Below are 72,089 nucleotides of genomic sequence, written 5' to 3' on the forward strand. Positions count from 1 at the left end.
CTGACAGAGCTGTTGTAACTGAGTCAGGTTTGTAGGCCTCCTTCCTCGCACACGCTTTTTCAGTTCTGCCCACAAATTTTCTATAGGATTGAGGTCAGGGCTTTGTGATGGCCACTCCAATACCTTGACTTTGTTGTCCTTAAGCCATTTTTCCACAACTTTGGAGGTATGCTTGGGGTCATTGTTCATTTCAAAGACTCATTTGAAACCAAGCTTTAACTTTTATCTTGAGATGTTGCTTCAATTTATCCACATACATTTCCTGCCTCATGATGCCATCTATATTGTGAAGTGCACCAGTCCCTCCTGCAGCAAAGCACCCCCACAACATGATGCTGCCACCCTGTGCTTCACGGTTGGGATGGTGTTCTTCAGCTTTCACGCCTCCTCCTTTTTCCTCCAAACATCATAATGGTCAAGCAGTTCTATTTTTGTTTCATCAGACCAGAGGACATTTCTCCAAAAAGTACGATCTCTGTCCCCATGTGCAGTTGCAAACCGTAGTCTGGCTTTTCTTTAATGGCGGTTTTGGAGCAGTGGTTTCTTCCCTGCTGAGCGACCTTTCAGGTTATGTCGATATAGGACTTGTTTAACTGTGGATATATATACTTTTGTACCTGTTTCCTACAGCATCTTCACAAGTTATTTTGCTGCTGTTCTGGGATTGATTTGCACTTTTCGCACCAATGTACGTTCGTCTCTAGGAGACTGGTCCCATGACTGGTCCCATGGTGTTTATACTTGCAAATTATTGTTTGTACAGATGAACGTGGTACCTTCAGGTGTTTGGAAATTGCTCCCAAGAATGAATCAGACTTGTGGAGGTCTACAATTTTTTGAGGTCTTGGCTGATTTCTTTTGATTTTTCCATGATGTCAAGCAAAGAGGCACTGAGTTTGAAGGTGGGCCTTAAAATACAGCCATAGGTACAACTCCAGTTGACTCAAATGATGTCAATTAGCTTTTCAGAAGCTTCGACTTGCCAAAACTATAGTTTGTTAACTTCTTATGGCTGAGATCCCGTTACTGGGAGTGATATAAAGTTAGGGATAGGCGGGACGCAAATGTCTCAACTGGCCAATTGCCAGGGAAAATGCAGAGCGCCAGATTCAAATAAAATACTTTCAACTTTAATTAAATCACACGTGTAAGATACTCAATTAAAGCTACACTCGTTGTGAATCCAGCCAACATGTCAGATTTTGAAATAGCTTTTCGGTGAAAGCATAAGAAGCTATTATCTGATAGCCTGCACCAGCAAAGGAGTTAGCATATTTCAACCCTGCAGGCGCTACAAAATATTTCAAAAGTTGCCTATATACTGTGCCAAAATATTTCAAACTACTTTTGTCATACAACTTTAGGTATTTTTAAACGTTAATAATCGATCAAGTTGTAGACGGGGCAATCTGTGTTCAATACAGGAATGAAAACAAACCAGCGCCACTTTTCACATCTTGCGCAACTCACAAAAGTGTTCCTAGTTGGCCTACTTCTTCATTGCACAAAGGAATAACCTCAATCAAATTCCAAAGACTGGTGACATCTAGTGGAAGCGGTAGGAACTGAAAACAGGTTCCTAAGAAATATCCCTTGGCAATAACAAGTCAGGGAACAGTTAGTCCTCATGGTTTTGCCTGCTACATAAGTTCTGTTATACTCACAGACATGATTCAAACAGTTTTAGAAATTGGGCACGCTATTTATCCAAAAGTGAAAATTCAGCCCCCCAGCCCCAAGAGGGTTAATTAACATCTAGTGGAAGGCGGAGGAAGTGAAAACTCATCCATATCTCGCTGTAATTTCAATGAGAGCTAGGTTGAAAATCTGCCACCCCCAGAAAAAATCCAAACAGGAAGTGGAATTTCTCAGGTTTTTGCCTGCAATAGGAGTTATGTTATACTCAGAGACATAATTCAAACAGATTTAGAAACTTCAGAGTGTTTTCTATCCAATAATACTAATAATATTACAATGGGCACCTTTTCATCCAAGGTACTCAATACTGCCCCTATAGCCATAAAAAGTTAAGAAATTTGTGGAGTGATTGAAAAACTAGTTTTAATTACTCCAACAGTGTATGAAATATTCTGACTTCAACTGTATATTGGTCATAATTGTCATTGTTTCCGAGTGGCGCACACTGGGATTGCCTTGCAGTTCACCAGAAGACGGACCTAGCACATGGGGAAGGGAGAGGAGAAGGAATGGGGAGGGGGGTGGACCGCCACCCAGCCCCACACTGTAAGTGACAATGCACTAATAATGGCGCTGACTAGGCAAATGTTTCCACAGTTCTTAGTGCCAATCTGCATGTTCAAACTAAAACAATGTAACTAATAATAGTGTGAAAAATGACCCTTAATTATGAATTCGGAAGGCAGATATTATTAAAAATTAAACCATTAGACCTCTCACTAAAGGCGTCAGTCAAAAGTTATACTTAAATCCAAACTTATTTCTTGAAAAATGACATGAAAAGCGCACATTTGTAAATCCCAAACTCTTAGAGTAATTGGAAAGGTAGATACAAATATTTTGTGACATTGTGGTTACAATAAAGAATGTAAACAAGATGTGTTTTTATTTACAGTAGTGATGGACAGCTGGAGGCATTTTGTATTATTTCTTCCTCAAATAAATCTCGAGCCAATTACACCTGAAAAAGGAGGCAACAGTGAATTATTGTGGAAACACTATGTCATGTATACTCCCTCTTGGCCTCTAGGTCATCAGGCTGCTGATTATCCCGCACACCTGTCACCATCGTCAAGCGCACCAGCGCCTCATGACACTCACCTGGACTCAATCACCTCCTTGATTACCTTCCCTATATATGTCACTCCCCTTGGTTCTTTCCTCAGGTGTTATTGACTCTGTTTCATGTCGGTGCGGTGTTTGTGGTTCGAGTTTATTGTTTTGTTTATTTATTAAAACACTCACTCCCTGTACTTGTGTCCCTAATCAAATTGCACTCGTTACACTCTAGAGCAGTCTGTGAGGTGTAGGCGAAAATGTTTTATGTATCTTTTGCGTTGTAAATAGCCAAACTAAAAAAATTATATATACACGTACACTATATATACTGTACACTACCAGTCAAAAGTTTGGGGTCACTTAGAAATGTCCTAGTCTGAAAGAAAAGCAAATTTTTGGTCCATTGAAATAACATAAAATTGACCAGAACGCCATCTGTCAAGCATGGTGGAGGCAATGTGATGGTCTGGGGGTGCTTTGGTGATGGTAAAGTGGGAGATTTGTACAGGGTAAAAGGGATCTTGAAGAAGGAAGGCTATCACTCCATTTTGCAATGCCATGCAATACCCTGTGGACGGAGCTTAATTGGATCCAATTTCCTCTTACAACAGGACAATGACGCAAAGCACAGCTCCAAACTATGCAGGGAAGAAGCAGTCAGCTGGTATTCTGTCTATAATGGAGTGGCTAGCAAAGTCACCAGATTTCTACCCTATTGAGCTGTTGTGGGAGCAGCTTGACCGTATGGTACGTAAGAAGTGCCCATCAAGCCAATGCAAATTGGTGGAAGTCCTTCAGGAATAATGTCGTGAAATCTCTTCAGATTACCTCAACAAATTGACAACTGGAAGGCCAAAGGTCTGCAAGGCTGTAATTTCTGCAACTGGATGATTCTTTGATGAAAGCAACGTTTGAAGGACACAATTATTATTTCAATTAAGTCATTATTATAACCTTGTCAATATATAACCTTGACTATATTTCATATTTATTTTACAATTAATTTCATTTCATTTCATGTATGTTTTCATGGAAAACAAGGACATTTCTAAGTGACCCCAAACTTTGGGGTAAACAAATTGTTGATAACCACAAAATACTCTTTCAAACACACACGGTCACATTGTACAGTGCCATTAGGGCTATTAGTAGAACAATAGACTTGCCTAGAAGGAGGGTAGGGGGAGAATTCTATCATCAAATGTATTTCTTAGTTATGTTGTCTGTATCGCAACAAGCCGTGATTGGTTGCAATTTCAGTTTAATCCGCCAGAAAAAAAATTTTTTAACAAAGATTTTGGTTAAACTAAAATATACTAATTGATAAAAAAAAACATTATCAATTGGAACCTTTACCATGTGGAAGGTGGAAAAAGTATTGTTATTATTAACCCTGTTTTTCAAAAGTGTGGCAGGCTGTGAATTCTGCAAACAACATTTCTATGATGGGCTATTAGCAAGACAATATATATTTCAGTGCAACAGGCATCACTACAGTCCCTGGTTCAAATCCAGGCTGTATCACATCCGACCGTGATTGGGAGTCCCATAGGGCGGCGCACAATTGGCCCAGCGTCACCCGGGTTAGGGGAGGTTTTGGCTGGCTGGGGTGTCCTTCTATCCATTTGTAAATATTATTTTGGCCTTCATTCAGATTACAATCGCTCATTTTCATTTTTTTGAAAACAAAATAATCTCCAAAATATCATTATATAGCCTACCCACTGTGGACAACTATTTCAGCACGTTTCGGGCTGCTCTGAGACAAGCATGGAGAAACGAAAATATTTAGTTACATTCCATGATATTCTTAAGATATGTGTTGACTGAATATAAGCAAGTGAAGTCTGCTAAATAATCATGTTGATGGCACAGTCATATAGCCTCAGCACCTACATAAAGCTGTGTGTGGGTGACCGCATGCAACCGCAAAATGGCGGTTAAAGCATACACTGTACAGTACTGGATTTCTTCATCAGCATCTTTATTTATTTATTTATTTTTATTTAACCTTTATTTAACCAGGTAGGCTAGTTGAGAACAAGTTCTCATTTACAACTGCGACCTGGCCAAGATAAAGCATAGCAGTGTGAACAGACAACAACACAGAGTTACACATGGAGTAAACAATAAACAAGTCAATAACACAGTAGAAGAAAAATAAAAAATTGAAAAAAAGAGTCTATATACATCGTGTGCAAAAGGCATGAAGAGGTAGGCGAATAATTACAATTTAGCAGATTAACACTGGAGTGATATATGGTCATGTGCAGGTAGAGATACTGGTGTGCAAAAGAGCAGAAAAGTTAATAAATAAAAACAGTATGGGGATGAGGTAGGTAAATTGGGTGGGCTATTTACCGATGGACTATGTACAGCTGCAGCGATCGGTTAGCTGCTCAGATAGCAGATGTTTAAAGTTGGTGAGGGAGATAAAAGTCTCCAACTTCAACAATTTTTGCAATTCGTTCCAGTCACAGGCAGCAGAGAATGGAAGGAAAGGCGGCCAAATGAGGTGTTGGCTTTAGGGATGATCAGTGAGATACACCTGCTGGAGCACGTGCTACGGGTGGGTGTTGCCATCGTGACCAGTGAACTGAGATAAGATGGAGCTTTACCTAGCATGGACTTGTAGATGACCTGGAGCCAGTGGGTCTGGCGACGAATATGTAGCGAGGGCCAGCCGACTAGACATCCGAGTTGGCAGAGTGTGCTAAAGTAGTGAGTAAAACAAACTTAGGGAGTAGGCTTCTGATGTTAACATGCATGAAACCAAGGCTTTTACGGGTACAAGAGGAGAAGTAGGATAAGGGTACGGCTAAATGCTATACGAACTGGCCGTCTAGCACGTTCGGAACAGAGTAAAAGGAGCAGGTTTCTGGGCACGATAGCATAGATTCAAGGCATAGTTTACAGACAAAGGTAAGGTAGGATGTGAGTACATTGAAGGTAAATCTAGGCAGTGAGTAATGATGAGAGAGATATAGTCTCTAGAGACGTTTAAACCAGGTGATGTCATCGCATATGTAGGAGGTGGAACAACATGGTTGGTCAAGGCATATTGAGCAGGGCTAGTGGCTCTACAGTGAAATAAGACAGTAATCACTGACCAGGACAGTAATGGACGAGGCATATTGATATTAGAGAGAGGCATGCGTAGCCAATTGAACATATGGTTCCAGTGAGTGGTTGGGCTGACTGGGGACAAGGCGGTTCAGACAGTTAGCAGGCTGATGCTAACATGCTAACAGTTATTAGGCCGGGGCTAGCAAGTTAGCCTATGGGGGACGTCGCGATGGGCCTTCAGCAGGCGTCGCTCCTGAGGGGCCTGTTGGAATCCTCGGGCAGATTATGTCGGTATAGAGGATAGGCGGGGTTCCGTGCCCCGTACCGGCAATAGAAGGGGTCCGGATATTATAGCCCAGCAGTGAGCCGGGAGATGGGTCTAGCATGGGCTAGCCCCAGGCTAGTTGGTGCTAGCTCCGAGACGGAAACGTTAGCCAGGAGTAGTCAACCCGGGTTGCGATTAGCTAGCTGTGATGATCCAGATGAAAAAGTTCAGAGTTTGTGGTAGGAATTCGGGGATATGGAGAGAAAAATAGGTCCGGTATCCTCTGGTTTAAAACGCGTTGTACGAACTGGCGAGAGCTTTCCGAGATAAAAGGTTAGCTGATGACTGATAGCTGGTAAGCTAGCTAGCTTCAGTTGAGGAATTCCAGTTCGGAGGTAAATAGAAATACTTTAGGAAAAAAATAACAGATCCACACCACATTGGGTGAGGCGGGTTGCAGGAGAGTATTTTGAAGTTGAAGAATATTAAACAGAACGCGTAGAAAAAGATATATACACATGGGACGAGTCAAGACAAAGACAAAGACGTCTGACTGCTACGCCATCTTGGATATCTATGAATATAATGAAAGTGGTAACTTGAATTGTTAAAGTGAATCAATAAAAGCTAAATTTGAAGCTGGTCAAGCAGACTCATTTCATAAAGCAGGGGTGTATCCCAGGGATTTATTTTATATGAACATAGGAAGAAAATCCACAATGTATATGTATAGTTCATGCATACCCACACATAAATGGTCCAAAATAGAGCAAATAATATGGATGAATGAATGTGGACAGCTTTGAAAACAATGTAAATGCCCAAGGATGAGTTACTGTGTCCCTGACATGTTGCTGATGCATCTGCGATCCTGTATCTCTTTGCCCACGTGCAATTGTCTTGGGACATAATTTAGACAAACAAATCTAGAGGCAGCAGCATCAGAGAAGCACACTAATGGTTCATCCTTGTTAGGCCCACGCAGATCAAATCGATGGGACTCTTTCGCTACCAGCCTTCGTCTAATGTACTGCCAAGGGTCTCAAAATGTCTCCTAATTTACTGCGTTGGAGCACTTAGAGATCGAGATGAAAGAACGCCTCAGGTTTCTGTTGACTTGACCTTGGTTCTTTTCATCCCCAAATATATCATAATAGAAGATTAGATTTTTTTAAAAATAAAAATAAAAGCCATGATCAAAGGATACAAATTTGCTTTTAGGACAAGTACAAGTTAAATCCTCTGTGTTTGCAACATTTGTCTTGTTCTAGTTTTTTTCTGTTTGCCATCCACATTAGTAGCCCACTGAAAGATTTTCCTCACAAATACAATATTGATAACAATATCTGTAATTGAAAGTTTTTAAAATTAATTTAGATCACATTTAAAGTGTGCACTCCCAAGTGTTTGCAAAGGAGCGTGTCTATTTACAACTTTTTGTGTATGGAAGTGCAATAGATCATAGACATACAGGTAAAATTAAGAAAATGTGGTTACCAAAATAGTGTTTTAATAGGGTGTTGTGCCACGATGAGCTGCCAGAACAGCTTTTATGCGCCTTGGCATAGAATCTACTAGTGTCTGGAACTCTATTGTCAGGATGCGTCACCATTCTTTCACGAGAAATTCCATAATTTGGTATTTTATTGAATCTCCCATAAGTTTCAATTGGGTGGAGATTGGGTGACTAAAACACACGCACACATGTACGCACGCACTCAAACACTTTTAACCCCTATGCTCCTTATAGACACCTCTTTCAAAGTTCATGAGATCTCTTCTAGTCATGACAGCAAAAAAAATGGGCATTTTTATACAGTCCCTTCAGATGGTATTCTCACCCCTTGACTTTTTCCACTTTATGTTGTGTAACAAAGTGCCATTCAAATGGATTTAATTGTAATGTTTTGTCAACGCTTAACACAAAGTATTCTGTCATTTCAAAGTGGAAGAACAATTTTAACACTTGTAAAACATTTATGAAATATAAAACACTAATATCGTGATTAGATAAGTGTTAAACCCCAAGGCACTACATGTTAGAATCATCTTTGGCAGCGATTTACAGCTTTGAGTCCTTCTGGGTAAGTATTGGATTTGTCCCAAACACTTTGTATTCAGGACAAAAAGTGAATTGCTTTGCCAATGTTTATATTTGTATTCTGTACAGGCTTCCTTCTTTTCACTATGTCAATTAGGTTAGTATTGTGGAGTAAATACAATGTTGTTGATCCATCCTCAGTTTTCTCAAACATTAAACTCTGTAACTGTTCCTTAAAAGTCTATTGATGCACCCTTGCGTCAATGTAAATAAGATAATAAAAACGTCGAAATCAGTCAGTTTAAGCTAGAAATATTTTACATGGAAGACATCTCAAGCCACAGCATCTGCCTATGTTGGCCTTTGCGGTGGAAGGTGGCCGAGCTACAGTGGTGTTTTTCAGACCATGAGACATCTCACAAAATTGTCTGTAGTGTCTGAACAGTTTGGGTTACAAACTAATATGACCACTCTGGAAAGATGATATTGTCACAAATGAGATGGTGTTCTCTGTGTTGCTCTAAGAGCCCTACAAGTGTCACAGGAATCATCTGAAGGTAACCTTAAAAAATGTAAGGAGGTAGATTTGTGTTTTGACTGTCTGTTTTGCTATTTATGAATATGTTACTATGGGCTATATTAGTAAAGGCCAAATTCAATATTTTATCAAATCATTTTTAGTAGAATCCCACCCAAAGGCTTAGACCTTTAGAGGTTTTAAAGTCACTATTGGTCTCATGTTGATATCCCTGAGCGATTTCCTTCCTCTCTGGCAACTGATTTAGGAAGGCCTCCTGTCTGTGTAGTGACTGGCTGTATTGATACACCATCCAAAGTGTAATTAATAACGCTCCTACATTTTTCTGTGAACAACAGAGGCATATCTGTATTCCCAGTAATGTGAAATAAATTGATTAAGGCCTAATGAATTGATTTCAATTGACTTATTTCCTTATATGAACTGTGACTCAGTAAAACCTTTTAAATTGTTGCATGTTGCGTTTATTTTTGTTGACTGTCATTCGTAAAAAATTTCCCCCAAAATAATTCCACTTTGACATTATGGGGTGTTGTGTGTAGGGCAATAGCAAAAAGAAAATCGCAATTTAATACATTTTAAGTTAAGGCTGTAGGAAAAAGTAAAGGGGTGTGAATACGTTCTGAATGCACTGTAGATACCCTAAGCACGATGGGATGTTAATTGGTTAATTAACTCTGGAATCACCTGCTTTCCATATACTTTGTATCCCTCGATGCCTTCATTTTTGCAGTTACCTAAAGATGCATACAGGTAAGTGAACATACAGTATGTTTCCCTCCACCCCCATAGCACTTCACTGTCACTCTTGGTTACATTTTAAGTTTCCTATTTTTCTTCAAGCACCCAAGGAGGCCCCCCCCCCAAAAACTGTGGTTTATTTACACTTCATATCTTAGCTGAAATCTTCTGAGGGATCTAGGAGGAGTTCTCCCACCGGAGAACAGCACATAATCTTCACCTCCTGTCATGGGCCTCTGTTTGGCTTCATCACAGAGCAAGCACTCAGGATCCATGATATTATTAGTCTCCCAGGGCTTGTTCATTAAATTTACCCTTCAACATTGCACTGTACTGTATATCCTACAGTGGTATAAAAAAATAAGGGAGGTTGGAGGGAGAGCTTTGTTAATCTAGTCAGTAAAGGTGTATCCTGCCTACAAGTCTGTGCAATATGCCTGATATGTTGATGAAGCGGTGTGTGTGCATTTGAGACTGTGTTCGCTCCGTTCGCACATCATGGAGGTTCATATCAATACTGTAGTACAATGTTATTGTTTTTGTGCGTGTTTAGTTTTTTTTACTGAGGCTTATGTATTCAATACAAAGATATGTAGAAGTGACACTGACTCATTTGGCAGAAGTCTACCAGACATGTAATAACATTACCATTTGCACCTCAGGTGATCTGCAAGTTTGTTTGTGATATCTCCGTAACAAAGGTGAGGGTGATTTTGCGAACATGTAGACAGGTCCCATCTAAAGCAACCAGGCACTGGAAAAATGTTCTTTGGCTGTACTTTCAGCAGGGGCTGCGGAGTTCAATCCCGCTTCACTCACAAATGCCAAGGCTTAATCCCCTCACTGTTGAGGTGTTTGTTTGAGGATTGCCCTAACCGCTGGCTCTCATGTCGCCTCACTGTCCTTCGCTCGCACTTCAAAGAAACACAGTCCAATCTTGACTCAGGAGCAATCTGCCTCAAGTTGTTAATCAGGCCGGAGCAATTCCACTGGAGCAGAATTGCACTGAGACTCAGATTTTTCACTTTAAATGTATGCCAAACAAAAGCCATTGATTTCAAAGTTGAACAAAGCATACAACCCTGTGCACAAGGCTTACTTTAAACAGAACACATTTACTAGAAGAACTGTGCAGATGCAAAGTTTAGAAGCAGAATTTCGATGAAATGTTTTCCAAAAACGTTTCACCCATGAGTTCCAAATATCTGTAATGATTGTCCAAGCCTGAGTAATTTTTTAATCATATGATGTCAGAATGCACTCTCTTACAAAATGTAGATTTTTACGCAACAGGATACTTAACCCGTGCTGCCCTCAAACCAAGACATGCTGCCTGCTAATTATCTATAGGCTATGTTTCAACTTACCAATTTCAAATTATTTTGTATTAAGTTTTATTTTCTAACAAAAATGTAAATTGAGGTGTGTTCCCCTCCTCATTAATTCACATAGAAGTAGCCCATTTCAATGTTGTGGACAATTTATGTTTGAGGCTTTACTGAGCCCAAACACTTCCCTAGGGTTTCTGCAGGCATTTGCACGGTCTTGCACAAACATTTTTCCCCTGGCACATTTTCTTTCTGAATCGCATTGCTTTCATTGTTGTTTTCCTATCAAAGTAAGTGCTATATTTTCTGTATATCATGTTGTCTGTAGCATACAGTATGTACAGTACATTCATAAAAGTATTCAGAGCCCTTGTCTTTTTACACATTTGTTACATTCCAGCCTTATTCTAAAACTGATTAAATATGCTTTTTACTCATCAATCTACACATTATACCCCATAATGACAAAGTGAAAACAGGTTTATAGAAATGCATACATAAGCATTTGCACCTTTGCTATGAGACTCAAATTGAGCTCCTGTGCATCCTGTTTTCAATGGTTCTACAACTTTATTGGAGTCCACTTCTGGTAAATTAAATTGATTGGACATGATTTGGAAAGGCACACACCGGTCTATATAAGGTCCCACAGTTGACCGTGTATGTCAAAGCAAAAACCAAACCCTTAGGTCGAAGGAATTTTCCGGATTGTGTCGAGACACAAATTTGGGTGTTCCAAAATATTTCTGCAGCATTGAAGGTCCATAATAACACAGTGGCCTCCATAATTCTTAAAGGAAGACGTTTGGGACCACCTGGACTCTTCCTGGATCTGGCCATCCGGCCAAACTGAGCAATTGGCGGAGAAGAACCTTGGTCAGGGAGGTGACCATGAACCCAATGGTCACTCTGACAGAGCTCCAGAGATCCTCTGTGGAGATGGGAGAACCTTCCAGAAGCACGACCATCTCCACCAATCAGGCATTTTTGGTAGAGTGGCCAGACGGAAGCCCCTTCTCAGTAAAACGTACATGACAGCCTGCTTGGAGTTTACCAAAAGGCACGTCAAGGACCCTAGACCACAAGAAACAAGATTATCTGGTCTGATGAAACCAACATTGAACACTTTGGCCAGAATGCCAAACGTCACATCTGGAAGAAACCTGGCATCATCCCTACGGTGAAGCATGGTGGTGGCAGCATCATGCTGTGGGGTTGTTATTCAGCGGCAGGGTCTGGGAGACTAGTCAGGATCTAGGGAAAGATGAACGGAGCAAAGTACAGAGAGATCCTTGATGACAACCTGCCCCAGAGCACTCAGGAACTCAGACTGGGTCGAAGGTTCAACTTCCAACAGGACAACAACCCTAAGCACACAGCCAAGACAGCGCCAGAGTGGCTTCGGGGCAAGTCTCTGAATGTTCTTGAGTGGCCAAGCCAGAGGCCGGACTTGAACCCGATCTAACATCTCTTGACGCTCCCCATGCAACCTGACAGAGCTTGAGATGATATATAGAGAAGAATGAGAGAAAATCCCCAAATACAGGTGTGCCAAGCTTGTAGCATAATTCCCGATAACACTCGAGGCTGTAATCACTGCCAATGGTAATTTGTAACAAAGTATAGAGTAAAGGGTCTGAATACTTATATAAATGTGATAAAAAATATATAAAAAAATAATACATTTGCAAACATTTCTTAAAACCTATTTTTGATTTGTCATTATGGGCTATTACATATAGATTGATTAGGGGAGGTAAACAATTTAATCCATTTTAGAATTAGGCTGTAACAAACAAAATGTGGAAAAAGTCAAGGGGTGTAAATAGTTTCTGAATGTACTGTATTTATAGAGCATAATGTATTTACAATTTTATTGTTGAACTAATGCTAAGCTTTTTGCGGTGCCATGTTTGTTGGCATTATACAAGCATTCTGGGTGTCACGTAAACGTCTGTCAGACCAAAGATGTTATAACAAAATTAGGTGAAGGAATGGTTCACTCTTTCGAGTAAACCCCCTGAAATGAATGAAGGGAAGTGAATGATAGTAGATAACACACCCCATTCAACATGCACACTGCAAACAGTCCAAACTCATTTTGTCTCCTCTTATCTTTGGTTGACGTGAAAAAACAAACATGGTGGTGTGCATCCGACTTCTCATCGTCGGATTACTTTAGATTTTTAGAAATTGTTTTACTCAATTATTTTGATCAATGAGGAGCTCACCTGTGATGTGATGAATTGTAAAACGTAGGTAATTGCTATTAGCTAAGTAATATTGTGGTTTCTGTCAGCCGAGAATAAGCGAAATTAGACTGCTTGTGTTATGTCAATCTTTCCTCATTTAACACTAGGACCAATGTAACCTACATTTTCCGGTTTCGATGATTGTGTTATGCTGTCTCTACTTCTGTGAATGTCTGAACATTGCATCCAACATTAAACTGGTCACATTCAGGACACTTTGTAAGGACTTTGTTTGCATTACGTAGGAGATGAGATGATGAGTATGGCCTTTACCAATAACCATGAACTGGCATTAAGGGACAGTTTTCAATCAGAACCAATCACCTGCTTCTAAAGAGCAATAGTTTTTCCATTACAAATAAATTTGAAGGAATGCGAGTTGACCTTTTATTCTAAAAACCATTACTGACCAAGAATCAATAGATGCATCTAAAGAGAATATGGCCCTTGAAATAAATTGTCTTAAAAAGTTTGTCATTAAAAATGGTTCTAAATTGCCACACACAGCCATATATTCGAATAACACATTATTTTGGTCCACTGAAACAAAGGCACAGAGGTGCATACTGTCTACCTCAATTTCTTTTTCATGGCTTGTTTTGTTCAAGAATAATCTGAAAGTATTCCTCCACAAATGTTGTATCTCCCTAGCTTTCCTTGGCTTCAAAGTACCCTCTCGGTTTTATGGGCATTATCTGTGACGTTATTACAAGCACTACGAACAAATGTGGGCTGATATAAATCTCACTGATGCTCTCAGCCAATCCCAGGCTGGTGGGCGATGTAAGTTATCCTGTGCGAAATACCCCTGGCACCTAACAAGCCATTTAAGCAGTGACAGTGCCTTTGGAATGGATGGCCGGTTTTGAAAGGGCCATAATGTCTTCATTCACGTTAGACACAAAGGAAACTGCTGACAGTTTTGAAAATCATAAAATTGGAAAGCGAGGGAGGGAGTGTATAGAAAAAGTGGGGGTGGTGGACCTAAGTCCTCTAAAATGAATCGCACTCCTATTCAGCAGTTTTGGACCAAATGGAGTATTAGACTAGGACTTTTCTTTTGGACTTGAGCCTGGCTTCTATCCAGCTTGCAATAGCATTCTCTTTCAATGGGCCATAGAATTGATGTAAATAATCCCAATCATTTTATTTCACATCCTCTCTTCTTTGAGTGACTATCTTCTCACATTCCTTCTGAGCCATTTAGTTTAATCATTCATCCTATTCAATGAAATGCAATTACTGTAAATGTACAGTTGTTGTTTTACCCCTTTTCCTTTACCATTACCTGTCAGAAATCATTAAGTCGATATCAAACATGGTCTATTTGTCAGATAACACATATGACCTTCACAGTGACGTTGTAAGAGCTCTTAGGCCTACAGTATCTACAGTTGGATGGAAAATACATTCATTGCCTGCATTCATTTTCAGGTGTAATATAAATAACAAATTGGGATAATGCTTTCCTCTACACAGCTACAAGACTCTGATCCCAGTAGTGCAGCCTGGACTGACTCACCAGCTGGTGTTGGGAATATATGAGAGAGGGGAAAAAAAGAAAGAGTGAAGAGAAAGGGAAGAGAAGCCAGTGACTGATTAGCCTGAGCCGTAGAGCTGAGCCTGTAGCAAGAGGATTGGGAATGGTCGGATTTAAGAATATGCCAATAACTAATTTCCAAACAAATAAACAGCAGTAACAGATACAGGGAGCCATAGAAGGGGCAGGGAGTGAAACTGGCATTTATTTCCAACAATGCATCAGATTTGAAGATCTGTTTGCTATCTGAGCCTAAGAACCACTCTGTGAAGCGAGCATGATTTGTCTGTCCTCATAAAATCTACCCCCGTGAGGTGGGAGTCTGTACTTTCCCTGCACAGGTGTGTGAGTAAGTATCAGGAAATTAGCAGGTGTTGGAGTAACCGCAAATAACCTGCTTCTACAGTTAATACTTTTAGAATGTTCCTGACAGTTGTTATGAGAAACATAGGTGGTAGTATATGAATTGGAATGTGTGAGTGACAGGGGATGGGTGTATCAGGGTACCTGTTGGGCTGAGGTCAGATTTGACTGCACATATACGAGTAGTAGTTAGCACCCCTGCTGGAGGTATCAATTATCACTTTGGTTGAGGGACTGAGGCAGGGGCGTGAGTGTCTTGATGACCACCCTCTTTGGGAGAGGGAGCTGAAACAATAGGGTGCAGAGTGGGAAGACGTGGAAGAAATACACTCCTACGAACATAGAAAAGATCAAGTTAGAATTTTTGCATTTCTTATTTTAGACCTTGTGGCGTCGCTAAACTTTCACTGTCTGGAACCCTCCTGTCAAACATGTTTTCTTTTAACAAAAACAATTTAAATAGTTGAGTTAGAGCCAAACTAGATGAATTGCAGGCATAAACTTCCTGTTTCTTCTACTTTTTTGTTTTCAGGTATCCCACTGACTTTTGTTTTTTGTCTTACTGCAAATCTCAATGTCAAGCCCAGTACTCACTGAAGCAGTGCGGTGCCTGACCAATGTCAGAGGCAGTAGCTCAGGTTGGAGAACCTTTTCTCACACAACACCGACTTTGTTGATGCTTGGTTAGAATCTTGACACTGCAGCAAAATACAATTATGCAATCAAACAGGTGAAGAATAATGTTTCTCCCACACTAGATGACTAACAGAGGGCGATGTTTTGAAGCAACCGCGCCTCCATCTTTGCACTCCCACACCGTTTTGTTTGGAAGCTATAGAAATGCATTTATTAATTTCTACATTTGTTTTTGTCATGTTTATTCTATTACATAACCTTAATGCATACTTTTTAAATTATATTATGTGAGCTAAACATAAAAATAAATAAAATACATTTTCCTCAATGTTCTAATGTTACTGTCGACACTACAACAACAGAAAATATATAAATACATGTCATTTTGTCATTAACATTTAATTGAAATACTGTAGAATTATATTAATTTCAATGAAGGACTGCTTCGTCTGGAGAGTGCCAATATGGTCGACCGGTTGCTTCCTCTCATCGGCCAATACATAGCAGCAGCATTCCAGGGTTTATATACATCTTTATTTTCTCCCCTCGAACTTCTTGGTTTCTCCATCATCATCATCAGAATAATGCATTACTTAAAATGTAAAGATATTGCTGTCAAACAAGCTGAGGTTAAAAGTGTAATATCACGTTTGCCAACGTATTTTGGCTTTCCATATTATCTCTATGGAGATGGGACAGCAAGGGTTTAGAATTGCAATATTCAATCTCTTATTGACCAGATGTTGCTTTTACCAGGTAAACCATTGATTACAAGACGTTTTCTACTTATTTTATGCTCTACATATCCAATAAGTTAAACTATTCACTTGGATGAATAACAAATCAGGATGGAGCTAAAGACCTTTCCAAAAAAAAACCTGGCCGGAACAGGAAGACGATTACTACCTGCGAAAGGAGTGCCCCTCATGAGTGCCCCTCATATCTCACTTCCTGGTGTTGAATGTGAATGTGCTCCACATATGGGTGGGGTTCACGCCAATGATCTTTGTTCTAGACCTTGGAATAACAAGGCTATTAGTGTATATGTTTACGGTCTCTTCCTCTAGCTTCATGTGTAAATTAAATCTGGAAAGGGTTAGCTGTGAAACTAATCAGGAAGTGGAAAAAAAACTGGTCCCTACATTATCCCTTGGGAAAACAACGGTGACGTTATCTATGCACACACCTGTGTGTTGCATTTGACATATTTATCAAATAGGACATATTACATGCTAAATGAACCACTTAGCTTGTGAGAATAGGTAGAGTAAGGTTCGGTGAATATGATGACAAATATGATTTGTAGAATATAGTCGTACTTCATGGAGATTGTGGTAAAATTATTATTCAATGTCCATTCAAATGATTTGATTCTGATTGTCACTAATGTGACGCAGACAGAGGGAATAGAATAATATTGACATAACTCAGATTTAGCTCAAAGCATATGAATTTGCTTGACTTGAGTGGAGTGGTATTGGATAAGACTTAAAAGTGGAGACTTCTGAGCCTTGTGACTAGAGAGGAAATGAACACCAATGTCTGTTTTTTTTCTTCATTATTCCGTGTTTCTTTTGGTTGCCTTTATCTTTTGAGTTATCCCTGTATCCTTGAACCTCAGAAGCAAGAGAACACTATTCTGTCAAATATGATTTGTTGATGTATTTTCCTTTTTCCTCCTTTTCGTACTTGGGATGCAGGTTCACATTGTTCATGTTTTACTTGAATACCGTACTGGTATTTTCATTACGAGACATTGGATGGACATTGGAGTCAAACGAATATCATAACATTATGATGGAATTAGCAATACAACATATTTAACATAAGGCTTTAGGTGCAGGTCTAAACTTAATTGAATAGCTGGCCATGCAGCCAATATTTAATTTTCAGTGTTAGATTTATGTGCTGGTATTAGATCGTTGCCAACTCAAGTCATTTTTATGGCTTCGATTGCATCTTAAGATCAAACACAAGCCCATGAGAGCGTGGGCCAAAGTGCATTGGGCAAGCTAAGAACCATTGACATTGAGGGATGAAGGGCATTTGAGAGTGATTCACTCCAATTTACTGAAAAGGACAGAGTTTGAGCCCTCCTAACACCCACACTACCCAACTGTATCAATCTCATAGTCCTCTGAGTCACTGTTGACGCAAACCCCACGAGAGAGACCACATGTCTGTCCAGAGAAAAGAAGAAAGGAAATCCATTCAACGCCTTCTGATATGCATAGGCATTTCGAGAGGGATTAGGACGTCATCTGTATCTAACGTTGACAAAATGAGGTGCCAGAGAGAATGGCCCAATTTCACGTACCCAGGCATTCTGATTTGTTTTCCTGTGATTCCAACCAGCAAATCTCGATTAGACAGTTATCCCGATGCAAGTCAACATGCGTTACATTTGAATGTCTCAAGTTCAAAGTTCATCAATGACAGGCAGAATAGAGCGGGCGGCGTCAGCACACATCATTTAGAATTATCCCTCTCCTCTCTCCTGAAGGCTTTCGGCTCAAAACAAACAGATCATACTCATCTCCGTTTATATTTTTGGTAATTATTTGTACACAAAACAATACGATGTTTTAAAAGGTAAACAAAAAGAACATGTGCAGTAGAGTTCAGAAACACAGAGGCTAATAGGCACCTCCCCCTTTCAAAGTTTAAAACAAAACCATGAAAAATCCACAATCGGTTTAAAATAAATAAATACAGTTGGGATTTACACAGAAAACAAAACATGGTCAATTAAGGTAAAGCAGAAATATTGATAATTCAATATCCCCCCACACCCAAAAAAAACTGACCTCTATAGGAGATGGCACATTTACCTAGTCTTGTATGAAAAACAATTGGTGTGGAGATGGCAGTTCTTGTGGAGTAGTGGTGGACCTGAGTATTACATGTGAATAGCGATTGAAAATAAATAAAAGAAAATGTTATTTGTCACATGCGCCGAATACAACAGTTGTAGACCTTACTGTGAAATGCTTACTTACAAGCCTTTAACCAACAATGCAATTCAAGAAATATAACCTTTATTTTTTATTTAACTAGGCAAGTCAGTAAAGAACAAATTCTTATTTACAATGACTGCCTACCCCGGCCAAACCCTCCCCTAACCTGGACGACGCTGGGCCAATTGTTGGGCCGCACTATGGGACTCCCGATCACAGCAGGTTGTGATACAGCCCGGGATCAAACCAGGGTCTGTAGTGACACCTCTAGCACTGTGATGCAGTTCCTTAGATCACTGCAACACTCAGGAGTCCAAATAGAGTTAGGAAAATATTTACTAATTAAAACTAAAAAATTGAATAAAAAGGGGGTACTGGTACCGAGTCAATATGCGGGGGTACAGGTTAGTTGAGGTAATTTGTACATGTAGGTAAGGGTAAATTGACTATGCAAAGATAATAAACAGCGAGTAACAGCAGTGTAAAAACAAAGGGGGGTTCAATGTAAATAGTCTGGTGGCCATTTAATAAATTGTTCAGCAGTCTTATGGCTTGTGGGTAGAAGCTGTTAAGGAGCCTTTTGGACCTAGACTTGGCGCTCCGGTACTGCTTGCAGTGCGGTAGCAGAGACTGCCTAGTATATAAACTCAGCAAAAAAATAAACGTCCCTTTTTTCAGGACCCTGTCGTTCATAGATCATTTGTAAAAATCCAAATAAGTTCACAGATCTTCATTGTAAAGGGTTTTAACACTGTTTCCCATGCTTGTTCAATGAACCATAAACAATTAATGAACATGCACCTGTGGAACGATCGTTAAGACACTAACAGCTAACATGGACTTAGACATTTAAGGTCACAGTTATGAAAACTTAGGACACTAAAGAGGCTTTCCTACTGACTCCAAAAAACACAAAAAGAAAGATGCCCAGTGTCCCTGCTCATCTGTGTGTTTGCGAAGTTGGCATGCTGCAAGGAGGGATAAGGACTGCAGATGTGGCCAGGGCAATAAATTGCAATGTCTGTACTGTGAGACGCCACGGACAGCTGATCATCCTCGCAGTGGCAAACCACGTGTAACAACATCGGCACAGGATCGGTACATCGGAACATCACACCTGCGGGAGAGGCACAGGATGACAACAACAACTGCCTGCTACACAAGGACCACACAATCCCTTCATCAGTGCTCAGACTGCCCGCAATAAGATGAGAGAGGCTGGACTGAGGGCTTGTAGACCTGTAAGGCAGGTCCTCACCAGACATAACCGGCAACAACGTTGCCTATGGGTACAAACCCACAGTCGCTGGACCAGACAGGACTGGAAAAAAGTGTTCTTCACTGACGAGTCGTGGTTTTGTCTCACCAGGGTTGATGGTCAGATTCGTGTTTATCGTCGAAGGAATGAGCATTTTTTTACGGTGCGTCACAGAATCATCGGACTGAGCTTGTTGTCATTGCAGGCAATCTCCACTCTGTGCATTAGAGGGAAGACATCCTCCTCCCTCATGTGGTACCCTTCCTGCAGCCTCATCCTGACATGACCCTCCAGCATGACAATGCCACCAGCCATACTGCTCGTTCTGTGCGTGATATCCTGCAAGACAGGAATGTCAGTGTTCTGCCATGGCCAGTGAAGGGCCCGGATCTAAATCCCATTAAGCACATCTGGCACCTGTTGGATCAGAGTATGAGGGCTAGGCCCATTCCCCCCCAGAAATGTCTGGGAACTTGCAATTGCCTTGGTGGAAGAGTGGGGTAACATCTCACAGCAAGATCTGGCAAATCTGGTGCAGTCCATGAGGAAGAGAATCACTGCAGTACTTAATGCAGCTGGTGGCCACACCAGATGATTGATTACTTTTGATTTTGACATCCCCTTTGTTCAGGAACACATTATTCCATTTCTGTTTGTCACATGGCTGTGGAACTTCTTCAGTTCATGTGTCAGTTGTTGAATCTTGTTATGTTCATACTCATTTTTGCTGAACATAAATGCAGTTGATTGTGCATAATAGAAGCAAGGGCGCATCAGTGAGCATAGAAATTGGCTACGTGGCCTGCGCACAACACTTATGAGTCAGAACATTGAATAAGAGAAAATTATAATTCCATATATGCATGTTGTTGAAATATCATTCATTCTGATTAAGAAGAATGTAACAATGTTTGGGGAAATGAGCTTTTAAATTGTAGAACCAGTTTATTGGTTGTAATTGCCAATTGGGTCCTGGGTGCCAAGTGCTTACAGTATGTAGGCCCACCTTGTTGGGCTCCCGTTGGACAGATTCAATTAGCTTTTTGAAGGGGAGGCTGTACAGTCTTGCCCTCTACCTGTTTCTGTTCAAATAGGACAGGCTTAAACAGTGGCTATTTCTTTGGGGTTATTGCCTGTGTATACTTGTATATTTTGTATGATTATGGCGCTTTCACTTGGTGCATCACTTCACTTGAAAACTTGTGACTCAACTCGCTCTTAGAATGCACGACTTGGACTTGACTAGAGTCTTGACCCGTTCTACTTGGGACTCAACTTGACTCAACTCAAATAATAGTGACTTGGTCCCATCTATGCCTGGAGCGTAACATTTATGACACATGACCAGTGTTCTGCTAAATGATTGGGTAACACTGGAGTGGAAACATTATCTCATTCCCATAATAAGCAAAAAGCTGCCACGCTCGTCTTAATGAATAGACCAAGGCGCAGCAGGTCGTAGAGTTCCACATCATTTTAACCTCTAGCGTCGAGCAATCCCGTTTCCGGGAGCGTAATTATAGCCTCAAGCTCATTACCATAACGCAACGTTAACTATTCATGAAAATCGCAAATGAAATGAAAGAAATATATTCACTCACAAGCTTAGCCTTTTGTTAACAACACTGTCATCTCAGATTTTCAAAATATGCTTTTCAACCATAGCTACACAAGCATTTGTGCAAGAGTATTGATAGCTAGCATAGCATTAAGCCTAGCATTCAGCAGGCAACATTTTCACAAAAACAAGAAAAGCATTCAAATAAAATCATTACCTTTGAAGAACTTCGGATGTTTTCAATGAGGAGACTCTCAGTTAGATAGCAAATGTTAATTTTTTCCAAAAAGATTATTTGTGTAGGAGAAATCGCTCCGTTTTGTTCATCACGTTTGGCTAAGAAAAATATCCGAAAATGCAGTCTCTACAACGCCAAACTTTTTACCAAATTAACTCCATAATATCGACAGAAACATGGCAAACGTTGTTTAGAATCAGTCCTCAAGGTGTTTTTCACATATCTATTCGATGATAAATCATTTGTGGCAGCTGTGTTGCTCCTCGAAGCAAACGCAAAATACACGCAGCTGGAGATTACGCAATAATTGCAACGGAGGACACCAAGCGGCCACCTGGTAGATGTAGTCTCTTAAGGACAATCTTCCAATAATTTGCCAACAAATACGTCACAATGCTGTCGACACCTTGGGGAAACGACAGAAAGTCTAAGTTCATTCGTGACCCATACACAGCCATATAAGGAGACATTGGAACACAGCGCATTCAAAATCTGGGGCACTTCCTGTATGAAATGTAATCTTGGTTTCGCCTGTAGCATTAGTTTTGTGGCACTCACAGACAATATCTTTGCAGTTTTGGAAACGTCAGAGTGTTTTCTTTCCAAAGCTGTCAATTATATGCATAGTCGAGCATCTTTTCGTGACAAAATATATTTTTTTATCCACAAATTAAGAGAGCGCCCCCTATATCCAAGAAGTTAATAAATCGAAACTCAGCAAACAAAAACAATAAAGCACAAAGAAATGTGACGCTACTTGAGTGCACACAGGCAACTAACTGTAGACAAGATCCCACAAACACAATGGAGAAAATGGCTCCCTAAATATGATCCCCAATCAGAGACAACGATAAACAGCTTTCTCTGATTGGGAAACATACCAGGCCAACATAAATCATTAATCACCTAGATGACCCACCCTAGTCACTATCATGCCCCAACCAACAGAGAATAAACAGCTCTCTATGGTTAGGGCGTGACAAAAGCGTAGCTTAGTTATATGCAGTTAGTTCCTTGTTACAGCTATCCCATTATTCATGTCCCTAATTTCATCTTCAGAAAAGATCAAATGCATTTTGATGGATTACTCGTTGCGTCATAGTTGTTGTGTTCTGTTGATACTGATAACGTCAGAAGATTGAAAAAAAGTAGCATAAAAGTGAATACTTTCATGTATAACTGTAAGTACAGCTGTGTAAATACAATTTTTCTATACACCTGAAAGGGACAACAGACCCGTGATGCAAATTGAATATTCGATCAGAAAGCTGTGTTTCTTTCCAATTTAGAGTCCAAAAATGCAATCAAAACTTTGATCTTCCCTATCGCAAATGACTTAGCTTAATGGGACGGAGGGCAGATAAAATGATAAGTAGGGATCTCTCCGGTACCATAGCATTACAGCGATCACAAATACTGTATGTTAACCTCTTTGAAGTGTGAGGCAGTGTTTTATAATAAAACAGAATGTATTGTAAACAGCAGGTACTGCATCTGGTCTGTGTCAGAAAACTGTGATCCCCTTTTCTCGTTTTCACACTAGTGACTCAATCCTTTTGGTCTGCCATCTAACACCAAGTTTTACAGTGTACATGGTAGTTATGGGACTGTTTATTTCTTAGGGCTGATTCATTGACTAAGGTTTGGCAGGAAAAAGAGGTAACCCTATGACATTTACATTAACTTTTTTTGCGGTTTTGGATTTGGTTATTTCCATCAAGCTAAAGTAGTTCAATAAATTAATCCACCCAATCCATAAATTCATTGAAGAGTTTTGAAACATATGCAAAAAAGACTACAGACAAAGGGAATCACATCAGAAGAAGATCTATAGTCCATCCTCTTGATCCATTTCCTCTAAGGCGTTTTGAAACGAAGGCAAGGAAAGACGTTGTGAGGAATCAAGGAAAAACAATAGAGAAAGAGCCCAGTTCTGTGTTCCCCTGGGACCTCCTTGTTGCACAGTAACAGTACTGTAGCCTACCTCGTTTTTTCCACAGTAGAAGCCAGTAGCTTGTGTGATTGTTCCCCGGCTGCCAGATCCGGTGGTCCTCGGGGAGCCTCCCTATGTGCCTGTTTCAAATCACTACAAACACATGCAGGGCCCCCACGGGACGCCAACTGCCAAGAGCCCTGCAGGCTGAAAGAAACACCTGGTTTCCTGTGGCTCCTATAAAGAAAATGATGACTACGATGGAGATGATATCCAAGCTAGCATTAGATGCTATTTTGTAATTAGGAGTTTCTTATGCGCTAGAAGTTTTTGATTGAATCTAGCAGGTTTAGCTAGGTCTTGTTTTTCTTCAAAGGATTCCAAGTTTAGTTTGTCTGACAGTTGCTTAGTGATTGACTTTATACACTTACAACACTTACAATGCTTATTTCTGGATATATGTCACATTTAAAGAATTGTTCTTTGGGCATTTTAAGAGCCAGTCTTCAGTAGGCATGTTTGCAGAATAAAGTTAGAGTGAGAAGAGTACACAGTTTAAGTTTGAGTTGTTTTGATTTTGGGTGCCAAACCTATAGGATCTCTGCTTGTTGCATTGGTCTACTTACAGTATCACATTTTAGGGAAGAACCAGATGCAGACAGTGTCGAAGTAACAAAAGTGTATTACTGGAACAGGGGGCAGACGTCAGTAATCCAGATCAGAGTCAAAAAGTACAGAACAGCAGGCAGTCTCAGGGTCAGGGCAAGCAGAATGGTCAAAACCGGGGATACTAGAAAACAGGACAGACAGGACCAAGGGGAAAACCACTTGATGGACAAAACTTACCGGCAACAGACAAACCGAGAACAGAGGTATAAATACACTAGGGATAATTGGGAAGATAGGCGACACCTGGATGGGGGTGGAGACAAGCACAAAGACTGGTGAAACAGATCAGGGTGTGACATGCAGTGAAAGAGAATGGTTGAACATAGAACAGAAACTACAGAAAAACTCCTAAATCATCTGAAAACGAGCTGCTACGTGATAAAACACTGAATACAAAACAGACATTCCCAGCAATATCTGTAACAAACGGTTTGTATGTCAACACAGATTAGATCTGTCAAATATAAACGTGTATCTGTGCCTCCATCCCTAGTTGTGAGACCTTTGAGAATAAGAAGAAAAAAAGATCTGATAGAGGTGTAATTCAATTTGTTCTCATCCCATAAAAGGATATTATGAATGCATCTTTATGGAAGAGAATTAAATATTACTTTTTAATAATTTGATACCTCATTATGGATTACCTAATGTGTGCATCGCAGGACTTGGTTGAAATTAACAAAGTGTTGATTGAATAGGTAGGTACACTGCGACACACACAATCGCTTCATTTGACTCTTCTGGTATATTTTTGTGAGATTTTTGGGTAATTACTTGAAAACATCAACTTGTTCCCCTTACTCATTGAAGCTGAGCACCATTTTCTGCACTTCAGCTGCTTGATATCCCCCTTGATAATTCGATGGGAAATGTATTTCATTTAAATGTCGTACAGCGGCAGCTGTAATTAATTGCGCTGCTGTTCATTGGAAGATAGTTCAGTGACTCCATTGTGTGAACATGGGGCTGCTGCTACACTTCTAGGGTAGCGTGTGTGTGTGTGGGGGGGGGAGCTGCTGGCAAAGGGAACAGATGCCGCCGGGGACCAAAAATCTACACAGATGTCTGAGAACCTAGAAACAGCTTAAAAAAGTCTCTCCAGGAATTTGACACATCATGTGTTTCTCCTATCCAACAGAATTCTCAGGAAAATAGAAGTTCTTCCACACATTATTCCGTCTTCATTCACTTGAAATAATCACAGATCTATAACAAAAAAATTAAAATCACTATACCCATCCCCTTGTTTTTACCAACACAACCATGTAAGATATGTAAGAAACTATTTTTATTTTATATTCGACAGGGTCAGAAATTTAAGTATACACCATGTACTCCTCAATGGCCCTCATCTGTCACCTTATAAGGGTGTGTTCACCTGGGTGTCATCATGGACACTTCTGCAGGTGTTGATTCTAGTTGCAGGCAAAATATGCAAATGAGATGCCTGACCATGTTTCCTTAACACAACCTTGTGAATAGAGGAATACATTGGTACAAGGTTTATACTTTTTAGCCAGTAGTTCAGAAAGTAGTGTTCAAAAGCCAAAAGTGGTCCCCGAAAATTGCGTAATACATCACATATGTGCACCACATCATTGCTCTCTCTCTCTCGCTCTGCTGCAAGTACATCATATACAAATTGCTAGTGGTTATTGAAGCTCATTGGTTGAACTGGAATTGCTAGGGGGCTGGGGGAAAATGTAGGGAAAATCGCGCAGCACAGCTTGCAGATAACAGTTGCTTTCAATGTAGAGATTTAGTGGCTAGTTGAGGTAAAACAGTAATTCTGCTCATAGTTTATGCATGTATAAACTACACATTGACACATCCAGCCCAAAGTGGGCGGTTAAATACATTTTAGTAGTCGCCAAAGTTAAGGAGTATGTCTTTAATTGGGAGAACACAAATACACACAACCCTGTTGTGCTGCTGTTTAGTAAATTGAGGTTCCACAATAAATTGCCTTCTAACTTTATTACTTTGAGTATTTTTTTTAAATGAATAAACTAATAGCCATTATTTAATTCATACTGCCTCCATTAACCATTTACGACATGTGACAGACAGCCTCGATTCGGTCTTATGTAGGAACATTTTAAAATGTGTTTTTAACACTGGATAAAAGTAGAGACTCAGAGCTAGAAAATGGTATATCAGACATTGCAGGCATAGAACAATGTGAAAGTAATTCTGCTTTGAAAGTTGATAAACTTATGGCCCTTGAATGTTTTGTTACACCTACTGGAGAGCTCTTCTTTGTCTCCACCCACTAAGCATTGTTCACACCCTCTTAAGCCTTAGCCCCACCCATCTCTTTAAGGATTCACGTGAGGTCATTTGCTAAACAACCAAAGATTTCAAGACAAAGTGGTGAGAGTAGTAGCCTACAATAAGGAAAAACACCAGTTTAACTTCTTGCGTGGAGCCATGCCGGATCCGGTAGCGTAATCATAGCCTCAAGCTCAATACCATAACTCAACGTTAACTATTCATGAAAATCGCAAATGAAATGAAATTAATATGCTAACTCTCAAGCTTAGCTTTTTGTTAACAACACTGTCATCTCAGATTTTCAAAAATATGCTTCTCAAGCATAGCAAACTAGCATTTGTGTAACAGTACTGATAACTAGCGTAGCATTTAGCATTAGCATCAGCAGGAAACATTTTCACAAAAACCAGCAAAAACATTCAAATAAATCTTTTACCTTTGAAGAACTTCGGATGTTTTCAATGAGGAGACTCTCAGTTAGATAGCAATGTTCAGTTTTTCCTGAAATATGTTTTGTGCAGGAGAAATCGGTCCGTTTGGTGCGTCACGTTTGGCTACCAAAAAAAAAAAAAATTCAGTTATCCAAACACCAAACTTTTTTCCAAATTAACTCCATAATATCGACTGAAACATGGCAAACGTTGTTTAGAACCAATGCTCAAGGTGTTTTTCACATATCTCTTCAATGATGCACACTTCCAGGAACGATACTTCGCTGTCTGTATCGCATGGTAAAATTTTTGCCGCTGAGAGTTACGCACCAACGTAGACAAAGGACACTGGACGGGCCCTTGGCAAATGTAGTCTCTTATGGCCAATCTTCCAGTGATATGCCTACAAATACGTCACAATGCTGCAGACATCTTGGAGGAACGGCAGAGCACATAAACTCGTTCCCAGCATATTCACAGCCATATAAGGAGACAATGGAAAACAGAGCCTCAAAAATCCTGCTCATTTCCTGGTTGAAGTTGCATCTTGGTTTCGCCTGTAAGATCAGTTCTGGGGCACTCAAAGATAATATCTTTGCAGCTTTGAAAACGTCAGAGTGTTTTCTTTCCAAAGCTGGCAATTATATGCATAGTCGAGCATCTTTTTGTGACAAAATATTGCGCTTAAAACGGGCACGTTTTTTTATCCAATAATGAAATAGCGCCCCCCTAGCTTCAACTGGTTAAAATACACGTTATCTAATCCTTTGCCTGTAACCTAATCTGACTTTGGTGCAGGTCATGTTATTCTTCACATTACCGTCTCTGGTAAACACAAACTATATCAAATAAAATAAGTTGATTTATCACATGCTCAGGATGCAGAAGGTACAGTATAGTGAAAGGGTTACCTGCAACATCAAAAACAGAAAGTGTCCAGATAAAAATATTTTAGATGTATTTTACATTAGATGACGCTTATGTGACACACTTGTCTAAATTGATGAGTCATGTGAGGGAAATGCTATAACCAACCCCCAGCCACATTTAAACAAAGTGGATGGGTCACTATTGTCTAGACATGTAGACATGTTCATGAAATAAAACAGATTGCCGTAATCACACCCAGACACACCTGGCTAAATTGATGGGTCATGTAATCATCTGGTGAAGTGTTTTGTTTAGACAGCAATTTCCCAACTCATATCATTACCATTTTAGTATGAATCTGCAGGTTTTTTAAATTTAATTTTATTTCACCTTTATTTAACCAGGTAGGCTAGTTGAGAACAGGTTCTCATTTGCAACTGCGACCTGGCCAAGATAAAGCATAGCAGAGTGAACAGACAACACAGAGTTACACATGGAGTAAACAATTAACAAGTCAATAACACAGTAGAGAAAAAAAAGGGGAGTCTATATACAATGTGTGCAAAAGGCATGAGGAGGAAGGCGAATAATTACAATTTTGCAGATTAACACTGGAGTGATAAATGATCAGATGATCATGTACAGGTAGAGATATTTGTGTGCAAAAGAGCAGAAAAGTATATAAATAAAAACTAAGGGGATGAGGTAGGTGAAAATGGGTGGGCTATTTACCAATAGATTATGTACAGCTGCAGCGATCGGTTAGCTGCTCAGATAGCTGATGTTTGAAGTTGGTGAGGGAGATAAAAGTCTCCAACTTCAGCGATTTTTGCAAATCGTTCCAGTCACAGGCAGCAGAGTACTGGAACGAAAGGCGGCCGAATGAGGTGTTGGCTTTGGGGATGCTCAATGAGATACACCTGCTGGAGCGCGTGCTACGGATGGGTGTTGCCATCGTGACCAGTGAGCTGAGATAAGGCGGAGCTTTGCCTAGCATGGCCTTGTAGATGACCTGGAGCCAGTGGGTCTGGCGACGAATATGTAGCGAGGGCCAGCCGACTAGAGCATACAAGTCGCAGTGGTGGGTAGTATAAGGTGCTTTAGTGACAAAACGGATGGCACTGTGATAAACTGCATCCAGTTTGCTGAGAAGAGTGTTGGAAGCCATTTTGTAGATGACATCGCCGAAGTCGAGGATCGGTAGGATAGTCAGTTTTACTAGGGTAAGCTTGGCAGCGTGAGTGAAGGAGGCTTTGTTGCGGAATAGAAAGCCGACTCTTGATTTGATTTACGATTGGAGATGTTTGATATGGGTCTGGAAGGAGAGTTTGCAGTCTAGCCAGACACCTAGGTACTTATAGGTGTCCACATATTCAAGGTCGGAACCATCCAGTGTGGTGATGCTAGTCGGGCAAGCGGGTGCAGGCAGAGATCTGTTGAAAAGCATGCATTTGGTTTTACTAGCGTTTAAGAGCAGTTGGAGGCCACGGAAGGAGTGTTGTATGGCATTGAAGCTTGATTGGAGGTTAGATAGCACAGTGTCCAATGACGGGCCGAAAGTGTATAGAATGGTGTCGTCTGCGTAGAGGTGGATCAGGGAATCGCACGCAGCAAGAGCAACATCATTGATATACACAGAGAAAAGAGTCGGCCCGAGAATTGAACCCTGTGGCACCCCCATAGAGACTGCCAGAGGACCGGACAACATGCCCTCCGATTTGACACACTGAACTCTGTCTGCAAAGTAATTGGTGAACCAGGCAAGGCAGTCATCCGAATAGCCGAGGCTACTGAGTCTGCCGATAAGAATATGGTGATTGACAGAGTCGAAAGCCTTGGCAAGGTCGATGAAGACGGCTGCACAGTACTGTCTTTTATCGATGGCGGTTATGATGTCGTTTAGTACCTTGAGTGTGGCTGAGGTGCACCCGTGACCGGCTCGGAAACCAGATTGCATAGCGGAGAAGGTACGGTGGGATTCGAGATGGTCAGTGTCCTGTTTGTTGACTTGGCTTTCGAAGACCTTAGATAGGCAGGGCAGAATGGATATAGGTCTGTAACAGTTTGGGTCCAGGGTGTCTCCCCCTTTGAAGAGGGGGATGACTGCGGCAGCTTTCCAATCCTTGGGGATCTCAGACGATATGAAAGAGAGGTTGAACAGGCTGGTAATAGGGGTTGCGACAATGGCGGCGGATAGTTTCAGAAATAGAGGGTCCAGATTGTCAAGCCCAGCAGATGTATACGGGTCCAGGTTTTGCAGCTCTTTCAGAACATCTGCTATCTGGATTTGGGTAAAGGAGAACCTGGAGAGGCTTGGGCGAGGAGCTGCGGGGGGGCCGGAGCTGTTGGCCGAGGTAGGAGTAGCCAGGCGGAAGGCATGGCCAGCCGTTGAGAAATGCTTGTTGAAGTTTTCGATAATCATGGATTTGTCGGTGGTGACCGTGTTCCCTAGCCTCAGTGCAGTGGGCAGCTGGGAGGAGGTGCTCTTGTTTTCCATGGACTTCACAGTGTCCCAGAACTTTTTGGAGTTGGAGCTACAGGATGCAAACTTCTGCCTGAAGAAGCTGGCCTTAGCTTTCCTGACTGACTGCGTGTATTGGTTCCTGACTTCCCTGAACAGTTGCATATCGCGGGGACTGTTCGATGCTATTGCAGTCCGCCACAGGATGTTTTTGTGCTGGTCGAGGGCAGTCAGGTCTGGAGTGAACCAAGGTCTGTATCTGTTCTTAGTTCTGCATTTTTTGAACGGAGCATGCTTATCTAATATGGTGAGGAAGTTACTCTTAAAGAATGACCAGGCAACCTCAACTGACGGGATGAGGTCAATGTCCTTCCAGGATACCCGGGCCAGGTCGATTAGAAAGGCCTGCTCACAGAAGTGTTTTAGGGAGCGTTTGACAGTGATGAGGGGTGGTCGTTTGACTGCTGCACCGTAGCGGATACAGGCAATGAGGCAGTGGTCGCTGAGATCCTGGTTGAAGACAGCGGAGGTGTATTTGGAGGGCCAGTTGGTCAGGATGACGTCTATGAGGGTGCCCTTGCTTACAGAGTTAGGGTTGTACCTGGTGGGTTCCTTGATGATTTGTGTGAGATTGAGGGCATCTAGCTTAGATTGTAGGACTGCCGGGGTGTTAAGCATATCCCAGTTTAGGTCACCTAACAGAACAAACTCTGAAGCTAGATGGGGGGCGATCAATTCACAAATGGTGTCCAGGGCACAGCTGGGAGCTGAGGGGGGTCGGTAGCAGGCGGCAACAGTGAGAGACTTATTTCTGGAGAGAGTAATTTTCAGAATTAGTAGTTCGAACTGTTTGGGTATGGACCTGGAAAGTATGACATTACTTTGCAGGCTATCTCTGCAGTAGACTGTGACTCCTCCCCTTTGGCAGTTCTATCTTGACGGAAGATGTTATAGTTGGGTATGGAAATCTCTGAATTTTTGGTGGCCTTCCTGAGCCAGGATTCAGACACGGCAAGGACATCAGGGTTAGCAGAGTGTGCTAAGGCAGTGAGTAAAACAAACTTAGGGAGGAGGCTTCTAATGTTGACATGCATGAAACCAAGGCTTTTTCGATCACAGAAGTCAACAAATGAGGGTGCCTGGGGACATGCAGGGCCCGGGTTTGCCTCCACATCACCCGCGGAACAGAGAAGGAGTAGTATGAGGGTGCGGCTAAGGGCTATCAAAACTGGTCGCCTAGAGCGTTGGGGACAGAGAATAAGAGGAGCAGGTTTCTGGGCATGGTAGAATATATTCAGGGCATAATGCACAGACAGGGGTATGGTGGGGTGCGGGTACTGCGGAGGTAAGCCCAGGCACTGGGTGATGATGAGAGGTTTTATCTCTGGACATGCTGGTTGTAATGGGTGAGGTCACCGCATATGTGGGAGGTGGGACAAAGGAGGTATCAGGGTGTGAGGAATAGGACTAGGGGCTCCATTGTGAACTAAAACAATGATAACTAACCTGAGCAATAGTATACAAGGCATATTGACATTTGAGAGAGACATACAGCGATGCATACAGTGAACACAGGTGTTGAATTGGGAAAGCTAGCTAAAACAGTGGGTGAGACAACAGCTAATCAGCTAGCATAACAACAGCAGGTGAGATGGCATTGACTAGGCAACTCGGCCGACAGATAAAACAAACAAGCAGAATGGAGTACCTTGATTAATGGACAGTCCAGCATGCATCAGCTATGTAGCCAAGTGATCAGAGTCCAGGGGGCAGCGGTGGATGGGGCAGGGGGGCTGGGCTGGCGAGTGTTATCCAGGTTAAGAAAACTAACAATGACTAAATAGCTTGTAGCTAGCTAGCTGGTTAGCTTCTGGAGGTTCTTGAGTGTGTTCTAAAAAATAAAGATAATAGCGATTCCGTATCACATTGGGTGAGGCAAGTTTCCGGAAGGTATAAACAATTATTTATTTTTTTAATCGGGAAGAGATAGAGTACATATGGGCCACTGCGTTTTTGGGACGCGGCGGGACGGTTAGCAGGCCTGTGCTAACAAGCTAACAGATTAGCAGGCCGGGGTAAACAAGGTAGTAGTTAGCGGACCTGGGCTAAACAAGCTAGCAGTTAGCGTGCCGAACTAGCAAGCAAGGAGATAGCGAGGGCTAGAGAGTTAGCCTTTGGAGGACGTCGCGATGGGGTGAGTTTGTTTATTCCTCTTCATGCAGTGATATCGATAGACCGGTCGTAGTCAAGGTATTGTAGCCCAGGAGTATGCTAGAAGCTCTGGCCGGGCTAGCTTCAAGCTACGTGGGTGGAAACGCTAGCCAGGAGTAATCAACCAGGGTTGCTGTTTCGCTCGATAGCTAGTTGCGAGGATCCAGCTGAAGAATGTTCTGTTTGTGGTGGGAATCCGGGGGTAAAAAAAATTAATTAGGTCCGTTATGCTCTGGTTAGTTGATGACCGCTAGCATAGCTGGTAGTTAGCTGGCTAGCTTCAGTTGAGAGAGTCCGGTTCCGAAGTAAATATAACTACTTTAGGAAAGTAGCTACATTGGCGGGTTGCAGAAGAGTATTTGGAAGCTTAGGTTTAGCAAAATGTTTTTAAGGATATGCGAAGAAAAAAATATCTAAAAAATATCTAAAACGAAAAAGAGACGATATTTACAGAGACGATACGACAGGACAACTACTGCTACGCCATCTTGGATTGGGTAGGTAACTAAAGCTAACCAACCAGGTTCAATGTTAGCTAGCTAACATTAGGCTGTAACTAAGAATGCAAAAGGATTTCTGATTCAAATAATAATAATAATAATACACAGATCATACATGCAAAGTTAGCTAGCGAGCCAGCAAAATAAAGTTTGCTAGCTAGCAAAAAATACTCTTTCACTTGCAATGAAAATGACTTCCTGACAAAATTAGAAACATATATCTGAAAATGGAGCTAGACTCTTACCCAGATACATGGATGAACACTTCACGGTAGACTGGAACCATTTAACTCTGTTTTGTTTGCAGCTATCTTGTTTGGCCAACATTATGTCAAGTCACTCCGGTTCACACTAACCAGCGTGGTGTGTGCAGAAAGTAGCAAATCACTTTTTCCAACTGATCTGTCAAGAACGCCTGCTAAATTCATTGCATCAATGTTGTTGAGAACAGTAGCGAAACGTTTGTAGTTCTCCATGAGTAACTTTATATATTTCAAAAACGGCACGGTAGAAAGGACTATAAAAACACACTGAGCATCTCATGTTGTAAACAGAAGCATGATACATGGTAGACTAATCCAAACTCAGCCCATCCATTATCTCAACCAATCATGGCTAACAAGAATGTTCCTGTCTTTTTCTGTGGCGAAACCAACTATAATCGTAATTTAACAATTGTATTTGTTTTTACGGATGGAAAACAAGTTTGTTCTTAAGGCACATGAAAGTTCATGAAATGTTCCAGAAGGCATTTCTGCCCAAAAAATGTATTTTGACATTCAAATGCCTCACCTGTGAAGTAGTGACGTGCAACATACGCCTAGTTTTCTGAAACGAGTCACATATTGCTGGAAAATAATTGACAGATGTGATAGAGGAGTCGATAAATATGAAAAAACATAGATAAAAGCCTGGGAAATTTTCAAAGAAAGAAAATATGTGGCAGCAAGAAAAAATATGAAAGGACGACTTTACAAAGGCTCAAACAATACCCATGCTTTCAAAAGCTATATGAAAAAGCCTTCAATGTACAGAGAGTAGAAAACACATCAACATTTAAACCAATAATGGCAGCCACTGCAGACATGCAAAAAGTTCTGTGCAGCACATTTCATTGTTTCATTGATTCCATTGTAAATAACTTTTCATTTTACAGGTCATTCATTGAATCCTAGTTCTATTTTTCTCAAGGATTCTTAGGTTCTATGACTAATATATATTCAGAAGTGTCTGTCCTTGAGACTAAGATATGTAACCTCTCACTAATTCTATAGACTTTTTGACTCAATATACATTGGCTTATCAATTGCATATTTTTCTTGTTACTCAATTTTAAACCTTACCATGCAAAGGTAATTGAGGTAGTACTTGTGTTATGTAATACCTGTATTATGAGAGTAAAACTCCCTGTGCCGTTGGGTAGACATACCAAGTGACATTGTCACTGCTGTGACATACTGTCATTCTATATGCCCAAAGTCCATGAAGCAAGACTGACAAAGAGACTTGAGGTCAAAAGATCAGTTGGGAGGATGGGGATGGTTACATTATATAAGGCTGTTGAAACTTAATTTGAACAAAGTGACACCATTTATTTAGAGGCCATCTCCTCTTAATTCCCTCATCCAAGCTCTAGTTCATGACAGGATCTGAGGCCGAGACGAGATGCTCTCCAACTATTACAGACTCTTTATGCAGTGCCACTGACGATAACGGACGTGGCTAATTAGCCCGTGTCATCCAAAATGACATGCTAATCACGTGCTTGGAGTAATTACTCCAGTTTAAAAGATTTCTCTCTATATCTCAGTGTGATACGATAGGACTTGTCATCAAAATTAGGCTCTTTAAATACATTTGGAGCTCGCTAACTTGGAGGGGGAGGAAAGAAGCTGGAGGAGGGAGGAGGAGGGTAGGGATGGGGGACTGCCTCAGTCCTCTACTTGCAGGCCCTCAGGCCTAGTAATCTGGAAAAAGGCACTGTCTTTTTACACAGAGTTCTCGTCTCATCTCCAGTGCATAAACTTGAGTGTTTGGTATATTTACTCTGAATATCAGTGAGTGGGGCTTTATTGGTTCTAACACTTATCTGTTTACACAACTTACTCACAGGCTTTGGTTGAGCTCCCTTGCTATGCAAAAACCAATTGAGCTAGTTGCATAATAATTACAATGATTAAACAGCGAGTTAGCCCAAAAACGTGGTGCTTGGACATGAATGGAGAATGAATAATTTTCATAGAATGATGACGTGGCAAATGTAATCACCACTTAGGATTGCTTAGTACAAACATTGCTGAGAGTGAAAGCTGGAGAGAGAGAGATCCACATGTTGGGTGAAAAAAAGCAATGGTAAACGAGAACAATTCAATTATACCCTTACAGCACAATACAGGTTTACCATTTATGGAATTACAGAGATGAACAGCTTTGGCAACCATTAAGGATAGGGATGAAAGTTCTAGCCTCTAGCAAGCTGTTTCAGCTGGTCGGGTAGGGTATGGATCCATTCATAATAATAGTCTTAGCATCATTAGCCACCATAGGTCGGATATGTACTGCTTTGAAAAGTTCATTATAAGCAGTGGCATCAAATTTCCCTGTGGGGAATCTTTAGCATGGACACAATTGTGACATTACCTGAGTGTGTGTCCTGGCATATAGGAAAGACATCATTGAATATGAATATACTGGTAAAAACTATTTTGTTGTGTCAAACACAGAGGATATTGGGAAATGGTGGAGAATTATGATAACATATGAACCATTTTTCATTGAAAAGTATGGTTTGTTGCTGGGCTGATTCTACTGTTGCTGCTGTTGTTTGTCTGGCTGTCGCTGTCTTTCCACTAAGCTCTCACCTGCCCAGGGTTCATTATGTGTGACAGTGTACCGGAAGAGAGAGAGAGAGCCAGGGAGGAAAGCAGACAGGCAGGGAAGCATCGAGGAAGAAGGGAGATGGGTATCTCCACCTTATATCATGTATAAGTCAATTGGCAGAGTTATGTGCATCTTTTATGCTGACCCAGCGGAAACGTCCAGCCCCCGGCACAGCTGATGCAGTTTGAATCCATTTGCCCTGTCAATAATACACACATACATGTACGTACACACACACACACACACACACACACACACACACACACACACACACACACACACACACACCCTTCCCAAAATGTATTTATCCCCAGTGGAGTTATGCCATTGAACTGCTTGGTTGATGTTGGTGGGGGGGGGCTACAAATCTACAAGATGGATGATCTCTGTTCGGCTGTCAAAATCCACGGTAGATAAAAAAAAAAACATGAATCAAATGCACAAGACAAACGGACAACAAGGAAGGAGAAACATTAACTCACATCCGTATTTCATACAGGGTGGTTGCATCATAAATGTCTAACTTGCATAACTTAAAGTGAATCTATGAGGACTAGCGTTATACAGTATATCAGGAGTTGATCCAACTTTGCCTGGTCCACAATTGTCAGTCTATTTCAAAACAGGTGCACCAGCAACATCAGATCTGATATAGCGTCATTATGGAATCTTGCACATAGAAACATACCATACACATTTCAAACCCATGAGACAACTCCAAAATGTTCTGATGATGACTGACGGATACAGCAATGCACTGCTGTCTCTCTGTAAAATAAAATATATATTGATACACGCTCCAGTGGACTGGTATGTTAATTAAATACATACTTATTTAAATTTGTCGACAGCTGGAATTTCACAGTGAACAGAGGATCGCTGTTCCCTGAAGAATGTAAAACATAATTGGTTGACAGCAAAAGTAACACACAATTAGTTTAGGGGTTTAATTAATATTATTCTGATGAGGTCCTGTTTTAGCGGCTACAGGACCTGTGGTTTCTGCCATCCATGTACCGTATCCATGCCGCAGATGTGCCTAGAGAAGAGCTGAATGCGATTGGTTGTCGTTTTCAGCAGAGGCCTTATGGTGGGGCTAAATCTCAGGAAAAACAGGGGAGGGAAAATATCCCCTCTAGGCTATTTCGGTACTATCTATCTGTGCTTGAAATGTCAATAGTGTTCACTGATCAAATTAAGAGTTTAACCCCCCCAATTCTGCTGATGTTACTAAATTGCAATTCCTACATATGTATGTGGTTTTGAAAACTTGTTAGATAAGATTTATTCTAGTATTTCACCTTATTTATCACCATATTTGTGGAACTTTAGTGTATGTGCACGGTTGTAGTGGCTGATCACATGATTGTAGGAGAAACAGTTACGTATAGTACCTATCAGAGCTGCCATTCCATCATTGAGCTCAGTGACATACATTTTAGTCATTTAGCAGACACTATTATCTAGAATGACTTACGGGAGCAATTAGGGTTAAGTGCCTTGTTCAAGGGCAAATTAACATTATACATGTTATGGCTCCAATTATGGGTCCAGTTATGCTATGTTAATATCCCCTTCACCTGACTAGTAACAACACAGCCTTTAGCATTATTCTGGGTACAGTACCTGAAGTCTCTATGCTCTCCCACTCTGTTATTACCCTCTTCCATTGCAGCACCAGCATCCTAGAATCCATCATCACTCTCAACGCAGGTACCATCGCTCGCTCTCTGTCTCTCTCTCTCCTCACGGGGACATTGACACCTGAAATCCTGTGTGAGTCATGTATCACACTCTCTTAAATGGCCTACCGTGGATTACGGATAACAATACACTTTGTTTTGGGCCATTGTGCAAAACATTAAAAAGCTATTTGCCAGCAGACCTATCGAGCCGAACCTACAATCGGCCCCCAGCATCAATCCTCAGGTGGATTGTTATTGTCATTGAGTGGTTAGGGGGATCTACAGGGGTGGTGTTGGGGGAGTTTATCAAGTCAGACCTCAGAATAGCAAACCAGGGTTTTTTCTTAAATCCTCTTCGAGGACTGCTTAGTGTTGTTGGTGGATACATTTGTAGAATTGCACAGACAGGCAGACACACACGTGCACAACCACCTCTACGCTTATAACCGAGATTCTTATCACATCCAAAGAATATTAAATGCACATCACAAAGCCACGCTGTCATGTTTACTGCGGCAGCAGCGCGAGGTAGTAGCAGAGGTTAGTGTCATGCTCTGGAAAACTCTACAGGGTCGGACAGGCTGTGAACTCTCACCTCCCAGATCACAAGGCCAGCACCCCTATAACCGCTACCTCAGACAACACCGCTCAATTCTGTTTATCCTGTTACGCAGCCGAGCATACAAACCAGACCTGCATTGTTTTAATCACGCCCAACGATATTAAATCAAACAAAACCCAAGAGCAGGTCACTGATAGTCAACTGCACCCAGTGCATCCATCAACAAAACCACCGCCCTTCCGTGTACACTGCACGAGCCACATATCTAATTGATACATCAGAAATGAGTAAATCACTGGCCGACCTGAAGAATGAGCGTCTCTATTTGCATGGGGGGGAGTAAGTGAGTGAGTAAAGTGCTGAACGAGGTTTGCTTGGATTTCTACTCCTTCTTCATTAATCCGGCTTAATTGCGGTCAAGAGGTCAGCCCAGCCGAGGCACAACAATCGCTCAATGACACAGTTCGTTCTTCCATCCCACCGCTGATGAATGATCTTGAAGGTCCCGGTGTGTGTTAGCTTAGCTCTCGCAGCTCAAACAATACCAACTATTTGGATAACTTTGAAGTTCACAAGCACTCAGGCTGTAGTAGAAGTGTGTGTTGTGGCTGAGATGTTGGGTAATTCAGACTTCACATTTCATCCCATATCCTGGGCATAATTAGTGTATAGCTCAGCTGGAGGAGGGTTCTAGACATATAAGAGTTTGTCTAGGGCCTAACGTCTGAAACACTTTGCCTGAGGGTTAGCATAGATTAGACACAAGGCATAGATTAATGAGGGTTCCTGATCTGACCTGACATATACTCCTATAGCTCTACTTCTAAGGACGAGCTCAGCAAATATCTTTAAATTCATCCCAGTATAAAAAAAATACAATTAAATTAAATCCAGATTCATTTATATAGCACATTTCAGAGGTGAATACAATGCAATGTGCTTCACAGGATAAGAACAATAAAAATAGAAACATAAATATTCACTACACAACAAACATAAAATTATACAAAACAAAAGAATAACAATAAAAACAGAAAGACAAAAAAAAAAAACACCCTGAAGAAAAGCCAAGCTAAAAAGGTGAGCATTACAGTGGTCAAGCCTGCTTGTAATAAAAGCATGGATTAGTCTCTCTGTATCAGCCTGAGATAGAAACTGCCACACGTTGGCAATGTTCCTCATGTCGTAAAATGCTAGTTTGGTTACATTCCTAATGTGTGATTTGAAATTGAGTTCAGAATCTAAAATGATACCTAGGTTTTTAACTTGGTGTTATATCTTTATTGCCCGTGAATTCAAATGTGCGGTCAGAGTCTATCTCCATTAACAAGTACCTCATTCTTGTCTTAATTTAGCTGGAGGAAGTTGTGAGCCGTCCAAGTATTTAAAATACCAAAAACAGTCTAATAATGTATCTGTGGAGCTAAAATAATCTGGTGGCACAGAAATATGTGTATTGTTGTGTACTGTCTGTGTATCAGTGAAAATCAATAAAAACTATTTACAAAAAAAACAAACAACTCAGGATCCAGTCTTAGTGTAAGTCTGAAGTCAATGTTCTAACATAAAGAAGATGATAAATCTGGAGCCGATAAACTCGTCAGGTTGGCCTGATTGCTACGCCAATGTCACAATTACATCTCCCTTAATATAATACAGCGGCATTAAGTCCTGAAACAATTGCTTGATATCCTCACATTAAGGTTCATTTCACATCAAGCCACATGAGCATTTAGATTACTGACGTCTGCACTGTCAATTAAGTAGGGTCCGGATATTGGTTTGAGTGAGTTAGCTAATGATAACATAATGAATGAGCGTGGCACTCGATGGAGAACCATGACTTGCGGCTCAGAGGCAGATGACAAGAAATAGTCTGGCCTGGATCGGTTTAATTCAGTATCCAATGTGTCTTGTCAAACCTAATCACATTAAAGCAATGTGTTTCTCAGTGTTTTGCACAATGGGGATACACATAGCTTCTTAAAATTGATAGATAAATAAAAGATACATCATATTTAACCAGATATGTCATTGACAATGCATTAATAACAACCCGTCTGTCAAAATTCTGATTTAATTGTCAAATTTTGACTATAGTATTTCGTTAACTTCTGAAAAGGTTCTGATACAAAGCGCTTTATTCAATCTGTATCGCTGAAGCGTTACAGATTGTGCCATAGAAATGTAAATGTAATTTCCGATTGAGCAGACATATGCAGTCTCCACTAACGCAGGGACATTGCCTTTAAATTTCAATGACGCTGCAATGCTGAACCTCCGCAATATGGATTGAATAGAGCTCAAACTTTAAACTTCATTATAGTGGCAGACTAAGTTTTAAACTGAAATGGACCTTACCTGACTACAGAAATTTAACAAGTAAGATATATATATATATATATATATCACTGAAGAATACCTCTTCATTTTTAAAAACAGCTACATTGCATTTATTAAAAAAGCTAGGAAACTGTGCTGGGTAGGTAACTGCATTTTAATGTAGCTCCAGGTTAAGTTGCCATGGGGTAGCCCCAGGTTCCATTCGGCTTAGAATCTGCCCAATTACTGGTCCTGTTTCCCCTTAGCAACTCCACTTTCAGTTTGGGCAGGGGTGGAGGGTGGACCAGGATGGGACAATTTCAACAGAGAACCCCGTGATTCCACAGATCGACAGCTTTAGCTTCTTTTCTTTAACTTAATGTTTTTTGTACAGATCATTTCCCACTGAATTAAGATGCGTTACAGGACTGGAGAGGGGCTCACTGGCTGCGAGTGAAAAATGGATTTGATTAGATTTGATGATTCTACCAATCAGCTAATATGTCTGTGATGATTCTACCAATTGCATTCTGTTTTCAGGCAATTAGACTGCTCCTAGTGTGACATTTTGACATTCAGTCCTTGTGACAAACATAACAAAAGCAATACAGTGGATATCCGCAGGGGCGTTGCAAGGTGTGACCATTGCTTTCAACAAGGTTCTTAATTCCCAAGCGGTATTCCTGGTTTGAACTGAGCCGCTCTTTTCACCAGACATCACACAGAGAGCTCATTAATTAACGGAACGACTGCATTAATGCAACTCAATTATGTGAGAGGTTATTTTCACAGAGTTTAGAGGTTTCTTCCGGCCTTGGTTCCCTCTCCGTTGAGCCATCCCTTTTGTAAAGATGCAGATAAACAGTTAAAACCCTTTAAATCTTCCCTCTGAAGGTTATCTTAAGTTTAAGAGTATGTGGCTATGATTTAAAAACGGAAACCTCAAAGCATTATTCTCGCTTTTACACCATTTCAGGGTCCTTTCCAACCCTGCTAGATGTTGTGGTGGTGTGCTCATTTGCACAGGACTGGGGTGCGTTGGCTATGCGTCTCACAACATGCACACAAAGAGAACATTCGGTAACACGTTACATTAAGCACAATGTGTAATTACAGGTTTACTTCACAGGTATAAAGCGTGTTTCTAACGGATGTTCCATAAAACACTGAGTAACACTTGAATGGTCTGAAAGCCCTTAACTATTTTGTGAACATATGGGTGTGGGTTCCTATAATATTCTGTTTCTCTATCCCAAATGGAGACTGTGGGGCTGCATTACCATCATTTTATTCAGTTCTGTCTGCATAGGCTTCTCTTAGCTTGGTATTTATAACTCAACACATTTCACTCATCCTCTCTGCTAAATTATTTAGCAGCACAAACCACATTAATGGGGAATACATCTCTGGGAGATGGGTGGGGTGGGGGGTATTTATGTACGACAACGGCAAGGAATTTAAGCATTGTAATTCAAATGAGGATGAGCAGAGAGAGATGAGGGGGAAAAATAATGGAGAGGGTTGGGGTGGAGTTTAGATGGGTTGGCCAGGGTTTTCCATTTTACTTTAGTGACCTCGGGGAAAAACCTACCAAAGGGCTATGTTCCATTTTCCAAAGCTGTTTTGGATATGACAGAGGATGGGAAAGTAACAGGAGAAAAAGAGGAGGAATAAAGAAGGATGACGTTCATGTGGGAGGAATAGCTATCATGTCAAGTGTTGGCAGTAACCACAGGAACACCGAGGTGTGGTTAAATTCATTGAGGAAGCCAGCCAAACCAGTAAAAAAGCCATGTTACCACCTATGTTGTGATAATTGTGTTGTTTACTCAATAACCCATTAGTTGAAACGTCAGCGTGATATACAGTAAGGCCGTGACAACAAAAAGACAACAGTCACACAGTGGAAGAATAAATTCAACTACACAAATGTTTGTTTCATTTACCGGAGAGCAACATTTGTCCGTTGAAGTCCACAAAGATAATATGTCATGTAATCACCTGCAGCATGGTCAAGCAAATTCATATTTTTGACAATCGACTAAACAACTACTGATTTAGAACCACAGAGATACCGCAAAGTCAGCACAAAGTGAACCCACTAGGCTACCCCATCTCCATCCATGGCTTAGGAAAGGAACAATTTTGCAAGCTAGTTGATGCGGGACATCAACAGAAGTAGACCAGAAACTAAAATGGCGTTATTGTAACGGGTGTCGTCGGTGGAAGAAGGTGAGGACCAAGGTGCAGCGTGGTAAGTGTTCATGATTTTTAATAATAATCCAAACTGAACACTGAATAATAAATTAACAAAGAAACAACTGAAGCAGTTCTGTTTGGTGCAGACACACAAAGACTGAAAATAACCACCCACAAAACACAATTGAAAACAGGCTACCTAAATATGGTTCTCAATCAGGGACAACGATTGACAGCTGCCTCTGATTGAGATCCATACACAGACCAAGCCCTGACCATACTAAAACAAAAGACAAAACAAAGGAACTAAACTAAGGTCAGAACGTGACAGTTATGCTAAGGAAGTAATTTGATTGGTGTGATGTCAAATCCAAACTGGCCTCTCTTGGGGAGCGTTTTGCTGCACCAGGATAACCCACACTCAACTCTGATTGAAAATATATAAAATATATAATTTTTATCAAGGGAGGCCAAATGCTTCCTGGCATCAATCTATCGAATACTACGGGTACAACATGTTATACTCTTTTGGTCCAGACAGCATCAGATACCTGGGCTACACATACTGAGACAGAGGAGTGCTGTTTTCCTCGCTCGCATGATTTCTCCAGTGAGATTCAGCCACTTGCGAATTGAAGGATAATTATGAAAACACAGAGAGACTAAATATATATTATTTGTATTATTCTATTGGTCAAATATTTGAAGAATCCTGGCTTCCCTTGGCATCCATGAATACACGCCACAGCCATGGAATTGTTTTTCAAGTTCCCTTCAGGGCAGGATGAGGGCTAACACTTTTTAATGGTTTTAAATGTATTCCTGGAACATAGCTGGCTTTGTGACAACCTGGCAGGGTTTTTTAAATTTTATCTGTGAGTGTTCTATATCTAGTAGCACAAACATGTCATTTAAATGTCTAATAGGGATTCAGCAAATCATGACATGTGGGATATGTTCTTGTAAAATTATGAAAAAGAGAGCCAGACACCAAATTACCTGTGTCACTTTTAGCTAATTAGCAAAGGTTGTAACCTGTGTTGATTTTGTTGTCCAGATTCACTAGTAAGGTTCTCTGTTACCATGGAAACATAATTGTCATTAATAGGCCTATTCATAGATTGCATCTCCATCACTCGGTCGCGTCATGCCATTGTTACGAACGTTATCAAGCCGCCCTAAATGGGCGGCGCCAAAGTGGTGCCCTACAGTGGTGATAAGCCCAAGCCCAGTTTTCCTACAATTGATTTGCCTCCTTTTGAATGTGATTGTATTTCTAAGCTGTAATGCACTGGTAATGCACTTTTGATGAAATCTTCATCAGCGCTCATTGATGATGCATCGAGTAGAATGCTCAGCCGAGCATCAGTTCAAAACAAACACTCAAAACAATATTGTGACAAAACATGCAACACATATTTAGCGTGGTTGCATTTTCCAATTCAGAACCGTGTCAAAGGACTTGTGGTTTTTGTAACATACAGACATTATATTATTTCAAATTGTTATACAGAGTGCCTCCTCTGACTTCTTTCAAACATCATTTTCTAGTTCATCAATTAGAAATTGTTTGGTTAGTGACAGTTGGCTTTTGATTATGAAGTTGACTCTCTTTTCTCAACAGTGTATCTAGTCTGTTTAAAATGGTAAAAAATCAAACAGAAGACATATTTCACCTTTTCAGAACTGAAAATACTCACTGGGCACAAACTGGTTGAATCAATGTTCTTTCAACATAATACATGGAAAATACATTGGCTTTGCAAAAACTGTTGCTTTGAGGGTGACATTTCAACCACAGGATTATGTCATCATTGTAGCCAATTTTCAACATACGCACATTTCCTACTGGAGGGTTGATCTATCTACAGCTATTCCTTTGGTCTCCCATCCAGGGTTTTAACCAAATTTGTCACTGACTACTATCAATGTGCTATCTTGTGAATGATTATCGAGAGATCTCCACTTATTAAAACCTTTTGTGACTCCCAAACCCGCATGCGGGAGCGTAATCATCGCCTGAAACGAATTAGCATAACGCAACGGACATAAATATCCCTAGAAAATATTCCTATTCATGAAAATCACAAATTAAATATATTGAGACACAGCTTAGCCTTTTGTTAATCACCCTGTCATCTCAGATTTTCAAAATATGTTTTACAGCCAACGCTAGACAAGCATTTGTGTAAGTTTATCGATAGCCTAGCATAGCATTATGCCTTGCTAGCAGCAGGCAACCTTGTCACGGAAATCAGAAAATAAATAAAATTAAATCGTTTACCTTTGATGAACTTCGGATGTTTTCACTCACTAGACTCCCAGGTAGATAGCCAAAGTTAATTTTTTCCCAAAATATTATTTTTGTAGGCGAAACAGCTCCGTTTGTTCTTCACGTTTGGCTGAGAAATCGCCCGGAATGTGTGGTCACCACAACTCCGAAAAAGATTCCAAATTAGCTCCATAATATCGACAGAAACATGGCAAACGTTGTTTAGAATCCATCCTCAAGGTGTTTTTCTAATAACTATTTGATAATATATCCGTAGGGACAATTCATTTTCTCTAGGACCGATTGATGTAATGGCTACCTCTGTATTTTACGCGAGAATCTCTCTTGGAGCCACCATGTGACAACTTATGCAATGTGGCCGCCTGCGGCTATTCTTCAACAGAAATGCGTAAAACTAAGTCACAATGCTGTAAACACCTTGGGGAATTATGTAGAAAGTGTACGCTTGTTGATGGTACATTCAAGGCCAAATAGGGAGTCATTGGAACGCAGCGCTTTCAAAACCTGGGGCACTTCCGGATTGGATTTTTCTCAGGCTTTTGCCTGCAACATCAGTTCTGTTATACTCACAGACAATATCTTTACAGTTTTTCGAAACGTTAGAGTGTTTTCTATCGAAAGCTGTCAATTATATGCATATTCTAGCATATTTTCCTGACAAAATATCCTTCTGTTTGAGTTTCTGCCTGTGAGACGGTAGGACCAAGATGGCGTCGTGGTCGGATTTGCCCAAAGGGAGAGCGGGGGAGGGTTTTGTATGCATCGCGGAAGTTAGAGTATCAGTGGTTGAGAGTATTACCCCTGTGTGTAGGGTAATCAATATGCTGATAGAATTTAGGTAGCCTTGTTCTCAAATTTCTTTGTTAAAATGGCCAGCTACAATAAATGCAGCTTCAGGATATATGGTTCCCAGTTTACAGAGTTCAGTGAAGTTCCTTGAGGGCCGTCTTGTTGTCTGCTTGAGGGGGAGTGTACACAGCTGTGACTATAACTGATGAGAATTCTCTTGGTACGTAAAATGGCAGGCATTTGATCGTAAGGAATTCTAGGTCGGGTGAGCAGAAGGACTTGAGTCTCTGTATGTTGTTATGATTACACCTTGAGTCATTAATCATAAGCGTACACCCCCGCCCTTCCTCTTCCAAGAGAGGTGTTTATCTCTGTCAGCACGATACATGGAGAAGCCCGGTGGCTGAATCGATTCCGACAACAGATCCATGTTTCCGTGAAACAAAGAATGTTGCAATCTCTATCTCTCTGGAAGGCAACCCTTGCTCGAATTTCGTCTACCTTGTTTGGGAGTATACTCAGGAGCGGTGTGCGATTTGCAGAGAACCTGTTCGTAATGTTGATAACTTATATCCAATAGTTATTCCCTGCTGTATGTAACAAGACTTAAGATTTCCTGGGGTAGCAATGTAAGAAATATTACATTAAAAAAACAAAATACTGCATAGTTTCCTAAGAACTGGAAGCGAGGTGACCATCTCTGTCGGCACCATAACATCGTCTATGGGTGAGAGGGGTCTGGTTATCATCAGCCATTTGCCATGCTGTTCTGAGGCCTTGGATCCTCAGCCTGGAAAGTCATGACACCGTCAAATTCCAAACACGACTCATTCACCTTCCATTCTTGTTTCAGACGGGACCTACTGTCTTCATGACTCCTTTCTTGCACCATTTGTCTCAGAGTGCTTTGCAGCATCTGTACAATTCTGGTGACATTCTAATGAGTTTGTTTTGTAATTCACTATCGACTGTGTCTTCATGCTGTCTCTGCCATCCTTTGATTAAGAGATTAAGATATCACTTTATTGGTCAATTGCACAGAAGGTCCAACTGAAATTTGACTTCCGCTTATAACCCAACCCCTCCAAAATGCACACATATAAAAAAATGTTTTTATTTGTAATAATTTCCTCATCTAAGATCCAACTATATAGCATTATGGGATATTATCGGACTGGGGTTGAAAGTGTGTCCACACCACATCATTGTTTTTAGTGGCCTTAACACGATAACAAAGGGGAAATTTGTGGTGAGAAACAGGGGCTGTAAACGCTCTCCTCTCCAATCACAGAGCTCCATATAGGCTGTCTGTGGTTCAGCAACATAATCCTGTTAGCCAGCCTATGGGGACTCAGGAAATAGTGGAATTAGGGACTGCCTGAGGGCAAGGGCGTCATGCAGCAACACACTTAAAGGGTTGTACTGAACACACCATTTTACAATTATTGCATGTACGCATTTCTCTGGGCATACACATAGATCTGTGTGCGAGAGAGTCTTGTGGTTTTGGATGAACTCCGAACTAAATTGGCAGGACACGGTAAAGTATTCGACAAGGTATCCTCAGGCATTGGAATATAGTGAGCCAGTATATTAGGAACAGCTCAGAGGATTCATAAGCACAACGGTTGGAGGCCACTAGGTCACTTCCAAGTTTTATTTAAGCTGCTTTTTCACTCGGCCATACACAATGTTCACCTATTATGCTCCGCTGTGTCATTTCTCGTGCTAGGACGAACTCTCTCTCTTTCTCCTACAGAGAACATTGAGGATGCACACTTATCTGCATGCTCCATATTTAACTAATGAGGGATTCTATCTTCTTCCAGTCATTGTGCTAATGAAAACTGAAATGCGCTTGAGTGATTATGAATATGAGCATCATATCAATCAAGGAGAGTATTTAATAACACGGCTTAAATAGACTTGTTAAAAGCACAACAGGACCTAAGTGTGATGTTTTCATATTTAGTCCTGAGTTCTTTTCCCACTCAGTGGAGAAGCTGCCACGGTTCAACAGTAATTTATATATCCCAGGATGGTTAACTAAAACAACCTCTGTGGCCCGCGGCGAGAGGGTTTCCCTAAAATGTAAATGTGCTACAACTGTGATTTACGATTCCATGGCACATCCTGCCTCAACTGTAGTGCCCGGTCTCTCTCTCTCTTGTTTTTCCTCAGGCAGCTGCCATGACTCAGACTCCATCTTAATCACTCCTGAGTGGTGCACCCCACCATTCACCAACCTCACCCTGGGCTGTAGCCAGGGCCTGAGTGTTAGTGAGCTCCAGACTTGTGCAGTAAATGAGCTTGAAAAAATGTGTTGGATGGGAGAACAGCAAACACAAGCAAAAATGATCCCAGCCATTATAACATTGGTTTCTGTAGCTTCATTCACCTCAGTTGATCTACAAATGCATAGCCTTTTTCAATGTATTTTTATTTAACCTTTATTTAATTTTAGCTATACATTAACTCAGCACCGGGATTAAAAACCAAAATGTAATATATACTGAGGGATATGTTAGCAGAAAAGTTATTTTATACACATAGTGTCATGAATTATGCCAGGTTAATATGATATCTGAGTAAGAGTGACTAAAAATCAATGGGCACCACGGAGATCAGGCACGTGCCCTTTGTGCCCAGTCAGTAATTCGGCCATGATTACTACAAATTTAGTCTAGATTAACTAGACTATTTTACCAATCTAAAACAATTTCACTGACATGGGCTAATTGAGTGACTGTCAGCGAGTGACATATATCAAGAGGAAAACTGCAGCAACCAAGTTTCAAAATTGCACGTTGTGCATTTTACTACTCTTATTCTCAACAGTAAATTGAAACCCTGACTGACTACCAATGTTTTGATTTAACCATTTTATTACAGAGGTTCGGACCTCGGTGTCCTCATATGTAGCTACAGCCCTGGCCTCCCTGTCCAAAACAGGTGCCTTTCCACAGGCACCGAGTGATTAAAAACCTACCCTGCCATGTTTTCCAGGAGTGCAGGGCAGAAGCAAACTCTCATTGACACTCTGGATTACTTTTAGGAGCGAGGTGAGGTAGGGGTGAGTAGAGAGGGAACGATGTGGAGAGGTGTGGATGAATATGAATCAGGATAGTGATTTAGGGGTTTATGACTGGATAGTTGGTATTCCGCCATTGGTGAACCAAACTAATACAGGAGAGCATGAGTGAGGTGAGAAGGGGATTTATTTTGTGAATCGAGATTAATATTTTGGGAGAAAATGGACAATCCAAATAAAACACACTCAATGTACAAAACTATGTGGACACCCCTTCAAATTAGTGCATTTGGGAATTTCAGCCGCCCCCCTGAGTCAATAAATGTTAGAAACACATTTGGCAGCGATTACAGCTGTGAGTCATTTTGTCTTGTGTTGTATGTTATCCTGTTTGAGCGCATGTACCACTAGCGGGACACCTACGACAACATCCAGTGAAATTCCAGAGCACAAAAATCAAAATACAAAAATCGTAAAATTAAACATTCATGAAAATACAAGTGTCATACATCATTTAAAAGCTTTACCTCGGTCAGATTTCAAAAAGGCTTTATGGCGAAAGCATACCATATGATTATCTGAGGATAGCGCCACACATCAAAATACTTTTTCAACCAGAACAGGTGTCACAAAATCACAAATAGCGATTAAATTAATCACTTACCTTTGAAGATCTTCCTCTGCTTGCAATCCCAAGGGTCCCAGCTACACAATGAATGGTTGTTTGTTCGATAAAGTCCTTCTTTATATCCAAAAATGTCTGTTTAGTTGGCGCCAATGATCTCAGTAATACACTTATTCAACATGCATAAGAAACAAATCCAAAAAGTTACCGGTAATGTTCCTCCAAACAAGTCAAACAATGTTTCTAATTAATCCTCAGGTACTCTAATATCTAAATAAATGATAATATTTAAGACAGAGACTAGTATGTCCAATAAGGAAGATAAATAACGAAGTGCGCGCACCTCATTCACGTGCCAACAAGATTACTTTTCTAATGAGAGACATCTTGGAAACACTACAACTACTTGCTAATTTTTCAAAAAACAAGCCCGAAACCCTTTCTAAAGACTGTGGACATCTAGTGGAAGCCATAGAAACTGCAATCCAGGTCCTATCTATTTGTATTTGCCATAGGCTTGCATTGAAATTGCCTGTGACCCCCCAAAACAACTTCTGGACGGATTTACCTCGGGTTTTCGCCTGCCATATCAGTTATGTTATACTCACATACATTATTTTAACAGGATTAGAAACTCAAGAGTGTTTTCTATCCAATGCTATCAAGTATATGCATATACTAGCTTCTGGGCCTGAGTAACAGGCAGTTTACTTCTGGCATGTCAGTCATCCGAAATTCTGAACAATAAGCAGTATGCTAATAAAGTTATTGTCCTGCTGATAGGTGAATTCGCATCCCAGTGTCTGGGGTAAAGCAGACTGAAGCAAGCTTTCCTCTAAGATTTGCCAGTGCTGCGTTTCTTTTTATCCTTAAAAATTCTCCAGTCTTGGCCGATGTCAAGCATACCCATATCATGATGCAGCTACCACCATAATTAAAAAATAAGGAGTCAGTTACTCAGTGATGTGTTGCGTTGGATTTGCCCCAAACATAATACTTTGCATTTAGGCCAAAAAGTGTATTCCTTTGCCTTCTTTTTGTATTTCTTTAGTGGGTAGCCTAGTGGTTAGAGCGTTGGACTAGTAACCGGAAGGTTGCGAGTTCAAACCCCCGAGCTGACAAGGTACAAATCTGTCGTTCTGCCCCTGAACAGGCAGTTAACCCACTGTTCCCAGGCCGTCATTGAAAATAAGAGTGTGTTCTTAACTGACTTGTCTGGTTAAATAAAGGTAAAATTTAAAAAAAAAATGTTTTCATTCTGTATATTTGTACATTTCTTCTTTCAGTCTTTCATTTAGGCCATTACTGTGGAGTCACTACAATGATGTTGATTCATCCTCAGTTTTCTCCCATCATAACCATTGAACTCCATATCTGTTTAAATATCACCAATGGCCTCATGGTTACATCCCTTAGCAGTTTCCTTCCTGGTCTTTGTAGTTGAATCTGTGCTTGAAAATCAATACTTTACTGTAACTTAATATGTGACTTTTTTTAAAGCCAAATGTTACTCCTGAACTCGTTTAGGTTTGCCTAAACAAAGGGGGTGAATAATTATTCAACAACTATATTTTAGTCCTTTGACATTTTATTTTTGTTTTGTGTAGATGACAAATATAATCCTACTTTGTAATGCAACATCCAAGGGGGTTGAATATTTATCATACCCACTGTACGTAGTCCATATGTTGGACTAAAGATTGACTAAATGTTGCTTGATTGTTGGTTAGGCTATTGGCTGGCCAAAGTTAGGCTACATAAAAAGTGCATTACTGTTAAAACTTGTTGGGGATAGGGGGCAGTATTTTCACTTTGGATTAATTGCGTGCCCATAGTGAACTGCATCCTACTCTGTCCTAGATTGCTAATATATGCATATTATTATTACTATTGGATAGAAAACACTCTGAAGTTTCTAAAACTGTTTGAATTATGCCTGTGAGTATAACAGAACTCATAGGGCAGGCAATCTTCTGAACAAGAAGTGAAATTCTGAATGTGGGTCAAATTTGACATCGCCCCTTCCCTTCCAAACAAGATATGGATCTGGTAGCACTTCCTACGCCTTCCACTAGATGTCCTCATTCCGTAGAACGTGGAATGCCTCTGGTGTGGACTTTGACCGAATGGGAGGGGAAATAGTCACTGTCTTAGCAGAATGCCATTTCCCTGTGGCATATTTGTCTGTGGGTGTCACCGTCGTTCCATTTGGCTACAGATGAAAACGTATGATCCGGTTGGAACGTTATTGGATATATATGAAAATAACATCCTGAAGATTGATTCTCTACTTAGTTTGACCAGTTTATTCAACCTGGAATATATATTTTTGAAGTTTTCGCCCGAGTTTTCCTGGATCATCGCCAGCTTTTGTGCACGTGAGCTGAAAGTGCTAGCAAATGCAGCTAATTGGACACTAGTATTGGACACTAGTATTGGACATTATGGAACAAAACAATGATTTATTGTGGAACTAGGACTCCTTGCACTGCATTCTGATGAAAGATCATCAAAGGTACGGGAATATTTATGATGTAATTTCGTATTTCTGTTGACTCCAAATTGGCGGAGAAATATATTTACGTCTGAGCGCTGTCTCAGATTATTGCATGGTAGGCTTTTTTCGTAACGTTTTTAAAAGATCTGACACAGCGGTTGCATTAAGAACCAGTGTATCTTTAATTATATGTAGAACATGTATCTTTAGTCAAAGTTTATGATGAGTATTTCTGTTATCTGGCGTAGCTTTCTATAATTGCTCCGGATATTTTGGAGGCATTCCTGAACATGGCGTCAATGTAAACCGAGATTTGTGGATATAAATATGCATATTATCGAACAAAACATAAATGTATTGTGTAACATGTCATATCAGTGTCATCTGATGAAGATTTTCAAAAGGTTAGTGATTCATTTTATCTCTAATCCAGCTTTTGTTACTCTTATCTTTGGCTGGGAAAAAGAGCTGTGTTTTTTATTTATTTGGTGGTGGTCTAACATAAATATACGTTGTGTTTTCGCTGTAAAACATTTAAAAAATCGGACATGATGGGTAAATGAACAAGATGTTTATCTTTCATTTGCTGTATTGGACTTGTTAACCTCTAGCGACGAGCAATCCCGTATCCGGGAGCGTAATCATAGTCTCAAGCACATTACCATAACGCAACGTTTCCTATTCATGAATATCGCAAATTAAATGAAATAAATATATTCAAACACAAGCTTAGCCTTTTGTTAACAACACTGTCATCTCAGATTTTCAAAATATGCGTTACAGCCAACACTAGACAAGCATTTGTGTAAGTTTAGCATGGCATAATGCTATGCTAGGCTGTGCTGGCAGCAGGCAACATTTTCACAAAAATAAGAAAAGCAACCAAATTAAATAATTTACCTTTGAAGAACTTCAGATGCGTTCACTCAGGAGACTCCCAGTTAGATAGCAAATGTTCCTTTTTTCCAAAAATAATATTTGTGTAGGAGAAATCGCTCCGTTTTGTTCATCACTTTTGGCTAAGAAAAAAAAAAAAAAATTCATTCACTTACAACTCCAAACTTTTTTCCAAATGAACTCCATAATATCGACAGAAACATGGCAAACGTTGTTTAGAATCATCCTCAAGGTGTTTTTCATATATTTATTCGATGATAAATCCTTCGTGGCAGTTGGGTTTCTCCTCAGTAGCAAACGGAAAAGTATTTGCAGCTGGAGATTACGCAATAATTTGCAACGGAGGACACCAAGCGACCACCTGGTAAATGTAGTCTCTTTAGGGTCAATCTTCCAATGATATGCCTACAAATACGTCACAATGCTGCAGACACCCTGGGGAAAACGTGGAAAAGGTAATTTTTCTGGGGGTTTTCTGTAACATCAGTTCTGTGGCACTCACAGACAATATCTTTGCAGTTTTGGAAACGTCAGAGTGTTTTCTTTCCAAAGCTGTCAATTATATGCATAGTCGAGCATCTTTTCGTGACAAAATATCTTGGAACGTTTTTCATCCAAAAATTAAAAGAGCGCCCCCTATATCGAAGAAGTTAATGTGTGAAAGTAATATATTTATAAATAATATTTTTGAATTCCCTGCGCCACCTTTTCAGCTGAATGGGGGGGTGGAGTTCCCCTAGGGGATCGCCTTGCCATAACAGGATTTATAATCATGTGTTAGTGCAGGTTTTCAATGAATTTATGTAAATTACAAAACTCATCCTGCGGTGCAGGAAATTTTCAGCAAGAAAAGAGGAATCAAATGAAGATCCTTTCCTTACTTGCTGTTATACTTTTCCAAGGACCGGTAATCTGTAGCTAGAAGGTGCTACTGAGCGTTCGTCTAGCTGGAAGTTTATTTACAGAAAATTATCCCCTCTTCAGTTGTTTTCTGGGTTCCTCGCAGAGCCGAGGCTCCAATTAAGGATAGATGAGGTGATTTAACATGTCAACCAGAGATAATGATGCTCTCATTTGTGACACAAACACCATTCAGAACCTGTAAAATGGGTTGTAAACACAATAATATAAATCTATTTTTAAAAGGTGACAATTCATATTTGATCAATTAAAGGTGGAAAGACAACACTACCCAACAGATGTAGGAAAATATTCCATTCTTGTTAGCCTAAAATATGCTGAATGTATCATTCTTCAAACAAACTCTATGCTTTGATCATTCAAGGTGCCAATGTTTGTCTTCGAAAATAGAAAATAGCAATGGTAAACATGTTAATTTATTCTGAAGATCAGTTGTAGACAATATTTACACCTAAATGTGAATTTCAGCAGCGAATAGGCCTACAAGCTCTCACACACAACAGTATCCCTCTTTGGGGTGGATTTAGAATGTCCACAGTCGGTAAAAGCAAACCCAAACGAGACTAAAATAGGGGGAGACGTTTCCACAATAGAAGTATACAGACAAAGAAACCCATCTCATCTCCTTCGCCGAAGCCACCTTATCTAGCATTGGCCAGCTCTGTAAAGCATCACCAGAGTGAGAAAGAGATTCCCACATGGGCTGGTGCCTGTATAGGGAATTGCTATCGTCCCTATCGTTGTGAATCTCCAGGTCATTGACGAGGCTGGGCACTTTCATTAGTCTCCTTTGCAACAATGCATGTCTAATTGCCGTCTTGTTTCACCATTGATTTATGATTCATCGCCCCACAGTTTGAAGAAATCCTTAGAGCGGCTGCTCAAATAAGATAAGAAAGAGTGGTGGTGCTTTATGTATTGCATTGTATCCTGTGTATATCAAACAAAAGAGGGCCTTGGGCGATTGCTACACGTTTTCGCAAGCATTTACATTTTTCTTGCCAGAGATGTGAGATGCTTGTTGTTCTCAACAACTGAAATATAACTTAGCATCAAATGAATGAGGCAGTTGTCAGCTATTTGGTTTACATACAAGGATGCCACCTTTAGGGGATAGCCTTGCATCTCAAATAATAAAGCAACTTGAAGAGAAAACGAAAGGAATCCTGGCAGTTTAGTTATTTCCAAATGAAACCTGTCTGCCTTTTTTGTTGTCGTTGGACAAATGTAGCTACATTCAACACAGAGAGACAGATATCAAGAAAATGAATGTATACATGGCGACATAGAAACACAGATAGATAAACAGACAGGGAGACAGTCAGATTGACATGACAAATATATACAGCACATATTTTCATGGAAGTGTGAGAGTGATAAGGAAGTTCGGTGATACATTTATAGATTAAAAAAAGAATGTACCATTTGTATGTTAAAACCTTCACAGCCAATTTTCACCTTTGATGTCATTCCATAAATTGACAGTTTTTCCTAAAATAACACTGAAGACATATCCAATAGCATATTGTAAAATGCAAAAGTGTTGGTGACAAGCCATTGTCTTTTTCAAGGGGTTATATGTCCTGCCTCCTAAAACATTTGAATTATGCTCTTATCTAGGCCCTACTCCAACTAGTTTATCAACCAAAGCACCTATATAAATAACCTCATTCCTTGTCTCGAGGACCATGGTTGTGTAGAGCTTCTATCAGTGCCTCAGAATACTGGGAGGGAGGCTTTAGCCTACATGTCTAATACTGCTGTGGGCTATTGTGATTGAGTGGCCTTGTTTGATGGCCTATTGCGCTCAAATTACAGTGGCTGCAGCCTGTTGCAAAGGAGCACAGACAGAAACTATTGGTCACAACACGGTACATTTATTCATTATACACAGACTGCATGTACTTTCTCTCACCCTGCTCTTTCTTTCTCCCTTTTCTCAATCTCTCCTCCCTTCCTCCTCCCAATCTATGCATTTCTCTTCCTCTCTCTTTCTCTCATTACATCTCTCCCCCCACCACCCAACACCATATTTTGTCTCCTAACTCTCCTTCTGTTTCTCTCTCACACAAACATCTCTGTCTAGGCACTTTATTTTATGAACAGCCTTCAGCTAGCCCTTCAGCCTTTTACAGGCAGACAATGCTAGCCAATCATATTGAGTTTGTTAAATGTGTCCTTCATTGTAGTGCATCAGAAGCCTCGATAACCCAGTTTGTGAATCGTGGTTAGAAATGGTTTCCTATTCTACCAATAGAACAGAGGAGCAAAGGTATTAATACTGTCATTACCACATTACCACCCTGTCCCCTAAGTACACTTAGACCCCCACTGTTTCTATGGAAATACACAGTCTGTGTGTGTGCGTGTGCACACGTGTCTGTGTGTTATAATCGTCCACCTCAGAGACCAGTTTTACATTGTCCTCCTCTCTTCCAGCCATTGCATCTCACATTTTTCTTAAACCACAGTGAGTCTGGTGATGATACAGTTGTGTACTCGATGGTCACTTGAGTGTGCGGTAGGGCTGAACCTTTTGTCGGTTAATTATTTGAATTCCATTTCGATGCGCAGTTTCGGTAGAGATAAATCAGATCAAGCCTGAACTGTGCGAAGTGGTAAGGAGCTGTAGTTTCCAACAGGCCAATATTCTACATAGCTTTGTGCAGAAAACGTGGTACTAAACTACATTGTCCACAATCCATTGCATCCCACTTAAAGTTATCTGGTCTATGCGGAGCACACGCAGAGACTGAGAGAAGAGAGAACGTATGATCGGGAGGGGATAGAAAGTAGTTGGTTCACAAGGCTGAAAATACATGAATTACAGTGCATTCGCAAAGTATTCAGACTCCTAACTTTTTCCACATTTTGTGAAGTTACAGCCTTATTCTAGCCTTGTTCGCCTAAAATGACATGCCCAAATCTAACTGCCTGTAGCTCAGGACCTGAAGCAAGGATATGCATATTCTTTAAACAAAAACAGCAGGGGTTCAAACTGTAGAACCCATTTCCTATATGTGATTATAAAAATGTACAGTGCCTTGCGAAAGTATTCGGCCCCCTTGAACTTTGCGACCTTTTGCCACATTTCAGGCTTCAAACATAAAGATATAAAACTGTATTTTTTTGTGAAGAATCAACAACAAGTGGGACACAATCATGAAGTGGAACGACATTTATTGGGATATTTCAAACTTTTTTAACAAATCAAAAACTGAAAAATTGGGCGTGCAAAATTATTCAGCCCCCTTAAGTTAATACTTTGTAGCGCCACCTTTTGCTGCGATTAGAGCTGTAAGTCGCTTGGGGTATGTCTCTCAGTTTAGCACATCGAGAGACTGAAATTTTTTCCCATTCCTCCTTGCAAAACAGCTCGAGCTCAGTGAGGTTGGATGGAGAGCATTTGTGAACAGCAGTTTTCAGTTCTTTCCACAGATTCTTGATTGGATTCAGGTCTGGACTTTGACTTGGCCATTCTAACACCTGGATATGTTTATCTTTGAACCATTCCATTGTAGATTTTGCTTTATGTTTTGGATCATTGTCTTGTTGGAAGACAAATCTCCGTCCCAGTCTCAGGTCTTTTGCAGACTCCATCAGGTTTTCTTCCAGATTGGTCCTGTATTTGGCTCCATCCATCTTCCCATCAATTTTAACCATCTTCCCTGTCCCTGCTGAAGAAAAGCAGGCCCAAACCATGATGCTGCCACCACCATGTTTGACAGTGGGGATGGTGTGTTCAAGGTGATGAGCTGTGTTGCTTTTACGCCAAACATAACGTTTTGCATTGTTGCCAAAAAGTTCAATTTTGGTTTCATCTGACCAGAGCACCTTCTTCCACATGTTTGGTGTGTCTCCCATGGGGCTTGTGGCAAACTTTAAACAACACTTTTTATGGATATCTTTAAGAAATGGCTTTCTTCTTGCCACTTCCATAAAGGTCAGATTTGTGCAATATACGACTGATTGTTGTCCAATGGACAGAGTCTCCCACCTCAGCTGTAGATCTCTGCAGTTCATCCAGAGTGATCATGGGCCTCTTGGCTGCATCTCTGATCAGTCTTCTCCTTGTATGAGCTGAATGTTTAGAGGGACGGCCAGGTCTTGGTAGATTTGCAGTGGTCTAATACTCCTACCATTTCAATATTATCGCTTGCACAGTGCTCCTTGGGATGTTTAAAGCTTGGGAAATCTTTTTGTATCCAAATCCGGCTTTAAACTTCTTCACAACAGTATCTCGGACCTGCCTGGTGTGTTCCTTGTTCTTCATGATGCTCTCTGCGCTTTTAACGGACCTCTGAGACTATCACAGTGCAGGTGCATTTATACGTAGACTTGATTACACACAGGTGGATTATATTTATCATCATTAGTCATTTAGGTCAACATTGGATCATTCAGAGATCCTCACTGAACTTCTGGAGAGAGTTTGCTGCACTGAAAGTAAAGGGGCTGAATAATTTTGCACGCCCAATTTTTCAGTTTTTGATTTGTTAAAAAAGTTTGAAATATCCAATAAATGTCGTTCCACTTCATGATTGTGTCCCACTTGTTGAAAAAAAATAAAAAAAATAAAAAAAATACAGTTTTATATCTTTATGTTTGAAGCCTGAAATGTGGCAAAAGGTCGCAAAGTTCAAGGGGGCCGAATACTTTCGCAAGGCACTGTATTTTTATCAAACAAAACTGTGCTACATTTTATCTCTGGGACCCTCAGGATAACAAATCAGAGCAAGATTACTGAATGTAAGTACATTATTTACCTTCAGAGGTGAATCAAATCAAATCAAACGTTCTGTTACATGCGTAAACCTTACCATGAAATGCTTACTTACAAGCCCTTAACCCAACAGTGCAGTTCAAGGAGAGATAAGAAAACAGTGCAGTTCAAGGAGAGATAAGAAAATATTTACCAAATAAAGGAAGGTAAAAAATGTGTGAAAAGCAACACAATAAAATAACAATAATGAGGCTATATACAGGGGGTACCGGTACCTAGCCAACCGCTCTGCGCCCATGCGACGGCAATGGCGGAGCACACGGACGCTTTTCGTTCAACCCCCTTTTCATCTGTAACCGTTAATAACTCGAAAAGTAAAAGTCCAAACTGGATAGGTTTTTTTTGCATGAAAGGGCACACCTACATGCGCATTTCCATGTAATCAAAACCATTTTTCAATAAAATGTAATATAAGAAAATTGTGTTAGAAGTTCCGGGGGTCAGAGCAGGCAGCCTCTGAGGAGGTTGGCTGCTCTGTCCCCCCCTTTTTTTTGGCCTACTGGGCGAGGGCTGGCCCATGGAGCCATTTCACCCATCAACACTTGGTAACCCATTCAATCACCAAGTGCACAGCTGGATGCAGAGCAGTTGCCATACCAGGCAGTGATGCAACCAGATGGTGCAGCTGTAGAACTTTTTGAGGATCTGGGGACCCATGCCAAATATTTTCAGTCTCCTGATGAGGAGAATATGTTGTCGTGCCCTCTTTATGACTGTTTTGGTGTGTTTAGACCATGATAGTTTGTTGATGTGGACACCAAGGAACTTGAAACTCTCAACCCGCTCCACTACAGCCCCATCGATGTTAACGGGGGCCTGTCCGGCCTGCCTTTTTCTGCAGTTCATGATCAGCTCCTTCGTCTTGCCCAAATTGAGGGAGAGGTTGTTGTCCTGGCACCACACTACCAGGTCTCTGACCTGCTCCCTATAGGCTGTCTCATCGTTGTCGGTGTCATCAGCAAACTTAGTGTTGGTGTTGGAGTCGTGTTTGGCCACGCAGTCATGGGTGAACAGGGAGTACAGCAGGGGAATAAGTGCACACCCCTGAGGGACCCCAGTGTTGAGTATCAGTGTGGCAGATGTGTCTCCGAGCTGACAAGGTAAACATCTGTCGTTCTGCCCTTGTACAAGGCAGTTAACCCACTGTTCCCCGGTAGGCCGTCATTGTAAGTATGAATTTGTTCTTAACTGACTTGCCTTGTTAAATAAAGGTAAAAATATCTTCCTTTTGTCCAGGTGGGAAAGGGCAGTGTGGAGTGCGATTGAGATTGCATAATCTGTGGATCTGTTGAGGCGGTATGCAAATTATTTTGGGTATAGGGTATCCGGGAGGATGCTGTTGATATGAACCATGACAAGCCTTTCAAAGCACTTCATGGCTACCGACGTGAGTGCTATGGGTGGTAATAATTTATGCAGGTTACCTTTGCTGGGACTATGGTGGTCTGCTTGAAAAATGTAGGTATTTCAGACTCTGTCAGGGAGAGGTTGAAAATGTCAGTTAAGACACTTACCAGTTGGTCCACGCATGATGTGAGTACACATCCTGGTAATCCGTCTGGCCCCACATCTTTGAGAATACTGACATGTTTAAAGGTCTTGCTAACATCGGCTACCGAGAGCGTTATCAAAAAGTCGTCCATAATAGCTGGTGCTCTCGTGCATGCTTCAGTTTTGCTTGACTCGAAGTGAGCCTAAAATGACTTTAGCTCATCTGGTAGCCTCTCTTGACTGGACTGCTCACATCTGGGATTCCCTTCTTGTAGTCCGCAATAGTTTTCAAGCCCTGGCAGGTCAGGCCACTGCATCTCAATCGGATTGAGGTCAGGCCATTCCAGAAGGCGTATTTTCTTCTGCTGAAGCCATTCTGTTGTTGATTTACTTCTGTGTTTTGGTTCGTTGTCCTGTTGCATCACCCAACTTCTGTTGACCTCCAATTGGTGGACAGATAGCCTTACATTCTCCTGCAAAAAGTATTGATAAATTTGGGAATTATATTTTCCGTTGATGATATTAACCTGTTGCTTCTACCCGGGACGCTTGCGTCCCAACTAGAGCTCTGGAAATGCAAATGCGCTACGCTAAATGCTAATAGTATTAGTTAAAACTCAAAAGTTCATTAAAATACACATGCAGGGTATCGAATTAAAGCTACACTCGTTGTGAATCCAGGCAACAAGTCAGAAACGAAAAAAACATAGTTTCAAAACGTAACGTCATTTTTTAAAATTCAAAAAGTCGACGATAAACTTTCACAAAACACTTCGAAATACGTTTGTAATGCAACTTTAGGTATTAGTAAACGTTAATAAGCGATAAAATTAATCAGGAGGTGATGTAAAGATCATTAGCTGTCCGTCTGGAAAAATGTCCGGCTAGAAACTCAACGAAAATATCCGGTCCTAGACCGGATTAGATACGGTGTCCTGTATGTGTTTGACCAAGAAAAAACTCGAAGGGAAATGACAAGACTCTAGACACCCTGTGGAAGCTGTAGGTACTGCAACCTCAGTCAATTAATTGTGGTTCACGTTTATCAATGGGTTCAAGTAGCGCATGGATATATTTTCCCCATTTTCAGTGATCAGTTTTTCCTGTGCTTTTCGATGTAAATGCCGTTCTGGTAAAGCCACAGCAGTGATTTAACCAGTTTTTAAACGTCTGAGTGTTTTCTATCCACACAGACTAAGCAAATGCATATACTATATTCCTGGCATGAGTAGCAGGGCGCTGAAATGTTGCGCGATTTTTAACAGAATGTTCAAAAAAGTAGAGGGTCGACTGAAGAGGTTAAGCTGTCCATGACCTGAGGCAGCAAAGCAGACCCAAACCATGATGCTCCCTCCACCATACATTACAGTTGGGATGAGATTTTGATGTTTATGTGCAGTGCCTTTTTTTCTACACACATAGTGTTGTGTGTTCCATTCTAACAACTCAACTTTAGTCTAATCTGTCCACAGAATGTTCTGCCACTAGCGCTGTGAAACATCCAGGTGCTCTTTTGTAAACTTCAGACATGCAGCAATGCTTTTGGGGGAAAACAGTGTTTTCTTCCGTGGTGTCCTCCCATGCACACCATTCTTGTTTGGAGTTTTATGTATCGTATACTCGTCAACAGAGATGTTAGCATGTTCCAGAGATTTCTGTACGTCTTTAGCTGACACTCTAGCATTCTTCTTAACCTTATTAACTAGAGCATTATGCATCTTTGCAGGACAGCCAGTCCTAGGGAGAGTAGCAACAGCGATGAGCTTTTTCCATTTATAGACAATTTGTCTTACCTTGGATTGATGAACATCATGGCTTTTAGAGATACTTTTGTAACATTTTCCAGCTTAATGCTAGTCAACAAGTCTTAATCGTAGGTCATCTGAGATCTCTTTTGTTCGAGGTATGGTTCACATCAGGCAATGCTTCTTGTGAATAGCAAACAAAAATTGTGTGAGTGTTTTGTATAGGGCAGGGCAACTCTAACCAACATCCCCAATCTCATCTCATTGATTGGACTCCAGTTTAGCTGACTCCTGGCTCCAATTAGCTATTGGAGAAGTAATTTAGCCTAGGGGTTCACATACTTTTTCCAACCTACACTGTGATTTTTTAAATTATGTATTCAATATAGACAAGAAAAATACAATAATGTGTGTGTTATTAGTTTAAGCACACTGTTTGTGTCTATTGTTTTGAATTAGATGAAGGTCAGGTAACATATTTGGACCAATTTACGCAGAAATCCAGGTAATTCCAAAGGGTTCACATACTATTTCTTGCCACTGTAAGTATTCAGAACTTTTGACATGAGACTCGAAATTGAGTTCAAGCTCATCCGGTTAACATTGATCATCCTTGAGATGTTTATACAACTTGATTGGAATCCAACTGTGGTAAATTCAATATGATTGGACATGATTTAGAAAGGCACACACCTGTCTATATAAGGTTCCACAGTTGACAGTGCATGTCAGAGCAAAAACCAAGCCATTGGAATTGTCCATAGAGCCCTGCGACAGGATTGTGTTGAGGCACAGATTTGGGGAAGGGTTAAAAAACATTTTTGCAGCATTGAAGGTCCGCAAGAACACAGTGGCCCCCATATTTATTAAATGGAAGAAGTGTGGAACCACCAAGACACTTCCTAGAGCTGGCCGCCTGGCTAAACTGAGCAATCAGGGGAGAAGGGCATTAGTCAGGGAGGTGACCAAGAACACAATGTTCACTTTGACAGAGCTCCAGAGTTCCTCTCTGGAGATGGGAGAACCGTCCAGAAGGACAACCATCTCGGTAGCACTCCACCAATCAGGCTTTTATGGTAGAGTGGTCAGGCGGAAGCCACTCCTCTGTAAACTGCACATTACAGCTGTCAGGATTTGGCCAGGGTTGTTCCGGTTTTTGGTCACTAGATGCCCCCATTGTGCCTTTTGACCTTTTGTTTTCCCTTGATCCCCATTATTATTTGCACCTGTGCCTCGTTTCCCCTGATTGTATTTGAACCCTTTGTTTTCCTCAGTCCTTTGCTCTGTGTTTGTATGTTAGCACCCAGCCCTAGTAGTCTGTTAACTCTTGTTGATCCCGGTGGACGCTCTTGTGGAATTCTGTTTTTTGTTCTTGTTTATTTATTTTTGAGTATCTTTTGAGGCTTTTTGTGCTATACCTACCACCTTGTGGATTTACCTTTTTTGTCTTGGAGGATTACCTTTGTTCTTGTGGAATTCCTTTTGAGGTTGTGGAGTTACATGTGTTCCTGAAGGACTTCACTTTTTACATCATTAAATACACCGTCTCAAGTACTGCTGTGTCTGCCTCATCTTCTGGGTTCTGCCGACTATTCGTGGCTCAGTTGGTTAAGTGACTGTTTCTCACTCCGGAGACCCGGGTTCGTAACCGGGTCCTGACAGAAACACAGAGCCAAAAATGAACCCAGAGGCAGCCAGTTCCCAGGACCTTGTTGCCATGCTGTCCCACCACCAGGAGACTGTCCAACGCCACGAAGCCGCCCTGGTTCAGCAAGAGGCCTTAATGGCTAGACATTCTCATCTTCTGTCGGAGATGCTGACTTCCATAAAGCAGATATCTGATCGACTTACCTCGGCAACAGTTCCCGTCCCAGTACCTCAGATTCACGTACACATGGCAGTTAACCCTCTGGCTGAACCTCGTCTTCCACCTCCCCAACGGTTCTCAGGTGATCCAAGTGCTTGTAAAGGGTTTCTCACCCAATGTTCTCTCTCCTTCGAGCTGCAACCCTCGTCGTTCCCCACCGACCGGTCTAAGATCGCATATATCATCACCCTGCTGTCGGAAAAAGCCCTGGCCTGGGCTACTGCTGTGTGGGATGCCCATAGTTCCTGCTGTGCCAGCTACTCTGCCTTTGCTGAGGAATTCAAACGAGTGTTTCAAGGCCCAAGCAGTGGTCCTGACTCAGCCAAACAGCTCCTGACTCTCCACCAAGGTCGGCGCAGCGTGACGGACTATGCCATCCAGTTCCGCACGGTGGCAGCAGCGAGTGGTTGGAACAACGAGGCGCTCACTGTGTGCTTTCTGAAAGGCCTTTCCGACACTATCCAAGATGAACTGGCCACTCGGGAACCACCGGACAATCTCGAGTCCCTGATCAAGTTGGCCTCACGCATTGACCAGCGTCTGAGAGAGAGAACTCAACCGTAGACCTCTAGCCCCTATCAGTCCCAGCTCCGAGTCCCCACCTTTATCCTCGCTGGCTCCATCGGAACCCATGCAGATTGGACGCATCTCCCAGGCTGAGAGAGACCGCCGGATGAGGGAGCGACGCTGTCTATATTGCGGCAAACCGGGCCATTTCCGTTCCACGTGTCCCGGGCTCCAGGAAACGCTCTGTCCCGTACAGACCGGGGGAACTGTAACGGGAAACATAACCTCCTCCCATCCGTCCAAATCCCGTCTGCTCATTCCAGTCACCCTTTCCTGGGACAACCACAAGCTTCATCTTCAAGCCTTGGTAGACTCTGGAGCCGCAGGTAACTTCATGGATGGTGTCTGGGCGAAGGAGAATGGCGTTCCCTTTGAACCTCTAAGTGACCCCATGAGGGTTACTACATTGGATGGAAGCCCTTTGGGATCTGGACTTGTCACTCATGTCACTACCTCCTTGCGACTTTCAGTTTCACAACACAAGGAATTGATGAACTTTCATTTGATCTCCTGTTCCGAGTTCCCTCTCGTCCTTGGATACCCCTGGCTTCACAGCCATAACCCTCACATCGACTGGTCTGTGGGCACTATCAAGCAGTGGGGTCCTACGTGCCAAGCTACATGTATTTTCCCGAATTCCCGAGTTCTACTCCCGAGTCTTTAGAATCCATCGACCTGACCCGAGTTCCCGAGTGTTACCATGACCTCAAACTGGTATTTAGCAAACAGAGGGCCACCATGCTACCACCCCATAGACCTTATGATTGCCCCATCGAACTGTTTCCGGGCACTTGCCCCCCAGGGGTCGGATCTTTTCCCTATCTCCACCCGAACGAGCTGCTATGGATACCTACATCAAGGACGCTCTGGAAGCAGGCCTCATGCGTCCATCCACCCCCCGGCGGGAGCAGGGTTTTTCTTTGTGGCCAAGAAAGACGGTGGATTACGTCCTTGCATCGACTACCGGGGACTCAATGCCATAACCGTCCGTAACCGTTACCCGCTACCCCTTATGGCCACAGCCTTCGAGCTGCTCCAGGAAGCAGTTGTTTTCACTAAGCTTGACCTGCGGAACGCATACCATCTTGTGCGGATCAGACCTGGTGACGAGTGGAAGACCGCGTTCAACACGCCTACTGGTCACTATGAATACTTGGTGATGCCCTTCGGCCTGACCAACGCCCCAGCGGTGTTCCAAGCGCTCATAAACGATGTGCTTAGGGATATGCTTAACATATTTGTGTTTGTTTACTTGGATGACATCCTCATCTTTTCGAGCTCTCTTCAAGAATACACAAAGCATGTCAGACAAGTACTCAAACGCCTCCTAGACAGCCATCTGTACGTTAAGCCGGAAAAATGTGAATTCCATTCATCCCAGTACAATTCCTGGGATTTGTAGTGGAACCCGGTCGAGTCCAAATGGACCCCAGGAAGGTAGGGGCGGTAGCGGATTGGCCCACCCCCAAATCCGTTAAGGAAGTTCAGCGTTTCCTGGGCTTCACAAACTTTTACCGCAAGTTCATCAAGAACTTCAGCTTGGTGGCAGCCCCTCTCTCAGCTTTAACCAAGGGTGGCAATGCAAGGTTTTTGTGGGGAAGAGAAGCTGAGACGGCCTTCCAAGGACTCAAGCAGCGCGTCCTCTCTGCTCCCATCCTGATACTACCGACTACGGATGAACCGTTTGTGGTGGAGGTAGACGCCTCAGAGGTTGGTGTTGGAGCTGTCCTGTCTCAGAGGGGTGAAGACAAGAAGCTTCATCCGTGCGCTTTCTTCTCACACCGGCTTACCCTGGCTGAGAGGAACTACGATGTGGGGGATCGTGAACTCCTAGCGGTTAAGATGGCATTGAAGGAATGGAGACACTGGCTCGAGGGGGCTTCTCATCCGTTTCAAGAGCTTACGGACCACAAAAATCTGGAGTATATCCAGCAGGCGAAGCGGTTGAACTCTAGACAAGCTAGATGGTCTCTTTTCTTCAATCGATTCCAGTTTATCCTCGCCTATCGGCCCGGGTCGAAGAATCTCAAACCGGATGCCCTGTCCCGAGTCTACGCTCCTGCCATTCGAGATGACACGGACATGCCTGTCCTTCCTGCTGCAAAGATCGTGGCTCCGATTTCGTGGCAAGTTGAGGATACCGTGAGACGAGCTCAAGCTATCGAACCGGACCCGAAAGGGGGTCCTGCCAATCGGTTGTTTGTCCCCAAGTCAGTGAGGACTCAGGTCCTTCTGTGGGGGCACTCCTCTCGCCTCACCTGTCACCCGGGCGTAGGTCGCACCTTGGAGTTCATCCAGCGTATGTTCTGGTGGCCTACCATAAGAGAAGACGTTGCCTCTTTCGTCAATGCCTGCCCCGTGTGCTGCCAGGGCAAATCTTCTCACCTCCGCCCTCAAGGACTCCTTCACCCTTTACCTATTCCCCACAGACCCTGGTCCCATATCTCGTTGGACTTTATTACTGGCCTTCCTTCATCCCATGGCAATACTACTATCCTAGTCATAATCGACAGGTTTTCAAAGGCGGCCAGGTTCGTCCCTCTGACTAAGTTACCTTCTGCCAAGGAGACGGCTGAGTTGGTAATTAATCATGTGTTCCGAGTCTTCGGCATTCCTCAAGATATGGTTTCTGACAGAGGTCCCCAGTTCGCCTCAAGGTTTTGGAAGGCCTTCTGCCAACTCATGGGTGCTTCTGCCAGTCTATCTTCAGGGTACCATCCGAGTCCAACGGCCAAACAGAGAGGATGAATCAAGAGCTGGAAGCCACCCTCCGATGTATGACTCGTAACAACCCGTCCACATGGTCGTCCTTCATTGTTTGGGCCGAATACGCGCACAACACCTTGCGCTCCTCCTCCACTGGTATGTCCCCGCACGAGTGTCAGTTTGGCTATACCCCTCCATTGTTCCCGGACCAGGAGGCAGAAGTCAGAGTGCCTTCAGCCTTGAAGTTCGTCAGACGCTGTCGGCTTATGTGGAGGAAGACCCGTCTTAATCTTATGCGTTCCTCACAGAGGTACCAACAACAAGCCAACAGACGTCGCCGTCCCGGGCCTACCCTGCGCCCGGCCAGAGAGTCTGGCTCTCCACAAGAGACTTACCACTACGGGTGGAGTCTCGCAAGCTGTCCCAAAAATACATCGGTCCCTTTAAGGTTGCCAGGAGAGTTAACCCAGTTTCTTATCGCCTACACTTACCCAGATCCCTTAAGATTAATCCCACATTTCACATTTCCTTATTAAAACCTGTTGTTTTTTCTCCCCTTGTCCCGGCAGACAGACCTCCCCCTCCGCCTCGTGTCATTGGAGGCCAGCCGGCTTATACCGTCCATCGGATACTGGATTCCCGCCGGGTGCAGCGGTCCTGGCAGTATCTGGTGGACTGGGAAGGCTACGGTCCCGAGGAGCGCTCCTGGGTTCCTGCCAAAGACATACTGGACCCTGACCTCATTCGTCAGTTCAGGGCTCTCCACCCTGAGAGAGCTGGTAGGAACGTCAGGAGCCGTTCCTAGGGGGATTCTGTCAGGATTTGGCCAGGGTTGTTCCGGTTTTTGGTCACTAGATGCCCCCATTGTGCCTTTTGACCTTTTGTTTTCCCTTGATCCCCATTATTATTTGCACCTGTGCCTCGTTTCCCCTGATTGTATTTAAACCCTTTGTTTTCCTCAGTCCTTTGCTCTGTGTTTGTATGTTAGCACCCAGCCCTAGTATTCTGTTAACTCTTGTTGATCCCGGTGGACGCTCTTGTGGAATTCTGTTTTTTGTTCTTGTTTATTTATTTTTTGAGTATCTTTTGAGGCTTTTTGTGCTATACCTACCACCTTGTGGATTTACCTTTTTTGTCTTGGAGGATTACCTTTGTTCTTGTGGAATTCCTTTTGAGGTTGTGGAGTTACATGTGTTCCTGAAGGACTTCACTTTTTACATCATTAAATACACCGTCAAGTACTGCTGTGTCTGCCTCATCTTCTGCGTTCTGCCGAGTATTCGTGGCTCAGTTGGTTAAGTGACTGTTTCTCACTCCGGAGACCCGGGTTCGTAACCGGGTCCTGACAACAGCCTCCTTGGAGTTTGCCTAAATGCACCTAAAGACTCTCAGACCATGAGAAACAAGATTATCTGGTCTAATGAAACCAAGAATGAACTCTTTGGCCTGAATGCCAAGCCTCACGTCTGGAGGAAACCTTTCACCATCCCTACCGGAAAGCGGGGTGGTGGTAGCATCGTACTGTAGGGATGTTTGTCAGCGGTAGGGACTTGGAGACTAGTCAGGATCAATGGAAAGATATTCAGAGTGATCCTTGAAGAAAACCTGCTCCAGACCGCTCAGGACCCCAGACTGAGGTGAAGGTTCACCATCCAATAGGACAACGACCCTCAGAACACAGTCAAGCCAATGCAGAAGTGGCTTCGGGACAAGTCTCTGAATATCCTTGAGTGGCCCAGCCAGAGCCTGGACTTGAACCCAATCTAACATCTCCAGAGAGACCCCAAAATAGCTATGCAGCAGTGCTCCTCATCCAACCTGATAGAGCTTGAGATGATCTGCAAAGAAGAATGGGAGAAACTAACCAAATACAAATCAAAGTTTATTTGTCACGTGGGCAGAATACAACAATACAGTGAAATGTTTACTTACAGGCTCTAACCAATAGATCAAAAGGGTATTAGGTGAACAATAGGTAGGTAAATAAATGAAACAACAGTAAATAGACAGGCTATATACATGTAGCGAGGCTACATACAGACACAGGTTAGTCGGGCTGATTGAGGTAGTATGTACATGTAGATATGGTTAAAGTGACTATGCATATATGATGAACAGAGAGTAGCAGCAGCGTAAAAAGAGGGGTTGGGGGGCACACAATGCAAATATTCCGGGTAGCCATTTGATTAACTGTTCAGGAGTCTTATGGCTTGGGGGTAAAAACTGTTGAGAAGCCTTTTTGTCCTAGACTTTGCACTCCGGTACCGCTTACCATGCGATAGCAGAGAGAACAGTCTATGACTGGGGTGGCTGGGGTCTTTGACAATTTTTAGGGCCTTCTTCTGACACCGCCTGGTGTAGAGGTCCTGGATGGCAGGCAGCTTAGCCCCAGTGATGTACTGGGTCGTACACACTACCCTCTGTAGTGCCTTGCGGTCAGAGGCTGAGCAATTGCCATACCATGCTTCCAGTCAGGATGCTCTCGATGTTAGAGCTGTAGAACCTTTTGAGGATCTCAGGACCCATGCCAAATCTTTTTAGTTTCCTGAGGGGGAAAAGGCTTTGTCATGCCCTCGTCACGACTATCTTGGTGTGTTTGGACCATTCTAGTTTGCTGTTGATGTGGACACCAAGAAACTTGAAGCTCTCAACCTGCTCCACAACAGCCCTGTCGATGACAATGAGGGGGCGTGCTCGGTCCTCCTTTTCCTGTTGTCCACAATCATCTCCTTAGTTTTGGTTACTTTGAGGGATAGGTTGTTATTCTGGCACCACCCGGCCAGGTCTCTGACCTCCTCCATATAGGCTGTCTCATCATTGTCGGTGATCAGGCCTACCACTGTTGTGTCGTCTGCAAACTTAATGATGGTGTTGTAGTCGTGCCTGACCATGCAGTCGTGGGTGAACAGGGAGTACAGGAGGGGCCTGAGCACGCACCCCTGGGGAGCTCCAGTGTTGAGGATCAGCGTGGAAGATGTGTTGCTACCTACCCTCACCAGCTGGGGGCGGCCCGTTAGGAAGTCCAGGATCCAGTTGCAGAAGAAGGTGTTTAGTCCCAGGATCCTTAGCTTAGTGATGAGCTTTGAGGATACTGAGCTGTAGTCAATGAATAGCATTCTCACGTAAATGTTGCTTTTGTCCAGGTGGGAAAGGGCAGAGTGGAGTGCAATAGAGGTTGCATCATCTGTGGATCTGTTTGGGCGGTATGCAAATTGGAGTGGGTCTAGGGATTCTGGGATAATGGTGTTCATGTGAGCCATTACCAACTTTTCAAAGCACTTCATGGCTACAGAAGTGAGTGCTATAGGTCTGTAGTCATTTAGGTCTTACTCACATCGACTACAGAGAGCGTGATCACACAGTCGTCCGGAACAGCTGATGCTCTCATGCATTTCTCATTGTTACTTGCCTTGAAGCGAGCATAGAAGTGATTTAGCTCATCTGGTAGCCTCATGTCACTGGGCAGCTCGTGGCTGTGCTTCCCTTTGTAGTCTGTAATGGTTTGAAAGCCCTGCCACATAAGATGAGCGTCGGAGCCGGTGTAGTATTATTCAATCTTAGCCCTGTATTGACGTTTTTCCTTTTTGATGGATCGTCACAGGGCATACCAGGATTTATTGTAAGCTTCAGGGTTAGAGACCCACACCTTGAAAGCGGCAGCTCTACCCTTTAGCTCAGTGCGAATGTTGCCTGTAATCCATGGCTTCTGGTTGGGGTATGTACGTACAACGTCCTCGATGCACTTATTGATAAAGCCAGTGACTGTTGTGGTGTACTCCTCATTGCCATCAGAAGAATCCTGGAACATGTTCCAGTCTGTAATAGCAAAACAGTCCTGTAGTTTAGCATCTGCTTCGAGGATGTCACTGGTGCTTCCTGCTTTAATTTTTTGATTGTAAGCAGGAATCAGGAGGATAGAGTTGTGGTCGGATTTACCAAATGGAGGGCGAGGGAGAGCTTTGTATGCGTCTCTGTTTGTGGAGTACAGGTGATCTAGATTTTTTTAACATTTAACATGTTGGTGGAAATTTGGTAAAACTGATTTAAGTATCCCTGCGTTACAGTCTCCGGCCACTAGGAGCGCCACTTCTGGGTGAGTGGTTTCTTGTTTGCTTATTTCCTTATACAGCTGACTGAGTACGGTCTTCGTGCCAGCATCTGTCTGTGGTGGCAAATAAACAGCCACGAAAAGTATAGCAGAAAAAACAAGTAGTGTGGCCTGCAATGTATCACAATATACTCTACTTCAGGCGAGCAAAGTCTAGAGACTTCCTTAGATTGCGTGCACCAACTGGTGTTTACAAAAATGCACAGCGGTGCAGCGTATATCCCACTAGCTGAATATCCATGTCGTCATTCAGCCACGATTCCGTGGATAATAGGATATTACAGTTTTTGATGTCCCGTTGGTAGGATATTCGTGATCGTACCTCGTCTAGTTTATTGTCCAATAATTGCACGTTGGCGAGTAGTATTGATGGTAACGGCAGCTTTCCCACTAGACTTTTCCGGGTCCTGACCAGGCATCCGGCTCTTTGTTCTCTGTACCTGTGTCGCTTCCTCTTGCAAATAACATGGATGTTGTCCCTGTCGGGTGTTTGGAGAATGTCTTGTGCATCTTGCTTGTTGAAGAAGAAAATCTTTGTCTAATCCGGGGTGAGTGATCACTGTCCAGATATACAGAAGCTCTTGTTTTGCCATAAGATAGGGTTGCAGAAACATTATGTACAAAACAGGTTACAAATAATACGAAAAAAAAAAAATAATAGCACAATTGGTTGGGCGCCCGTAAAACTGCTGCCATTTCTTCCGGTGGCATTTTTTAAGGAGTGTGCCAAGTTTGTAGAGTCATTCCCAAGAAGGCTCGAGGCTGTAATCGCTGCCAAAGGTGCTTCAGAAAAGTACTGAGTAAAGGGTCTGAATACTTATGTAAATGTGAATTACTCTGCAGTATGTTCAGGTGTGATAACATTTATTGCAGCTTTTGACCTTTTCAGTGGCATGTTGAAAGAGTCAAAGTAGTTGAGCGTCACAACCTAATTACACTGATCTGTACCAAATATAATTAGTTAACTGTTTTGACTTGATTATGTGCTCCTGTGACATTCAGGATAATAGACAAAACTGTATTGTGTAGATCAAATGTCACTGTCAAATAGATTGGAATAGTATAGGAGATTGTATGTACTCTACCCATTATACTTCTATCTTCAAAATGCAGTTTGAGATACAGCCTTGACATTAGTTGAAGGCAGCCAATCCAATAGTTTCAGAAAAGTAGTCACTGCATGAGATCTGAATTCAAATATTGTCAAAAGTAGTTGCTTTCTCAGAGATATTGT

The sequence above is a fragment of the Oncorhynchus nerka genome, linkage group LG12 (assembly GCF_034236695.1).
Source record: "Oncorhynchus nerka isolate Pitt River linkage group LG12, Oner_Uvic_2.0, whole genome shotgun sequence".
Taxonomy (NCBI): Eukaryota; Metazoa; Chordata; class Actinopteri; order Salmoniformes; family Salmonidae; genus Oncorhynchus; species Oncorhynchus nerka.